We start from the raw sequence: 69,317 nt of genomic DNA on the forward strand, positions 1-69,317 counted from the left end.
TAACATCAGCGATTTTTTGCCGGCATTAGAGTGGTTGGATTTGCAAGGAGTGGCGAAGAAGATGAAGAAATTGCACCGAAGGTTTGATGCACTCTTGGGTGGCATCATAGAGGAGCACAGAAAGATTGGTGGTGGTGCAGGACCACATAATGACTTGTTGAGTTTGTTAATGGGGTTGAAAGAAGATGAGGAAGGAGGGAAACTTACAGACACCCAAATAAAGGCCTTGCTTTTGGTATTTCTATTCTCTATCTCTCTCTCTGCCTTTAGGTATTTTTCAAAAAAGTAGTGTGGGCCTACTTCACAGGATGATCCAAACCATTCATTTGTTGGCCTCAACTTGAAATAGGATGTGTGTCCCGTAAATCATCTCCATAGGATGATCCTGACCCTGCGATGTGTAAAAGGATGGCACAACATAAATAGATGGGAGGGTAAGGATCATCCTAGGGATATGATTTAATGGACAAGGCCCACAGGTTGTGGGCCAACAAATGAACAATTTGGGCCCCGCAGTAATTTTTTTTGAACTATAAGTCTATAACTTCAAGCACACGTATCATGGTGGTATCTTATTAGGAGATGATATTTCCACACCATTTGGTTAGTATGACTTTTCTTGAAAATAAAGTCATTTCTAGGGAAGAAGAAAGTGAAAATGCTAAGAAGGAGGGTGGAAATGGCATATCCATATCTTATTATCAAACTATTTAAAAAAAAAAAAAGTTCTTTTATGACTAAATTTTTATAAGGTGAAAAATTGAGCAGTAGCCTAAAAATGTAAGGTAATTATTGGTTATAAGAAATTTAGATCTTTAAGATATTAGATAGGGAAATTCAAATGCATAAGTTATTAAATAGCTATAAGGAAATTTTCAAAATGAGGTTGGAAATATTATTTTCCATGTTTGGTTCACATGAGAGCATGCATGTTTAATTAAGACGGTTGATCATGTAGACCATCATGAAGTGACTCACTAGCTTGGTTACGAATTCATCGTTTGCCGTTTCATTTTGGCCACTAGAATGGAACGCTTCAGTATATATCTTGGCTATTTCGTTTCGGTGAGCTAAAATGATCAAAAAAAATTTTAATACTTAAAAATTGTGATAAATTTGGGCAGAGAAAAATCGACCCCCATATATCTTAAATCGACCTCCGTATAGGGTTGTTCTTTAGTGAGAGAGACATGGGTCAATTTAAGATATTAGGACGTCAATTTATCACTAGAGACTAAATTATGAGATTTTTTATCGGACTTTGATTTAATAGTGTTTGGACATGATAAAATTTATGAATTTTTAAAATTGGAAAAATACCACTTCGTTTGGAAGTTAAGATTTTGATCCATCCCGATTTTTCGAATTTTGTACAAGAACTGGAAAGTTGAGTTTTCATCATTTTAGAATCGGGTCTTCAAACTATTTTTTTGGTTAGTAAGCTGGGAGGCCTTGAAATTATTTTTAATAAATCCAAATGGGGGTATACCCTTATTTACAGATAAATCTTAAGTAAATGAACCTTTCATATAAATACTAAGAAGAGGAAAGCAAAGGAGAAGAAAAAAAAACAAAAATAGGATGTTTCGGCCAAAACGGAATGAAATCTGGAACGAAATGTTAAATATATCGTTTCTGTTTCAGATTTCGGTCAGAAATGAAATGTTGTGTTCATTGCGAGTGATTCGAAACGAATTTCATAACTATGCTCACTAGGGAAGAGTATTCCTCCCAAAATGCATAGAAATAAACTATAGTATACTGAAATTATCAAAGTACCCTTAACATATTCCTAACACGCGAACATTGCAGAACTTGTTTGCTGCTGGCACTGACACATCATCAAGTACTGTGGAGTGGGCCCTATCGGAGCTGATCCGCCACCCCGATATCCTCTTGGAGGCCCAACAAGAGATGGACTCAGTCGTGGGCCGGGACCGACTAGTCTCGGAGACGGACTTGGCCCAACTCCCCCTCTTGCAAGCCATCATCAAGGAAACGTTCCGGCTGCACCCCTCGACCCCACTCTCCCTCCCACGGATTGCTGCCGAAAGTTGCGAAGTAAATGGATACTTCATCCCGAAGAACTCCACACTCCTTGTCAATGTATGGGCCATCGGTCGTGACCCTACGGTGTGGCCCGACCCGCTCGAATTCCAGCCTAGCCGGTTCCTTGCGGGCAGTAAGCAGGCCCATTTGGATATACGAGGCAATGATTTTGAGGTTATACCCTTCGGAGCGGGACGAAGGATTTGTGCCGGGTTGAGCCTGGGCCTGCGCATGGTCCAATTCATGACGGCAACTCTGGTCCATGCATTTGATTGGACCCTACCAGCGGGCCAAGTTCCAGATAAGTTGGACATGGAGGAAGCTTATGGGATCACCTTACAGAGGGCCTCGCCCTTGAGAGCCTGCCCTCTACCTAGGCTGGCCCCACATGTTTATCTTACATCTTAATCTTTAATCTTGGTTTAATATTCTCAAGTAGGGTTTGCTAGACAATTTCGCTGCTGACTTTTGCAGGAGAGACGAGCCACCTCAGATGAATTAAATGAATAAGACAAAATCTGCTAAAAAACTCAGTTGCGAAATGGCCTAGCTTATCTCCAGTAACATAATGTTATCTTCATATGTTTATAATTAAATAAATGTAGGTTAGAAATATAAGGTATTTAATAGCTATAAAGAAATTTGGCACAAAGTGTTTAATAGTAGCTATGGAGAAATTTACATGTATTTGATGGCTACTGGGAAACTACTTTGGACTTCAGTGATAGTTTTTAGTTTAATATCGTTTTTCTTGTGAGAAAGTGAGAGATTCATTTGTCAACATCAAAGATCAAAGGATCCTCTCAACGTTACATTTTGTGTGGCTAATAAAACTACTCGTTGTCGTTGTCCCATCCAAAAAAAAACTAGTCGTTTTCCTTATCTGACGTCGTACTTGTTTGTGAGAAGAAAGAAAGGAAAGGGAAGAGTCGGGCGCCCTTGTTTTGGTAATGACACTCAAACAGGCTGGTAAGATAATTCGAGACAGATATTGGCACTATTGCACATTAATGATTGCATAAGCTCAGCTTGTCTTTGCATTTAATTTAGGCGTCTGATAGCTTTTGGGAACTGTTATAATCGTTGAAAGCTGTTTAAATAATCAAAGAAAAGATGAGTTCGTGCAATTATCATAGGCCATTATAAATGCACCGTAGTGACGTGCAGGAAGCATTTCTCATGTAATACAAGTTAAAAAGGAATCTTCTTTATAGAAAGTCTAGTCATGCGGTATTATTTGAAATATCTAGCTTGGATTTTTAGGGATAGTTTGGACTTTGGACTTTGGACTTTGGATGCATGAAAAAAAAAAAAAAATCTAGGGATGGGAAAAGAGAAAAGTACGGAATGGGGATCGATGTTTAGTGAAAATAAGGATTGCGGGCACCTTTTAAAACAAGAACAAAAAATAGGCTAATCTTCAAAATCGGGTTGGAAAAAGACCTTGATTCTCTTCTTACATCAATAGAAACGTCATTCAACCTCCTTTTTCATTATTGCCGTGTTTTACGAGGTTCTTTTTGTTTGTTTGGTATTTGAACCGACAGAAGTCACTGAACCTTGGGTTCGTTTCTATCTTGGCCGTCGGAAATACCAAAAGACGAATGGATGCCTGACACGTGTTGAAAAACTTTTTGGAATGCTAGCGGCTCTATACATAGTCCGTTTGGTTTTGATTGAAATCTTTTTGTGAACCCAGAGTCCTTGAGTTCCTTTAAATTTTGGTCGTCGCCAATATGAATAGACGGTCGGATCCATGACACGTGGACATCAATATGAAACGGTGGCATCTTCTAATAATACCCCTCTCTGTAACCATTATTCCCTTCTATGTAACCATTATTTCAATCGGCGTACACATTATTTCTGCCGGCGTACCCATTATTCCTATTCCCCTCTCTATAACCATTATTTCCATCGGCGTACCCATTATTTCCGCCGGCAGGTACTCATTATTCCCCTCTCTGTAACAATTATTTCCATCGCCGTACCCATTATTTCCGCCGGTGTACCTATTATTGCCCTCTCTGTAACCATTATTTCCATCGGCGTACCCATTATTTTCCTCTCTGTAACCATTATTTCAATCGGCGTACACATTATTTCCGTCGGCGTACCCATTATTTCCCTCTTTGTAACCATTATTTCCGTCGGCGTACCCATTATTTTCCGCCGGCGTACCCATTATTTCTATCTTAGCCATTGAAAATACCTAAAGACGGATTGATGCCTGACACGTGTTGAAAACATAAGTGAGAAAAGATTAAACGAGACGAGTCGAGCTTCGCCCAGCGTGGCTCGGCTCGTTAAGCTCATTACTTGGGCTCGGGCTCGGCTCGGCTCGGCTTGGCCAGGCTCGCGAGCCTTACCAAGCTTTGTTTTATGTAGACCAATATTTTTAGGGGACTTGTTTGTGCACTTTGATAACAGGACTACTCACTTTGTTTTATACATTTTTAATTAGCTTTTCAAGGCTGATGCACTACTCTCAAGAGGATCTCTCTCCATCCCATAAGAAAAGTATAATACAAAATGAGTATTGCCACAATCAAAATATGATGGTGCTGATGTCAATGTGATGATTAGGGCTGCAACTCGAGTCGGACGGGTTGGGTTTTGAAGAACCCAACCCAACCCGAGAAATATCTCGGGTCGGGTCGGGTTGGGTTTTTTTTACTTTGACGCAATTTTTTAAGGAAAACTCTTGTTTGGCAAGGCAACTCAACTCATAGAAGTAGAAAAAACTTGAGCATGGCAAACTCTTTAGTGCATTAACTAATAACTAGTCCAAAGAGAATAAATTGATGCATTACCAAATGAAAATGATTATACCTATATGAGATAAACAACAAACTATTTAGTGCATTAACTATTTAGTTGAAACTTGAAACCCTAGAGCTAAAGGGGGGAAACAAACAGAAGATGGAAAGAGTCCCTATGATTGCGTGTGTGCATGAGTTTTACTTTTAAGTTTTCACTTTCAAAGTAACAAAGTTTTAGAAAATAAATAAATATTATAACTTATGTAACTTGGGTCGGGTCGGGCCCCTTCAAACCCGGCTCAACCTGAGATTGATGCGGGTTTTTGGATCGTAAACCCGGCTCGACCCAAAACCCGAGAAACATGAACCCAACCCAAGCTATTTTCAGGTCGGGTCGATGCGGGTCGGGTAAAACTCGACCCAAGTTGCAGCCCTAGTCATGATTATGATAAAACATGGGGATCCAGAAGTGGGGCCTACTTATTCAACATCTGACCCATTTTTCTACTAGACCTTGCTAATGCTACGTATGAGCCATGCACTAAAGTTCTCCTCGAGCGCATAAATAAGATGAAAGGGCACCTTGAAACCCATCAAAGTGCATTTATAATTGTACCGGAAATGTAAAAAGTCAAAAGGCATTAAATGCCCTTTGGGGTTTCAACCAATGGGGGCGTCCTCTCATGAGCATTTATATGCCCTTTGGGCTTTCAAAAAAAGAGAGAGAAGTGTTCTCTCTCTCTCTCTCTCTCTCTCTCTCTCTCTCTCTCTCTCTATATATATATATATATATATATATATATATAAACATATTAAATTCTTAACGAGTCGAGCCGAGCCGAGCCTGGCCTAGCTCAGGCTCAACTCGTTAAGATTAACGAGCCAGGCTAGCCAGCTCGGCTCGGCTCGTTAAGGATTCGAGCTGAGCCCTTACCGAGCCGAGCCCGAGCACAAATTGACACCCCTAAAGCCAAAAGATAAGTGAGAAAAGATAATGTCAGTGTTCCAAAAAGTACAATAACATCGGGGTTCCAAAAAGTTTTCCAACACGTGTCAAGATCCATCCGTCTCTAGTTATTTCTGACGACCAAGATAGAAACGAACCCAAGGTTCTCTCAGTTCAAGTACCCATTAAAATGAACCAAAAGAATCCTCGTGAAACGGGCCAATTTAAGAGGCAGTAATAAAAAAGGAAGACTATGTCGATGTCAGAAGGGTATCAGGGTCTTTTGACCACCCGATTTTGAAGTTTAACCATTTTTTTGTTCTTGTTTTAAAAGGTGCCCACAATCCGTATTTTCACTAAACATCGGCCCGCATTCCATACTTTTCTCATGGGAAAATGGCTAAAGAAAGGGCTTTTTTGTACTGACTATGACGTGGCCGGGGGGGGGGGTGTTTTCTAAATTACCAATTTGACGTGATGTTGACAGGTTTGGGTGGGTTTCAGACAAAAATGCCCTCAATTTGAAAACTCAAACATTTTTACTTTTTTTTTTCACTGGTATATGGCGCTTTTCCCAACTTTTTTACTGGTCACTCTCTCTCTCTCTCTCTCTCTCTCTCCAACGGGAACAGTTGGTGGGCCCAACAGAAAACCTGCCATGCCCATACTTTTCAAAACAAACGCCACACCATAGGACGATCCAAACCGTCCATTTGATGGGCTACAGAGTAAATAGGTTGCATCCCAAGATATAATTTCCATAGGCTGATCCTAGCCCTCCGATCTAAATAGAAACTACATATTATGCAACCTCTATAGATTTTGGAGGGTTGCGATCATCCTATGGAAATGACTTTTGGGGCACAACCTATTTACATTGTGGCCCATCAAATGGAAGGTTTGGATCATCCTATGGAGTTGGTCGTACAATAACATTACGGCCCAATCGTAGGGCCCCACCCATATGTTTCAAAATGAAGTGTACAATCCACGCCATAGGATGATCCAACCCGTCCATGGTTTGGATCATCCTATAGTGTGGTTCGTACAGTAACATTAAGGCCTAATTGTAGGCCCCACCATTATTTTTGAAAATGAAGTGTATGGTCCAGACCATAAGATGATCCAAACCATCCATTTGATGGGCCACAATGTAAATAGGTAGTGCCCCAAAATATCATTTGCATAGGATGATCGCAACCCTCCAATCTATAGAGGTTTCCATAATAAGCAGTTTCTCTTTATATCAGAGGGTTAGGATCATCATATGGAAATGGTTTTTTGGGACACAACTTATTTAAGATGTGGCTTATCAAATGGACGGCTTGGATCCTCCTATGGTGTGGGCCATATTTCAGTTTGAAAAAACTGGATGGAGAGAGAGGGGTTGCATAATATGTAGTTTCTATTTAGATTGAAGGGCTAGAATCAGCCCATGGAATTGATATTTCAGGATGCAACCTTTGTGGCCCATCAAATGGACGGTTTGGATCATCCTATGGTGTTGCGTTCATTTTTAAAACTATATTAAACACTTATAAACACTCTAAACCACTGCTAGGCTTATATAAACCACTTATAAATACTCTAAATCACTGCTTACCCTATATTAAACACTTTAAACCACTGCTAGGGTTATATAAACCACTTATAAACACTTTAAACCACTGTTTACCCTATATAAACCACTTATAAACACTCTAAACCACTGTTTACCATATATAAATCATTTGTAAATACTCTAAACCACTGCTTACCCTATATAAACTACTTACAAACACTATAAACCACTTCTTATCCCCGTATAAACCACTTACAAACACTCTAACCCACTGTTAAGCCTATATAAACCACTTATAAACACTCTAAACCACTGCTAGGCTTATATAAACCACTTATAAACATTCTAAACCACTGCTTACCCTATATTAAACACATATAAACACGTTAAACAATTGCTTACCTTATATAAACCACTTATAAACACTCTAAACCAATGTTTACCCTATATTAAACACTTATAAACACTCTAAACTACTGCTTACCCTATATAAACCACTTATAAACACTCTAAACCACGGCTATGCTTATATAAACCACTTATAAACACTCTAAACCGTTGTTTACCATATATAAACTACTTATAAACACTCTAACCCACTGTTACTCTATATAAACCACTTGTAACTACTGCTTACCCTATATAAACCACTTATAAACACTATAAACCACTGCTAACCCGGTATAAACCACTTATAAACACTCTAAACCACTGTTAAGCCCATATAAACCACTTATAAATACTCTAAATCACTGCTAAGGCTAAATAAACCACTATTGAGGATTATAAACCACTACTGACAATTATAAGCCACTACCGACGATTATAAGCCACTACTGAGGATTCTTAACCACTACTCAGGACTATAAACCACTACTCATTTAGTGGTTTATAATCGTCAGTAGTGGTTTAGGTTGTGTAAACCGCATAAGCTATATAAACTACTTATAAACACTCATTTAACGGCCGTTCAATAGTGGTTTATCGTAGTGAAATAGTGGTTTATCTTACGAAAATAGTAGTTTACAATAAAATAACAATGATTAGAAAGTGTTTAAAGCAATTTAAATGTGATTAAATTGTGATTGAAGGCTTTGTGCAATGGAGACAGTGGTTTAATGTGGAGAACCTTCATTCAAGTTTGTTAACATGTCTTATAATGGGAAAAGAAGGGAGAGGGCGAGAAATACACACATTTCCATGGAATGGAGGCTTTATGCAATGGAATGGTGGTTTGTAGTGAAGCTTGTTGTGATTTCGGATTCCAATAACGTTTTTGTACAATAGTTGTTGCAAATGGAGGCGTTGTGCAATGCAATGAAGGGTTTGGCATCTAAAAAGGAGGTTTTATGCAATGGAATGGAGCTTTTGGCATCTAAAAATGGTGGATTTCGATTTCAACAATGGAGGTTTTAGGGTTTTTGAATCGTAGGTGGGAGGAAGAAGAGGGGAAAAGGTGGGTTTTGAAATTTGTAGTGTAAAGGTAATGATTGCAAGAAAGGTGATTTGAGAGAGAGAGAGAGAGAGAGAGAGAGAGAGAGAGAGAGAGAGAGAGAATCAAGGGCATTTTCGTCATATGCACTCTTTATTGGTAATTCAGAAAACACCCCCCTCCCTGCCACGTCAAAGTCAGTACAAAGCCCTTTTTTTAGTCATTTTCCCAAAAATCTTCTAGGAAATAAATTTATTAGGAAAATAACAATATGAAAGAAAAAAAAAACTATCGCCGACATAGAAATGACAAAATACTCATATATAGGGATTCAACCTCTAGGCCAATGGTCAAGGCTTTGTTCTTCAACTTGGAGGTCAGAGGTCCAATCCCAGCTTACCTAACAAAAAAAAGGGAATTGATGTCAACACAACCATGTTTGTTATTTGCCCGGCTCTTCTTTTCTCTTTTAATTGGCTTGTGAGAGCTTTTTGGTAGGGGTGCAAGAAGAACCCTACCCTACCAGAGAAATATCTCGGATCAGGTCAGGTTGGGTTTTTCTCTAAAAAACCCATGATTCCCAAACCCGGGCCTACTCATGATATTTCTCAGGTCGGGTCGGGTTTTTTCATGTTGACGTGTTGTAGAAAAAAATAACAAATCTTCACACCAAAAATCTCTAAATTATGTAATCAAGTGTATAAATTTAAGAAGGAAACTATATTTCCACATCACAAACATGATCACCTCAATGAAAACAATTATATCAATATATTGAAAAATAATTTGCTATGTTATTCAAGAGATAATTAAAAATGTCATATACACCTACATAAGTCGGGTCGGGTTTTGGGTTTTTTTTCTTTAAACCCAACCCAAGATTGGGCCAGGTTTTTAAACTAAAACCCGACCGTACACAAGACCCATGATTTCTATACCCAACCCATGCTATTTTCGGGTTGGGTCGATGCGGGTCGGGTTTTGGGTAAAACCCGACCCAAGTTGCACCCCTACTTTTTGGGAACCTTAATAACCTTGTGACAGCTATTAAGTACTAAAAGAAAAGCTAGGACCCTGCATATAACAAAACATTGTTGTGTTGGTATCATTTCCCCCAAAAAAACCAATATTTGAAAGAAGACAACAAATTATCCATACTAATTGAAAATGGGCAGCATACCCCCATCCATGGTTTTAAATTTCAACCGAAATCCAAAATTTGAGACCGAAATCGGCAATACCCGAAACGTTACAGCATTTCGACTGAAATTTCGGTTTTTCCAAAATATCGTCTAAAATTTAAGGAAATTCAACAAAAAATCTCAATTTTTTAATTGTTTAATATTTTCCCAACGGCTGAAATTTGGTATGAAATAAAATATATTTTTAATGATTTAGTCGGATTTCAGCCGAAATTTCAGTTTCAGTGAGGACCAAAACACATTTGAAACCATGCCCCGATCTAATAGAAATTGCCACCGGTTCTTTATGTGCAATCGAAACAATTCATCTTGTAGAGCACCGTGAGAAGACCTATATGTTAGCCATGCGCATGATGAACTAAAAAAATCTATGGTTTAGCTTTTGTTGGCAAAACCCTAAAAGAGTTTTGATGGAGCAACAACCAAGAATCATCCGATCAAGGTGTTCCCATTGGCATTTGGCCGGAATTGTAGTCACCGGTCGGACAAATAGTCCAACAGATGTGTGAAGCAAATAGAAGATCAAGAAAAAAAAATGGGCAAGCCCACATTCAAGTTCTCTAATAGAATGATCAGAAATATTTGAACTATATATTTCCACGCCTTGTCATGTATATATGCCAAAGGCCCTAAGATGAGCGGGCCAGACGGTTCATACGTGCATAAATCTTAACTTAAATACATCATATTTTCCAGCATCCATCACCAATTAAAGAACAAAAACAATGGGTTTTTACTTGCAAACAGTTCTTGGAACACTCACCAAGCTCAAACAATGTCTGGACTCATGCTAGTAGTGTTAAGAAATTGCAGAGCTCTGGCAAACCCCGATTGGAAATTGCTTCAACTTCAATGAAATTTTTGCTTACAAAGTCACCGTTGATAACATGGGGAACTATTGGAACTATTCTTCAACACAAGAAATCTTGTGTTTAAGTGTGGATGATGCTTGAACTTATACAAGTATGAATTCAGCACATCCTTTGTAATTCCTGCAAATAAGCCAAAAACTCCATAAGAAGAAATTGAGTACTCTTAATCACTGTTTCAAAATGCGGCCAAATAAAATTCTAGTCGACTCTACGTGGCACAAACGAGTACTCTGTTGATGCGGCCGAGTATTAGGTTGGCACGGTTATCACTCCATAGAGTCAAAAGAGTGTGTTTTTTTTTTTTTTTGAAATGTTGGTAAGATTAATAGAGAAAAAATGGGTATTGGTCTTTTGAGAGACAAAAGAGTTTTGATTGACTTAGTAAGGCAAAATGTGGACTCCAACAAGAATGCAGCCCAGGTAAAAAGAAGCCAATGAGAATGCGGGGGAGTTTCGAAACTATGCATTTAATTCCAACCACAAGTATCAACACACCGCAAACATAGCTAATATTTCCAGACAAACATGCCTCCCACAGTATATAAAGCACATGTACAGATATTTGTAGATATTTGTTTCTGCTCACTAAACAGTGAACTTTGCTGTACTTCAGGAATAACAAAGAAACAATGGGATGAGAGAGTTATGGTCTTTTTATCCTAAAACAGCATTAAACCATAATTTTGGGATTAAAAAGGGAGGTATTTAGTAAAAAAGCATCCACAACTCTCTCATTTTAAGTCCAAATCAAGTGAAATCTGTCTCTATCTGCTCATTTCGAAGTTTTCTTTCATACTCAACAAACGGCACCGAAAAGGTCAACAGGATGAGGGAGTTCTTGTCCATTTTCTAAAGACTGTGTGAAACGTCACACAATCTTTAGGAAACAGACCAGAACTATCTCATGCCTTTGAGCAGAAAGAGACTGATTTCATTTGATTTGGACTTAAAATGAGAGAGTTATGGATGTTTTACTCTATACCTCTATGTTTTACTAAACAGACCATAACTCTCTCATCTATTGAATTCTTTGATGATGTTCTCTTCGGTTGAAAGAAAATTTGAAGATCTCAGATTGGTACAAGTTTCACTTATTTTGGACTTAAAATGAGATAGTTGTGGAGGTTTTAATTTTCAGTGATGTTTCGCACAGTCTTTAAGAAACTGACCAGAACTGTCTCTACTTTTTTGGTTTGAAAGAAAACTTCAAGATGAGCAAATAGAGACTAATTTCATTTGATTTGGACTTAAAATGAGAGAGTTATGGATGTTTTACTCTGTACCTCTATGTTTTACTAAACAGACCATAACTCACTCATCCCATTGAATTCTTTGATGATGTTTTCTTTGGTTGAAAGACAATTTGAAGATCTCAGATTGATACAAATTTCACTTATTTTGGACTTAAAATGTTTCTGCTCACTAAACAGTGAACTTTGCTGTACTTCAGGAATAAAAAAGAAAAGCTAACTTGACTACTTTCAAAACAGTAAAGGTAATTAGCCCCTATCTTGCATCAGTAGGGGTACGAGTGTCGGATTCAGCAAACCTCACAAAAGAAGATTCGTGGATTTGCCAAAATATTTTAATTAAATCTGAAATTTAATTATAATAAGGGAAATGATATCAGCACAACCGTATTTTGATGATTGCACTCTTCACTTTATTAAAAAGTACGATATGGCCCGCACCATAGGATGATCCAAACTATCCATTAGATGGGCCACAGCCTAAATAGGTCGTGCCCCAAAAATCATTTCCATAGCTTGATCCTAACCCTCCGATCTATAGAGGATTAGGATCAACCCTCTAATATTCAGTCCCTATATAGATCGGAGGGTTAGGATTAACCTATGACAGAAAGGGAATAAGTAGATTGCTTATTCTCACGACACGAGCTGACGCCAGCCATGCAGCACCTGTATGAAAGTCAGTACCATCCCGTTAAGGACAGGTTTTGTTGTTCATATGTCAAGGGCTGGTAAGGTTTTGCGCATTGTATCGAATTAAACCACATGCTCCACCGCTTGTGCAGGCCCCCGTGAATTCCTTTGAGTTTCGGTCTTGCAACCGTACTCCCCAGGCGAAGTGTTTTATGCGTTAGCTGGGCCCCTGATCCGTGTAGACCAAGGGTGAACACTCATGTTTACGGCATGGACTACCCGGGTATCTAATCGTGTTCGCTCCCCATGCTTTTGCACCCCAGCGTCGGTAGGGACCCAGAGAGCTGCCTTCGCTTTTGGCGTTCCTTCGTAGATCTAAGGATGTCACCCCTACACACGAAATTCCACTCTCCTCTGTCTCACTCAAGTGAATTGGTTTCGAGAGCATTCCGCCACTTTTTGGCGATTTTCACTTTCAACCTGATTCACCGCCTACGTGCCCTTTACGCCCAGTCATTGCGAAGAACACTTGCCACCTCCCCCCCCCCCCCCCCCCCTCATCTTACCGCGGCTGCTGGAAAGGAGTTAGCCGGGGCTTCTTCCTCGAGTCTTGTCATGATCGTGCACTCGACGAAAGAGCTTTACAAGCGGCATTGCCCTTCTTCACTCACGCGATATTGCTGGATCGGGCTTTCGCCCATTGTCCAAGATTCCCCACTTCTGCCCCCCATGGGAGTCTGGGCCGTGTCTTAGTCCCAGTGTGGCTAATCATCCGAAAAGACCAGCTAAGCATCGTTGGCTTGGTCAGCCTTTACCTGACCAACTACCTAATACTACTCAGGCTCATCAAACAACGCTTTTTAGCTTTCTTCAGGATTTGGCATGAACTGTTCGACAGATTTCCACGCGTTACGCACCCGTCCGCCACTTTGTTCCCAACTGTTCCCACCTCCTGGGCAAGACAAGCTACCTTTAGCTAGGAGCCTCTTTTCCTTTTGCCCAGCTCCCCGAAAACCACGTTCGACTTGCATGTGTTAAGCATATAGCTAGCGTTCGTTCTGAGCCAGGATCAAACTCTTCTTTTGAGTATGATTGGGACCTGCAGTGGTAGAACCTAGTGAACCGGGCGTACTACTGAACATTGATTCTCTCTCCTGACCTCACACTTTCTATTAAATATATACACCAACCCAACGAAAGAAAAGGCGGGCTAGGGCGTTAGCGTTCTTTTTGCTACCGTGCCTACCCACGGCCCATGCTTCAAAAGAAGGCATTTTGCTTGAACGCGGGCGTTAGCGCCTTCTTTTGAAGCTGGGTCCGTTCTTATTATTATATTAGATACGCGATTCCTCGTTGGTGATCTATCTTGCTTGCGAGACTTCCAGTCCGAGTGCAGATAAGAGAAAGCAGCCAGCCCATATGATATTGAGGATGAGAATGATATTGATCAGGCAGAATAGGTGTTGTGTTCGAGACCAACAAAGAAACTCTCGGAGCACCACTAGGCTTCACACAAACCCAATGTTTCTCAGCCTGATATCACTCGAGGCGATCGACAGTGAGCACCCGCCTCTTCTCTCCTTCAAGAAAAAACCACGCACACTTATTTCCTGTGTTCGTTCGCCTTAACTCCGCGATAACTGTTATGTTATAATAAATAAAGGCTTAAGTACATATCCAAGCAAAAAAAAATGCATTGCTTAGCTTATAAGTACAAGACTTGATCTCTTGAATTGCATCAGTACCACAGCTGAATTACCAAAGACAACCAATGATTAACCACATTATGGGTCATTTCTCTTACATCCTAGTTCCAGTTAGTTGCAATGACTAAGAATAGGTGCACAACAAGCCAACTTCAGAATATGTTAGAAACCATCGCCCAACGGGCCCACCTATTGACTACTACCACAGTACACATTCAAATGGGCCATCAAACATATCGTTGTAGCAAGGAGATTGAATACATTTGGACCAAACAACCATATCATGCTTTCCCTAGAACCTCCAGATACCTAAACTCATATTCTCATTGAGAGTCGGGAGGGAATGGGAGGGAATGATGGCTATGCTTATCCCGCCGCTGTTATCAGTATTGGAAGCTACTATAGATTGACTAGAAAGCGGGGAATCGACGGAGAGATAGATTTGCCTGTGGATATGATTTTACGGCACAACCTATTTACGTTGTGGCCCATCTAATGGATGGTTTGGAACTTTGGATCATCCTATGGTGCGGGCCATACCATACTTTTTAATAATGTATGGAGTGCGATCAACAAAATACAGTAGTGGTGATATAATTCCCCTATAATAAATAATATACTAAAATTTTTAGTACATTGGGTAAATATAATGTTCAATTTTCATATAAAAAACTTACAATTAGGATCAATAAAACATAAAATATGCAGTAATTGTAAGATTGTGGTAGCAGTGTTTAGGGAAAAAAAACAATTAAAAGAGACATAGAAGTGTCTTTGTGAATCCTAAATTATTGGAATCCGAGATGTGTCCGACATGGATTCTTCGCCCATTCAGAAGAATCCATGTAACATATATTATCCCAAATCTCAAGCAAAACTGCCTCTAGAGATTTTGACTGAGGGGGGTTTGTTTCTCTTCAGAAGTCGTTCCAGTCTCAAATTGGTCACCAGATTTGAGCTTAAAGAGCAAGATCAGATGGCTTGAATCAGGGGTTCAAAGTTCAAACAACAGTTTGAAGAGGACCGGTTTTGCTTGAATTATTAGCGGTTCAAAGTTGAAACAACAATTTGAAGAGGACTTCAAAGATTTGACAGCTCAAGCATTTGCGAGTAAAAATGACAACTAAAGTCTGACAGAAATGTGTCCCAGTAGTGAGTAAAGTTACAAAACTCTGAATATTTGAAAATATCTTGAGAGACTGAATTTTTATGTGCTGTTTTCAAACTTCAAAATTTAAGAATAATTTTAAAAAATTGCGCATTTTTCAAAGTAAATGCAAAAGTTTCTAATGAAACGCTAATTTTACGGATAATTTGTCAATTTCTCAGCCAAATATTCATAAGTTTCATGAGAATATGAAAATTATTTGTAAAGATGTAGTGGAATTTAATCATCAACCAATTCTAGTAAATGTATGTGTCATGAATATAAAATAAATATAGTATTACCAGACCTCTTCCCAAATATCTTCCGATTTTTTGAACAATTTCTTTGCCGAATCATTAACGAATCCAAACTATGAGATTATGATCGTGAAAAGAGCAATGAACAATTTGAAAGCCGGTGCCATATGCTATTGTTTGGAATATAGTTACAGGAAGCTTCCTAGTTTGTGGGAAGCTCACTTCGAAAGCTAACTTATTTTTGCCTCCCAATTTTACGGAAGTATGCTTCTTATTTGGTCATTATTTTTTCCTAAAAATGTTTCTCCTTTTGATAATGTCTAAGGAAAAACTCATCTTAAGTTTCAAATAAAATTTTTGTGGATCTATTTACCTTAGCATTGACTCTACATGAATAAAACATGTAAACTATAAAAATTAATAATTCAAGTCGGACAGTCTTCTTTACTAGTTGTAACTCTAGCCTACATTAACCCCTCCAATGAGGTTTATTTCATGCTTGACGTCTCGATCGACCCACCTCAAGACCCATAAAGAACTTCATGCTACCCTGCCCAAATCTTTAACCCCAAAAATATGATCAAGCTCCTTTCACATAGGTAATGAAAAAGGTATCCTCTCCGGTGAGGATTATATAATCAACATACACTAGAAGGATAACTAGACGTCTTGACGTTAGTAATCCAAGGATCGGGAAGATCGCCCTCACTACCATAGAGCGAGCGCTTTAGATCTATGAGAGAATGATAGATTTTGCACCCCCAACATTCTAGTGTCAATCAGGAGCTCAAGGGCATACTTTTTTTGGGAAAAAAGACCCATGAAGAACTTCATGCTACCCTGCCCAAATCCTTAACCTCAAAAAGGAATTTTTTTTCAGAGAAAGCATGTCCTTGAGCTCCTGAATGACACTAGAATATTGGGGTGCAAATCCAATCATTCTCTCATAGATCTAAAGCGCTCTCTCCATGCTAGTGAGGGCGATCTTCCCAATCCTTGGGAGTTGGGACTTGGGACTACTAATGTCTGAAGGGCCTTCTAGTCTACCTAACCATTACATGACTGTCCATCACCATTGTTGTTAGCACGGTTTAGCTAATTTATGCATGCTCCTTGTTCTCCACATCTAGATGTCATTCATTACATCATTTGCTACATCAAGTCCAGCCCTGTTGTGGACTTGTGCATCGTCCACAAGGTCATCTGGATATCATTGGTTATACTAATGCAGATTGGTTCAGAGCTGCTATAGATCGCTATTCTACTTCTAGATAATGTGCCTTCCTACAGGGAAAGGCCATTAGGTGAAGACATGTAGCCGCTTTCCAGAGGTGGAGTCTTCTAGTACTTCCTATTTAACCCGAAACCGATCGATCTAGCCATGAGCTGGTTGAAGAGAGCTCTAACAAGCCTCGCATATATGTGGCAAAATACGGGAATGACTTGTGGATAGGGGTGAAAGGCCAACCAAGATTAGATATAGCTGGATTTCCAGACTCTTGTTGGCTAATCTGTCAATCGCGTCAGATCTGCCGCTCAGTTGGGAGCTATGAACCAAATCTGTGGTAGTTCAAAACTGGAATTGGCACAATATCGCAAAGTATTGCCCTTGCTCAATTTGGTTCAAACCTGGATGTTCTGACTTAGGCATTGCCCACTAGAAGTGTAGGCTTACAAAAGTGCCCAAGCAACCGAACTGGCATCTCTAACTATTTGATTAGCGTCTTTCACTTAATGAATCAAGCATTTTACAAGGCATTAGTATTCTTGAGTGCAGGTTTGGTGATTCATGCCATGTCAGATGAGTTCTCTAATCTTTGACTCAAGATTTCTACGCGTAGACACATGACTTCATTTTGACAAAAAAGTAGCTGTCTGAATTGCCTTTAACTCTATCCTTCGTAAGCAAACCAAAATATTGAAGTTGATGTGCATTTTGTTGGGGACAAGCTTCGTGATGGGTTTCTGGTGATTCTTTATGTTCCTCTCGTCACATCAGCTTGCCGATATTTTTATTAAGTTCATAGGGCCAACACTCTTCTTCAGGATACTTGTGTCAAGATGGGCATATATGATCTATATGCTCCAGTTTGAAGGCGTTGTTAGGACTTAGGTGTATATAGAGAGTAGTGATGTATGTCGGTGTTATGTAAATATATTTATTTGTTTCACCCTCATTCTAAACTAGGTAGGTCAGATCATTTCCACCAATTGGAGGTGGGGCCAACAAGATCAGTAGTTCATAGGACCACCCAACTGAAACTCATAACCCCCAAAGTTGCAGCTTGACCCACGGTACTCATGGCACGTGTATGGTGATTGTAACTGGTCAAGAGGAAGTCAAGCATGGATATAACATGGGCCAAAAACCACACTGACTCGATGATCCTAATAGTTTGGTAAAATGAATTTCCAATCAATTGAAAGTGAACAATTTGCCATTTTTATTTTAAACAACCCTCTGCAGGCCATTGATCAGACATGCACTTGCATGTCTATGGTGTAGATTGAAGCCTGTCCCTTGACCATTCCAATTACCACATGCAGGTACACAATTGCGAAGGTCTCATGAGACACCAATAGGTCCTTTCTTAAATCATCAGGAGCAGCTAACCTTGAGGTGTGTTATATGGCACAATTGAAGTCAAGAAAACCGAAACACGTGCTATGACACAAATAACTCAAAGATTTTTAAAATATAGCGATTTTATCGCAATATTTTGGAAAAATAACAAGTTGTGAAATAATCCCGAGAATTTTAAAAAAATGGTGATATTTTCATTTACCATGATAATATCACAATATTTTTACGATATCTTTTATTTATATTTTTTTTATTAATTTATATAATTTTTAAAAAATTTACGTTATCGTTTTTTTTCTGATATAAACCCAAAACAATAAAAAATAATAATAATATATCCCTAGATTTTCCCTTGCCGAGAAAATCTCGAGAACAATATTTGCGACATAGGACATGTGTCCATACTCCATACGTAGGTATGCATGTATTATGGAATGAAGTTTGTACGGTGCATTTTAGTAAAACATGCGGAGACTACTGACCAGTGTCATGATAGTAAGAAGCTGCTTTTCAGTCCTCATCGCTATCATAGACGACTGCCATGCGGCGATGGGCTGTCGACTTTCTGCGCGGAGAGTCAGGATCAGACTCAATCTCCTTGCGTTTGAGATTTCCTCCAGATTCCCTATTCCTTTGTCTCGGCTCCTGCAGCAGACCACAAGAAGTTTAAAATAATAAACATAAACATACATAAACAGAGGCAGTTTCACTTACATAGCAATGTAAACATACATACATGCATATTCATGTCCTGCATGCATGACTTATATATATACACTCACTTTTCCCATATATATAGGGAAAAGTGAGTATGAGCGGCCCCTCATATAAGCTTATATGAGGTGATGGCTAGAAACACAGTGGGCCCACATTTGGGGTGATCAAAACCATTCATTTGATAGGCCCTGACATAGATAGGGCGTGCCCAAAAAATCAGCTCCATAGGATCATCCCAACCTTTCGAACTGTGGAGGTGAAAATGGCAGTTCGAACGGTTGGGATGATCCTATGGAGCTGATTTTTTGGGCACGCCCTATCTATGTCAGGCCCTATCAAATGAATGGTTTGGATCAGCCCGAAACTGTGGGCCCACCGTGTTTCTAGCCGTCACCTCATATAAGCTTATATGAGTGAGAAAAGGGTTTCTGCGCTCAAGCACAGAAACAGGGCGAGGGGGGCATTGGGGGGGTGATCCAAACCATTCATTTGGAAGGCCCCATCATGGATGGGGGTTCTACCAAAAATCAGCTCCATTGAATAACCACAGGGTGTCCATTTGTGGGGCCAAAAATGGACAGATACTGTTTGTCCACAAATATGTCCCTTTTTGGCCCCACAAATGGACACCCTAAGGTGATCCAATGGAGCTGAATTTTGGTGGACACCCTATCCATAAAAGGGCCCATCAAATGAATGCTTTCGATCCCATAAAAAATGTGGCCCCACCCTTGTTTCTATGCTCGAGCGCAGATAAGCTTATCTGCGCTCAAGTGCAGAAACCATTTCCACAATATATATATATATATGAGGAAAATGATTGTGAGCTTGAAGCTCATATAGCTTATATGAGCTTGAGGGCCCAAACACATGTGGGCCCACATTGTTAGGATGATCCAAACCATTCATTTGAAAGGCCCTTACATAGATAGGGTGTGTACAAAAAATCGGCTCCATAGGATCATCCTAACCCATCCAAAAGTGGAGGGCAAAATGGACAGACATTGTTTGCCACAAATCTGCCCATTTTTCGCCTCCACTTTTGGAGGGGTTAGGATGATCCAATGGAGCTGATTTTTGGTACACACCCTATCTATGATGGGGCCTTGCAAATGAATGGTTTGGATCACCACAAACAATGTGGGACCCATGTGTTTGGGCCCTCAAGCTCATATAAGCTATATGAGCTTCAAGCTCACAATCATTTTCCTCTATATATATAAGGGTGGCTAGATGTACGTCGGACCAAATAAATTATCTGGTATGTCGACCAGAAATGCAGTGGGCCCACGTTGTTTGGGTGATGCAAACCATTTATTTAATGGGCCCTGACATAGATAGGGTGTGCCCAAAAAATCATCTTCATCGGATCATCCTAGCCCTTCGATTTGTGGAGGTTAAAATGGGCGGGTTTAAACCTCCACAGATCTGTCCATTTCACCCCAAACAACATGGGCACCACTCTGTTTCTGGTCGACGGACTTATCGGGTCGATCGACCAGAAACACTTTTCCCACACACACACACACACACACACACACACACATATATATATATATATAGAGAGAGAGAGATAGAGAGAGAGAGAGATGCATCCAGGCGAATTTCAGATTCATGAAATATATTCTGCCATGTACGTGAAAAATGGAGACACTAAAACAAACTTCCATACCTCGTCTTCCTCTGATACTTCATTTCCGCCTACTTCCTCCATCTCCTGCTCATCTTCATCTTCTTCATGCTCTGGCCCCTCTGCCCTTTTCCGTAATGGTGACTGTCCACCTTCATTGCCATCACTTTCATACTCAGATTCCTCTCTCTCACTTTCGGACAACTCCTCTACAGGACGACGTGATGAAGGAATAGCTGGCAAGAATGATTTGCGGGGAACAGCTTTTGATACATGTGACTGATAAAACACAAAACAATATATATGAATATATGCCAACAACAAAGAAAAACAAATGAAGGAAACTGGTGGAAGCTAATTTCCAGCTCACCCTCTTTGCATTGATTATGCGCTTCTCAGCCTGTGCTTCTACTTCCAAATCTTCCTCAAAACGATGGCGAGCTGACGAACGACGAGATTCATGATAATCCTCAGGCTCATCATCCTGAAAAAAGATGTCACCAATTTAAAATTCACTTTTGAATTTTCTTTTCCTCTTTTTTTTTCTCTCAAGTTCATTCCCGTTCCATATTTGTCACAAGCACATCGGTTAAAACAAGACAAGCCCCTGGCAAGATCTCGCCACTGTATAAAATAATAACAAGAGAAGAGAAGTGACTACTAAAACCTAGAAGCATAGAGCACCAGAAAACCGAAAGAGAAATACAAACAACGTTTGAACAATCAATATAATGAAATTATCCAGCCAATTCAAAAACAGTCCTAACTGAATGATGACCCATAATAGTATATATATATATATGAGCAATGATAGATACAAGGGAGCCCTTGCATAAAGAGCCACAAAAGGGCTTTTCATTGGACCCACGTCATTTTCAGTTACATTTTAAAATAGGTTGAAAAAGTAAAATCAGTTACATTTGATGAGGTGGATCCAATCAGGAGCCCTTTTTTGGTTCTTTATGCAAGGGCTCCCTTGTATCTATCATTCCTATATATATATATATATATATATATATATATATATTAGTGGACAAACAGTATCTGTCCATTTTCACCCCCACAAACCTTGTTGGGCTGATCCTAAGCATTCATTTGAAAGGCCCTATCATGGATGGGGTGTGTACCAAAAATCAGCTTCATTGGATCATCATAGGACGTCCATTTGTGGGGGTGAAAATGGACATATACTACTGTTTGTCCACTAATCTGCCCATTTTTTCACCCCACAAATGGACACCCTAAGATGATCTAATGGAGCTGATTTTTTGTGGACACCCTATCCATGAAAGGGCCTTTCAAATGAATGCTTTGGATCCCCTCAATAATGTGGGCCCACCTTGTTTTACGCTAACGTTAGCAGGAACCCTTTCCCCATATATATATATATATATATATATATATATATATATATATATATATGTGTGTGTGTGTGTGTGTGTGTGTGTGTGTGTGTGCGCGGGTGCGTTCATGTGTATGTGAGAGAGAGAGAGAGAGAGAGAGAGAGAGAGAGAGTCTTGTACTACCTTTGATGAGTACCATTTTAAGTGAATGGCTCCACATACATAGAAATAAGAAACATTATAATAATTTTGACATTTATTTTTCAGCTTGTTACTTTTTCTTTCTACTTTCTAAACATAAAAACCGAAGAAAACGCAACAAGAAGAAGCATGTTAGAACAAGTATATAATTACTGCGATTCAAAAACTTCCTTTTGCACATATTTTGAAAATATTGGAATATTTTTTGAGAAGTAGAGTATGCGTTTTCAGAAAAGAGAAGGCAGGTGTCTTGACATTTTGCTCAACTATGCCAGTACTACTAAATAAGAGCATTTGAATTAGAAAGAAATAATTTGACAGGAGGAGACCTCTTCTAGTGCTTCCTCTAAGAATCCCGGGGAAAGTTGGCGACCTCTATCTGCAGTTTGTGTGTACTTCCGGCTTACTTTTTCCCGTTTCCGGTGAAGAAGTTCATTAGCTCTGATTGATTGACCTTCAGCCTGCAAAAGAACACTTTTAAAATTTTTAAAATGATGCTATCATCGGGTAATTAAAATCGGACAGAACACTTTCTCAAGCATGAATGCATATTTTTTTATTCAGAAATATTTGAACTGTGAAAAGAACATTTATTAAACTGTGAAAATGATTTCAAATGAAAATGGGTCAACGTGCTATTTAATTACCTTCTCTTTCTCTTCCTTTTCCCTCTCTGGGTCAATGTCAGTAATGCAATTTTTCACCTTGTAGACTTTTTTATGCCGTGAGTCAACAAGGGCAGTCAATAGCCTGTGAGACTTTGATGATAAAGATGAGGGCATAAACCTCATTTTCTGTAAAAGCCTTCCTTGAGATTGCAGGATTCCCTGCATTAGAATTCTAGAGTCAATAATCAAACATCAACTTGTACCAACACATTCAACGCAGCTAGTTTCCTTTGAAATGAGAAACAAAATAAAAACATTCCCATACAAAAAAAAAAATTAAAAAGATGACTTCACAAAATACAATTCTGCCCTTCCCACTCCTTTCTTTACTAACTTATCGGCAATTTTGTTTGCACTCCGAGAGATATGGTGACATCCCTCTACCAAATCTCTCATTTCAACTGTCATCTCATTTATAAGCTAACCAATCCTCCACTGACCTTCCTCATCACCACATATACATGACATTACATCTAATGAATCCCTTTCGATAAACAACCCACCCTATAATTCACATCTAAACAGCTGCATACCTGCTAGGAGTGCTCACTTCCGCCTTCATTGAGTCCGTACAACCAATCGGACCCGACTAGGATTAAATAATGCCTCCCTCCTCATCGCTAAAGACTCCCCCTACCCCTGTTAAATCGGGGTTTCTGAGAGAGTAACCATCACAGTTCAGTTCGATAAAGTTTGCAGGGCGGAGGTTTCCATCTAGCTCTAACCTTCTTCCCTGGGCCTCTTTTAAGTTCTAAGTAGTGACTTCTTCCGCTTCTTCGATAAACAACCCACCCTATAATTCACATCTAAACAGCTGCATACCTGTTAGGAGTGCTCACTTCCGCCTTCATTGAGTCCGTACAACCAATCAGACCCGACTAGGATTAAATAATGCCTCCCTCCTCATCGCTAAAGGCTCCCCCTACGCCTGTTAAATCGGGGTTGCTGAGAGACCAACCATCAAAGTTCAGTTTGATAAAGTTTGCAGGGCGGAGGTTTCCATCTAGCTCTAACCTTCTTCCCTGGGCCTCTTCTAAGTTCTAAGTAGTGACTCCTTCCGCTTCCTAAGAATGATTTTGAGGAGCAACCTTTTGCCTCATTTCTACTTTAAGACTCAATCAGCAACCAAAATTTTAAACTTCATTCTGCTTATCTTGCCTTGTTAAAATTCCTATCATCACTTTCATACTAAATGCCCCACCAAACTGCCAAGGGCATCATATACCAAATGAAGTGCCCTAAAGTACCCAAGTGTTTACCATTCAAAAAAAAGTACCCAAGTGTTTACAATTCCAGCTCTCCGATACTCACTTTACTGATTTTGGTTGTGTCTAGCAGATACCAAACCATCCAAAAACATCGACCCATATTTTATTTGATTCTTTTTTTTGAATGGTCATCTTACTTGATTCTTTGCAATGGATACATAAGTGTTTTGTTGATTCTCCCTCCGATTTGCACAGGATACATCTCTTTGTAAGATGGAACTTCCTTCTCTTTAACATGTCCAATATGTTTATCTTTTTCCTTGTTGTCCATGTAAATGAGTGAACATCGTTGGAAATGGAGCATACCAAATTCTCCTCCACAGAAAGGATGCATTGGACTTAGGAATGAGCACCTTCAAGCATGACTTGACCATAAATTTTCCTCTTGAATCGGGTGGCCACTCTTTTATCTTTACGCTCTTGCGATACATAGTAGATTAATCAAGCTATTAAATTCAGATTCTCTTAGCTTACATTACTACAAAGTACCCAGCCCCATAGTACCATACCACCCCTCTCATAACAATCTGAAATTTTGGCGTTTTCATCTTTAACCAACCTTAAGAGGCTAGGGATTGTTTGGCTCAACAAAATGTTTCTTATCCAAATATCTACCCAAAACCTCACTGTTTCCTCATCCCCTAAAGTACAATATAATCCCCAATTTGAACTCTTTCAACTATTGAACAAATAAACCCCAAGCCCGAGAGTCTCTACGACTACCTATCTTTTTAACCTCCACCTCCCACCTCCCTATATTTGCCTGCTATGAATTTTCTCCAAAGAGATTCCTTCTCCTCTCCAAACCTCCAATGCCACTTTCCAAGGAGTGTGTTATTCCCACACCTTCCCTCCCTATATTTGCCTGCTTTGACTTTTCTCCCAAAAAATTCATTCTCCTCTCCAAACCTCCAATGCCATTTTCCAAGGAGTGCTTTATTCCTATTGACTAGATTTGCTAGTTCTAAACATCCATCCTTTCCTTTACAAACCTCGTCCTTATTGACTAAATGTGTTAGACTCTTCCCTTAATTATTTCCTTCCCATAGGAAGTTCCTTTGGATCTTTTCTATTTCCTCTGCAACAGCGACCGGCATCTTAAATAAAGACATGAAATAAATCGAAAGGCTTGAAAGTGTTGCTTTAAGGAGAATGATGCGGACATCTAGAGAGAGTAGATTCTTTTTCCACCCCGGATGCATAGTAGACTCTTTTTCCACCCCAGTTGCTTTTTCTGCTTTCTTTTAATGATGAGGTGTGGGATGCAATAACCAAAAGGAGTCCAAATTAAGACATCAGAAAGCTTCCAACATTGCATCTAAATTCTCCTGCCAATTGCTCCATTTTCCCCTCTCCGTGTTACACCTTGCCATTACACTTTTTCGCAAATTAAATTTTAGACATGGTTTTAAATTTCCCCAAAACGACCAAAATGTTTCTGTTTCCATTCCCACCGAAACGAAACCTCGATGAATTCCTTCCACGCCTTTAGTTCCGTCAAAATTCCCAAAATTCCGACAAAATTCCAAAATTCGACCAGAATTCAAGAAATTAGACCGGCATTTCTAAAATTTGACCAAGATTCTCGAAATTCGACCTAAATGGTCGGAACAACCAAAATGATTTGCATTTCATTTTATTTCATTAATGTAGAGAATGATATTCGATCGGTAATAATATCATTAAACTGCACAACAAAGTAACTGTATCTTATGCATGAGATGTTAGGTCGGCATGGGTCCAATAATACCTCATAACTCTGTGGTATTAACATAGAGTTGGGGTCCTTGGAGGGAACATTGGTCATTGTACTTTCTTATACTTCATTACATTGTACTTCTTTATTGACTTTACTATACCAAACATGTGCGACCAGCTGATTAGACATGTGCAACAACGTATGTCACAAGGTGCTCGATGTGATTACGCCATTATGGATGGCTTTCTTGCTAATGTGATGGTTTCTAAGTATGTATTTGTTCTTATTCTAGTATTTCGCATAGTTTCATCTTAAAATTTCATCATTTGCATATGTTTTCATATGTTTCCATGATTTTACAATATTTCCACCGAAACCAAAATGTTTACATTTCCATGCCGACTGAAACCAAAACCGAAATTTAAAACCTCGCTTTTAGACCTAATGTAGTTTCAACCCACCTCAAGATGATTTTAAGTTTTCTTGCTCAAGTGACACCCTCAAAAAGATGAGTGTATCATCTGCAAATTGTTATGACTAATTGATCCAACATTTATAATTGTGGCACCTTCAATCATACCCATAGCTTCAACCAAAGAAACAATCTTTTTAGAGTTTCTCCTACAATTGTGAAGAGAAACAGAGGGAGAGGATCTCCTACTCGTACTACTCTTGAGCTACAAAAAAACCTTTAGGACACCCATTGATGATGATTGAGAATAAAGGCTTGGCGCTTTATCCCTCCCTCCACTACAAAAAAGCCTTTCGGAAACCTATTGATTATGATTGAGAATAAAGGCTTGGCCCTTTATCCTTCTCTCCAGTTTTCTCCAATCCCCATCATCCTCAAGAAAACACAATCAACGAACTTGACCCTTTATCCTGCCATCCTCTTTTCTTTAATCCCCATCCTCAAGAAAACACAACCAACGAACTCTCAATTGATGTGATCATTTGCCTTTTCTATGTCAATCTTGCACACGACTCCAGTTTTTTCTTTATTCCACATTTCTAGGCACTCAATGGCTACTAAGACTATATAAGATCTGCTTGCCTTCCACTAAAGCTCTAAATAATGGAGATATGATCTCCCCCTATTCCCTTCCTTAACTTTCTTGCTAAGTTTTTGCAATTATCTTAAAAACACTCCACTAGACTGATTGGCCTATAGTCTTTTACCTCTCTTAACTTCTCCTTTTTAGGAATCAATGTTATAAATGTAGCCAATTGAGGAGAAGACATCCGTAAAAAGGTGGGGGTGGCACCAATTGAGGAGAATATGAGAGAGCACCGCTTAAGATGACTTGGGCATATCCAACGTAGGCCTTTGGATGCTCCAGTGAGAAGAAGTGACTCGTGCCAAGTTGATGGAGTAAAAAGAGGTAGGGGCAGACCGAAAACAACTTGGGTAGAAACAGTTAGGAAAGACTCGATGGCTAGGAACATAGCAGAGAACATGACCTGGTATAGGAGAGAATGGAAGAAAATGATCCATATAGACGAACCCAACTAGTGTCAGGATTAGACTTAGTCAATTTGAGCCAGGTAGATTCTTTCACCTTCTTCATGAAAATTTTCTAAAGGATTTATTAGCCGACCCCAACTAGTTTGGGACAAAGGCTTAGTTGAGTTGAGTAGAATGTTATAAATGTAGCCATAATGCTTGAATTGAAGGTGCTCCTCTCATAAAACTTCACAATAACTTTCATAAGGCCTCCATTGACAATATCCTACATCTTCTGGGAAAAAAGGCAAAAGTAAAATCATCTAGGCTTGGGGGCTTTATCCTCATCTAAGGAGAAAACTGACATCACATCTCTGCTTCCTCAAATTTAGCCTCAAATCAAATATTGGATTCACTTGACACCTCTCTAAAGACAATTCCTTCAAATTTTGGTATCATCCCTCCTCTTTGCTTTACAGTTTACAATGCTTTGTGATATTTGATAATTTCCTCTCCAATTCTGCCTTTGTCCTCCACTAATTCTTCCCCTCTAATCGAACTTCCAATCTGATTTTTTCTCTTTACTGATGCTATTTTGTGAAAGGACATGTTAGATCCCTTTCCTTCAGCAGTAAGGCTTTCAACCTTTGCTTCCACCATATCGATTCTCATAGAAGAAGCCTTCCCATAAAAATGAAAATAAGGTTTGTAGAAGATGGCCAAATCCAATATGATTTTTTCTTCTCCTTGCTGATGCTATTTTATTAAAGAAGGATGTATTATGATCCCTTTCGCTCAGCAATAAGGCTTTCGACTTTTGCCTCCACCATATCGATTCTCATTGAAGACGCCTTCCCATAAAAATGGAAGTTGGGTATGCAGAAGATGGCCAACTCCATAGAAATTACATTACAGCCACACCAGACCTACACATACACATTTCTTCCGTTTTTTCTGAATGATTACAAATATGCATAATGCATCTTTCAAAGATTGAGAAACAAAGAAAAAAAATAATGAAAAGATCCTGATGGGCTTCTACCGATCACTTAAACTAGTAAACAGATGTCCGAAAAGATCAGAAGAGAAATATGTCAAAACATGTGGTGGGGACACACCTTTTCATGTCGAAGAAAAAGGTGTGTTTGATCATGTTGCGCCTCTTGCACAGATATGTCAAGAACTTCATTTCCAATTAGCAACTGTAAACTGCCATCTGACCACCTGACAAAGCGTGCGTTGCTCTCATACTGCAAAGCAGAAAATTTTATAGTGTTAAAATAGTTCAAGTATCATGTTCAAAATGATCAAAAGTAAAATCAGAAAACTGGAACCATGAGCAATGTATTTGTGAAGGATGATAATTGAAATTAAACATATCAAATTGTACAAGCACATAGTACCAAAAAATGAAGACAACAAAAACAAAAAGTAAATAATACATTTGAAGCCTGGATATAAACACATTAAAGACAGATAAAAAATGACATCTTGCAAATCATATATATATATATATATATATATATATATATATATATATATATATATATATATATATATATGAGAAAAGGGTTGCTGCACTCGAGCGCAGCTAGGCTTAGCTGCGCTCGAGCACAGAAACAGGGGGGTATGGCCATTGGGGGGGTGATCCTAACCATCATGGATGGCGGGCCTACCAAAAATCAGCTCCATTGGATCACCAATGGGTGTCCATTTGTGGGGCTAAAAATGGACAGATACTGTTTGTCCACAAATCTGTCCATTTTTGGCCCCACAAATGGACACCCTAAGGTGATCCAATGAGCTCATTTTTGGCGGACACCCTACCCATGAAAGGGCCCATCAAATGAATGCTTTGGATCCCACCCAAAATGTGGCCCCACCCTGTTTCTGTGCTCGAGCGCAGCTAAGCTTAGCTGTGCTCGAGCGCAGAAACTCTATCCTCTATATATATATATATAATTTGAATAAACGGGTGAATTTATGTTATTACTTGACTTATTATCACTATCTCTAAGCACTATGTCTCTGTCATTCCATGCAGATAAGTTAACACGGCAGGAAAAAGAGCAAACCAAATGAGAAAACGAAAGTAGTCTACGATAGAAGTTGGCCCTGAAGAACAAACATGAAAAATGGTGTCTGAAAGGGGGTGAAGAATGCAGGGGAGAAGGAAGATGGTTGACATCAGTGGAGGTTGGACGGGAGTAATCCATCAAACACCGGCGAGGAAGGGAGTGATAATTTATGGTGGTGGGGCAGGAGATGTCAGAAATGCAGGCGTACATATATATATATATATATATATATTATGGGACAGGTATCGAATTTTGGGTACAGAAAGGGGTGCAGATGGTGTCAGGATATGGTAAGACAGAGGAAATTGGATATAATAACCAGTAGAGAATGAATTAATATTGTACTGGTATGAGAGATACATAGAGTAAGCAATTGACCTATATAGACACGGGCAGTTAAATAAAAGGAAAATTTCAAGGCTTTCAAGAAAATGCTCGAAGCAAACTTCCAGTAAGGGTGGATCAAATAAATTTACAGAGACAACATGGAACAGCTTAAGAGAAACTTCATATCGCAGGAAGAGCCAGACCTACATTTTCTCAAAAGGTGGAGAATAACGAAGGGCCATCAATTTCAAGTTTTGGTTTAACCATAATCGAATGAAGCAGTGCTAGAGCATAACCACAGTGGATCTCCACAACAATCCTTTTCAACCACTCCAAAGTCTGCCTCTTATTTTCATAGTCTTTTCTGAGATATTTGTTCAAGGAGGCGGAGGGATGTCATGGGGTAGGGTCACTGTTTTTTTTTTTTTTTTTTTTTTTTTGAATGGTAGGTAGGGTAGGAGGGATCTCACGGGGGTATGGTCTCTGATGTTGAAAGTTGAAACTCAAAACTAAGGAAGAGAGGATAGGACGAGGATGGATGCATCCATGTGGAAGATTAGTGTTGAGAGACGCACATTGTGCTTCAAGAGAAATCCTAAATATAGGCTACACCATTGTTGCAAGAAACGCCTACCCCAAGTGGGAAACAAGTTTCCGAAAAAGGGACGAAACGTTTTAAAAAAAAGTGTGAAACACTGGGGAGAAAATGCCTAGGAAACGTCAAAGAAACGTATGGGAAACGTGGGAAAATGTATGGGAAGCGTGAGGGAAACGTATGGGAAATGTGGGAATACGTATGGGAAACGTGGGGGAAACATGTTTCCAATAAGGGGAGCGTTTCCACTAAAGGGAAGCGGCTATTTTTCCTTGAAATCGTGTTTCCTTGAAATCATTTTACATATTTTACAAAGGGAAATGCTTCGCCCCTTGTAATTAATGGGACAATCCCATGTAGTGTAAAAGAAGAGTCATATACACTAAAGGGGGCTGTTTCAAGTAAAAAAGGGCGTGAATATATCACTTATCTATATATCTTCGCCCCTTTTGTTTACTGGGGACCGCCCAATCTAGTATAAAAGGGGAGTCATAAATGTGTGTGACCATTAAGTAAAAAAGGGGGTGAATATATCAACTCAACTAAACTCAACTAAGCCTTTGTCCCAAACTAGTTGGGGTCGGCATATATCACTTATCTATATTCTAGTACAAGCATTTTCACCCATTAATGTGTGTTACTATCACATTTCTTATGTGTTTCCCTTAGGTTTCATGTACATTTCACTCTTGTTTCCCTTAGGTTTCCTGTAAGTTCCCCTTGTTTTTCCCAAACGTTTCCCAAGACGTTTCACATGGGTTTTTCTATCATTTCCCGTTTCTCGTTTCCCCTTTAGGCTCTGTTCACTTCTTTTCCCCGGAAAGGAAAGGAAAGGATTTCGTTTTCCTTTCCTTTCTAGGTGACATGGCAGAAGGAAAAGGAATCAAGAGGAAAAGGCTTCGTTTTCCCTGGAAAGCCTCTTTCCGATATATTTAATCGGAAAGCAAATCTCAAGTAACAAGGAAAAAGTCAATTTCCACGTCATTTTTAGCTTTTAAATAAGAAATTCCACATCTGATAATAGTTTTCTCTGGAAAAGAAGTGAACACAGAAATTCTGTCTTGTCAAGGTCTTGTCAGGGGAAAAAAGGGCTGTTTTCCAGGGAAAACAGCACCAAGGAAAAGAAGTGAACAGAGCCTTAATGTTTTCCTCACGTTCCACATTTCCGTTTCACGTTTCGTTTCCCATATCCGTTTCTCGACCTGATAACTATGGGCTACACACTCAACATGTATGCCGCTAACATTAATTTGCAAATTAACATGAGAGAGTTGAACAGAATCAAGAATGCTGTCAATAATGTGAGGCCTACACAAACGCACAAAACTGTAGAACATATGAGGAATAGCATTTTTCTATGGAGATCCCAATCCTTGGAATAGTATTTTTCTCTTATAAGATGGTGAGTGCTCCTCGTAAAAAAGAAAGATAGAAAACAGAAAAAGGAAAAAATGAACACAAGACTAGCTAAAATCCACAAAGATAAGCTACTAACTGCATTATGCAAAGTAGCATTGCTATTTGATAGCCCATTGATGGATTAAGTCAAGTAACAGAAACCACACAAAGTTATTGAATTTGAGCATACAACTAAACACATAATCACAACTCGGTAGAAAGAAGAAACCAAAGTGCCACGTGTCAAACCAAAGGTAATATCAATTGGACGGTGCTATGAAGGTTGCAGGTATGGTCTCGACTTACAAGAAAAAGGAAAAAGCAAAGAAAAAAGAAGACAATACAAAACCTGAAAAAGAGAGAGGAAAAAACTAAAGATAATACTTAGCTTGTAAGATTAGAGGTCAGTACTTACAGATATTGTGCCATCACGATTTTGAACACTCCTCCAACGCACAATATTGTCTTCCAAGCGTATACGTTTCTTAGCTCCAGATTCATCTGTCACAAAGACATCCTCTTCCACATATGTCTTTGGATCAAAAGGTTTTGGTTCAATTCCCATGATATTAGAAACTTTGATCATGTTCATCTGCAACATGGAAGAAACATTGGGGCATAAAATTGTATTCTAGCCATTAACGTATTTGAGATGGGCTATCTAAGTATAAATTAATTGGATGATATGAAATACATTAGAATAGATGCTCAGTATGAAATTAAGCACTTTAAAGGGCTACAAATCTACAACACGAAAAAAAATGAGTACATGTGAACTCATTTTTTAAAGAATCAAGCATTTAAGATTGGTTAACAACTCGGCAAACCCAAGAACATAGACAACTCACCAAGTATGGTATGACTAAAACAAGTCAATGTGATCTATCGTAACAGAAAATAGAAAAAAAAAAAGATAAAAAGAATGAAAAAAAAAAAAAAAACAAACGAAAAGTTGAAAAGACAAGAAAAATAGGTGATCCTTTTTTTATGAATGGTAGAAAATAGGTGATCCTCCATAGGATGCACTCCGCCGGTTCAAAGAATCAAGCATTTAATATAGAGTAACAACTCGGCAAACCCAAAAACCAAGACAACTCATCAAGTATGGTATGACTCAAACAAGTCAATGTGAAACTTCTATTGATAGGATGGTTAGGATCATCCTATGGAAATGATTTTTGAGGGTACAACCTATTTTCTCTATGGCCCATCAAATGGATGGTTCGGATCATCCTATGGTGTGGGCTGCACCGTACTTTTTGAAAAATACGGGTTTATACGGCTACACATCATATATTAGATACAAATATGATTCTAAATCATTAATAACAGATAAATAATCACATTCATCAAACTGCTAAATAAATGAGCTAATAACTTAGAGTGATAAATAATTCACAATATCTAAATCCAGGGTAGAAAATCATCCAAATTTTAAAAGAAAACAAGATTTTATATGGAAATCCAGGGAAAGAAAAATCCAGGTTCGAACGAGAAATACTGTTTTACAACCTAATCTGGAAAAATCGCAATTGGCATTGTTGTAACCAGATTTAGGTTCAAAACTGGTAAAAAGAACAAGTTCCCATCATAAAAGAAACCCATGGTGTCGAATAGTCTCGGCCAAGTCCTAAAGTACTTCATATAAGTTTCCCATATGTTTTCCATGTGTTTTGGAAACGTTCCCCCAATTTTTTTTAACATATCCAAAACACATTACCAGGGAAACATGTTCCCCCCCCCCCCCCCCCCCCCCCAAGGCATTTCTGGCAACAATAGTTTTGATAATGGGACAAACTCACTTTGTTTTACATTCTCTGATTGGTTGTTGAAAGATTTTTTGGAATTGACAAGATGAATTCATCCCATTATCAAAACATGGTCTCGCAACTCGCACCTATATCAGTAGCCTTAATAAATTATAGCACCTTGGGTAAACGTGATACTGAGTGTGTAAGACCATTTTTATAATAAAGCTCAAAGTGATGTATGAAGCATTAGCTAGCAGATTTGTAAAGCACTTGACACATATAAATACATCCTACAAAATAGCAGATATAATAGCCTCAATAACTACCTGGAGCTAGGAGCCAAACTTCAGAGGGTAACGTGTAACATAAGTTACCAACAGTCATTTGAGAAGAGGAGAAAAGGATGTACCTTTTCGGTAGGCCCCGGAGCTGGGCGCAGCGGAATCTCCAATTCCAAAGGGGGACCAACTGGTTTCTCCTTCGGTTTCTGCTCAAGGTTCTCCTCTTCTGATTCATACTGGGCTTCTTCATCAGGCACTATATCTTCAGGTCTCAAATCTTTCTCGAAGCTCCCTTCCTCTTCCATAGGGGATCTCTAAGAGAAAAAAAGAATGAGACTTCTTTTATTTCTTCTTTTTGCATAAAAAAAAAGATTGTGTTGCAGTAGAACACTTAATTTGTCCCATTTCTTGTGTTTGGTATTACTTCATAATTCTATGCATTTTTTATACTCATATCAGATGTGTTACCCAGTCAGTTTTTCCAGTATGTAATACCTTTTCTTTAGGATTGACAGACACGTATGTCCATGCTGAATTTACATAGATAAAAGAATATTTGCACAAGAATAATTAATTGTTATTATGTACAGTAGATGGCATCAAAATTGAGATGTAATATGTAGTTATTTGTGTTTTACATCTCACACTCACTTGTAAATCTTGATCAAGATCATTTTGAGCTGCATACTCGGCCGGTTCATCTTCATCAGAATCTCCAAATACATCGCGAATCTCGGCTGCTGAGTGTGAAATGTGGGTATGATCTTTCTCCTCACTTGGGGATCTGTTGCAGAGTAGTCCAATACTTGAATGATGGAAAATATTATCTCAAACAACAAGACCTAAAGCAATCTCAGCATATTGAAATATAGGTCATTATGACATGAATTGAAAAGTGTGTGGGGGGGTGGATACGTGAAAATCTATATTATTATAAAGGCAAAAATGATGAAGTCTTTTGGTCATTGTCCTTTTGGCTATCTGTTCCTGAAAACAGCCCTCATTAATTCAAATATTACTGATTAATGAATATCTGTTTAAGAGAGGAAAATGTTTACTTTACAAATCTAATTGGATTTTAGTAATAGAAAGAAAATCCTGGGAAACTGGTTTTGGAAAACTAAGTTGGTTTCCCTTCCCCACCTGTTTGTATCTACTTTGTATTTTGGGCTTTAACTTAAGGAACAACCATCAGACTGGGGATGAATAAACCAAAGTGCTGAATTTGGGTAAACTATTGTTTTCCCTGGAAAGGAGCGATCCAGACCTGTTTTTGGCCGGCAAGGCAGCGATTTCCTATGGAAAACCATAGGATAAGAGATGTCAACGAACTAGAGAAGGAAGAAAATTTTCTAAGGCGGTAGAGGAGAGACAATGTCCAAGTCTGGGTGAATGGGTTTGTAATAGATGCAAGTTCACCATTTTCAAGAAGGTGAATTACCGGAGGTGAGACAATATTTGGTCAAGCCTTGACATCACATCGGGAGTCGAGGGGATGGACCTTGGTTCTGAGCATCCGGAACCTCGCCCTTTGCCTGGACTGAATGCTCTGGTGATTGGCCCCAAATGCAGTTTGGATGGTAGAGGCTCGTTGGAAAAGGCTAGACCTACCTCAAGGCTATATCTAAAACTCAAAAAGTCATTTTCATTGGAGAAAGACGTCCGGGGCGTGCTGAAGAACAGATGGACATCATCCATTCAAACTTTGCCGGTGTGGCTAACAAGGATTGGCGGGCTGAAAGGTTTTTTTCTGTGTTGCATGGATTCTTTGCCCCCTATGCCGAATCCGTGTCGACACGTCTCCATACGCAAATCGGACATGGATTCAAGTGGGACACACCCAGATTCTTGGTGTAGCCATGTCCCGCATGAATCCTGTTTTTATGGGCGAATCTGATTCATCATTGTCTCCTTTAAAATGCGAATCCTGTATATTTTCGTTTAAAGTGTTTCCTTCTTAACCTTTTTTTATATGAAAGCACAAGCCGTACTCTTTTAATAAAAAACCTAGCGCCTCGACCATTGAACATTGACCCCCCTTCCTTCTTCGTCGAGGTTGACCCTCTTAATAAAAACTCTAAGGACTCAACCCTTCATCCTCAAATTTTTCATAAATATATATACATATACATATATATATATATATATATAGGTTATTGAATATATAAATACCAGTAAAAAACCCTGTGCGATGCATGGGCCGACAAAGAACTGTACGGACCACATCATAGGCTGATCCAAACCGTCCATGTGATGGAACACAACATCAATAGGTTGTGCCGTAAAATCATTTCCATAGGCTGATCCTAGCCCTCCAATCTATAGAGGTTTCCATAATTAAAAAAGCATAAAGGAGAGGGGTAGGATTGAAATTATGTGGCTTTAATGGGTGCCTTTGTTAAAAAGCATAAAGGAGGGGGTAGGATTGAAAATATGTGGGTTGAATGGGTGCCTTTGTGAAAAAAAGTCAAAAAAAGTGATGTGTAATTCTCATAGAATTTTGGGAGAAATTCAAATAATTCTCTCTTTTTCTCTTCTGCTATATATATATATATATATATATAATTTTAATTTTAATTTTAAATTTTAAATTTTAAATCAATTTTAAAATTTTATTTATTTAAAAATTACCGAATCCGAATCCTACTTTTTGGGGTTTGCCGAATCCGACACCTCGAATCCGTTTCGGAATCCGACACGTGAATCCGCATCCATGCAACATAGGTTTTTTTTTTTGAATGGTAATAGATATCATTGAAAGAAGGGAAGACCGAGAAGTCGCCCAAGAATACAAGAGGAAAAATAAAGAGGATCAAAATTACAACCCACAAAAACAAAGACAACAATCAAGGAGGCAAGAAATCGAACAACTGTAAGTCTTGTCTATGAACACCCTCCCTTGCTAGATTATTCGCAATCTCATTCGCTGATCTCCTCACATGCACAAAAGTGATAGAGGAGCCCTCAAATATATCCTTAATCTCATCAAAGAACCGAGCCAATCTCCACGGGGGCACCAACGAGCCCCAAAGCCATCTAATAACATTGATGGAGTCCCCTTCGACAATAGCATTGGTGGGCTGAAGGGTGAGGTGCTAATATTTCCAATGGGGCCAAAGGAAGTACCCATAGTTCTATCTACCGAAGGGGGTATGCGGTAGTGGCGTTATCTGAATATAGATTTCCAAACTTGGGTGTCACTTCCTAAAGCTCGAGGAATGGGAAAACTGACGGGGAATTTTCTAAGGCGGACTGGCGGGAGCTCAAAGGGATTTCCCCACATGTTTGGACTACGGATAATTTCAACAAAATAGGTAGCTTTGTGGTCGACGGTCGTATCCCTTGATAGATCTTGCATCCCGGGTTATAGATATGAGGTGGGGAGGCTGTGCACTAGACTGTTTGGTATATGCATGATGGAACATACATTTCCCGTGGAGATTGACGCAAAGGTGGGTTGGATTCAGGCTCATTTTATGGGTTGTTTTATGACAACAGAATTTAAGGTTGAAGGATATTCAAATGCAAATTAGGCCGGGATCCTTTTCTTTTTAAAAAAAAAAAAAGAGGCCGCGATCTTAATATTAAAAAAAAAAAGGCCAGTGAAAGGGTTTGGTATCTTGGTGAATGGCAGTTTAGTGATGAGAAAGTACTCCAAATGGTCATTGGGACCTATTACATTATAAAAGAGGACCTAGCAATGGCCCAACTAGGCCGATGTGGCGATTTCATGCTGATATCAGCATAAACCATAGTTGTTGATGTCAGCAAAAGGCCCACATGTGGTCAAAGTGGAATGGATTTCCGTACCCCTACATCTTTTGAGTGAAAAAAATCTTGGCTGATATTTTAGATCATAAAATCGAGGGCGGAGATGGAGTTGTTTGATTTTCTACCCCCTTGAATCTTGTCTCCTTTGAATTCTTATGTATCTAGCCCCTACTGGGGTTGTTCTCTTTTGTTTCTTATGTTTATTGTTTCCTTGTTGAGACCTCCTCGGTCTTTTCCTTTTAATGAAATTCATTCTTACCATTCAAATAAAAAGGAAATAAGCTTCGCAAATATCTTCAAGCCCTTCACACGAAGAAGAAACAGCCATTATTAGTCTCACAATTTGGAGAGGAAACCTCAAAAGAAGTTGATATACCTGGGTGCTGAAAACAGCAACCCTGTATGGACAATAAGATGCTCCAAAACATATCCCCTAGGAATGAAGTTTCAGATCCTACAAGAAATAAGCTTCATAGATATCTTCAAGCCCTCTACACTGAGAAGAAGAAACAGCCAATAGTTCTAACAATATGGAAAAGAAAACTCAACAAAAGTTTATATACTAGGCATTTATTGGAAACAACAGTCCCGTATGGACAATAAGATGCTCCAAAAGTAGTTCCCTAGGGCTTCCCACTAACCCTTATATAGAAAATCAACCCTAACAACAGATTGTCAATACTCTCGACAAAAAGATCACTCGGTCTTGAGGCAAGAACACATTCTGATATCTTGTTCAATGGAAGGGAAAATCCACTAGTAACAGGAGCCGGGTGACAGGGGAGGAATTGTGTTGAAAGAACGTACAATTAATTGATGAGTACAAAGAAGACAAGAACTTGAGGATGAGTTCTTTCCAACCCAAGGAGAATGATGTAGAAATGCATCAAATGGTCAGTTGTTTCTGTTAACTTACCAACTTCTCCAAAAGCTTAAGCTATTGGAGGAAGGTGTTACTTATCTATCTTTTATTCTTTAACACCCCCCCGCACGTCCACTTGGCAAACACGTGGCACATGTGGTTCCACTTTGGGCCGACCATTGCATATGGATTTTTGCTATCCGGGAGGTTTGAATTCGAGACCTTTGGCTCTGATACCATGTCAACTTACCAACTTCTCCAAAAGCTTAAGCTATTGGAGGAAGGCGTTATTTATCTATCTTTTATACTTTAACAGTTTCCAACCCTAGGAGAATGATGTAGAAATGGAGCAAATGGTCAGTCGGGCAATCCTGTTACATGAGAAAAAACAAAGAGAAAGAGGGTCCAACTGCATATGGATCAGGTGCTAAATTGTTGAATCAGAATTTATGAGAAATCCTAAATTAATGGTTCTTGATATTTTTGGCCATCTGGACAGATCTCGATCTAAAATAAACTAAATTTCAAAAAAACCGGTAAATTAATTTAGCTAATGCTAAAGTCGTTAAAAAAAGCTTATGCTGTTTTTTTTTTTTTTTTTTTTTAGGATGTTGCAAAGCTAATACTGATATTAAAACTAAAATTCAAAAAACCAGCAAATTAATTTAGCGAATGTTGAAGCCATTCAAAATAAAGCTAATGCTGATATTAATTGTGAATTAGTGGTTGTAATTTAATTATCAACCCCTTGCATTATTCAATCTGACAGAGTAGCAAGACGCATCGCATTGTTTCTAGGTCTAGCACAGATGCACCACAGAGCTCACTAGGCTTAAACATATCTTACAGGAGCGTCACAGATCTGGTTCTTATGCTCTCAGATATGATAATCAAAGTGCACTTAAGTAATCACAAAACCCAATTTTTCATTCCAGGACAAAACATATATAGATCGACTATCAATTCATTCGGGAAAAGGTGGTGAATGGTGAGATCCTTCCTCCTTTTGTATTGATTTGAAAACTTTCAGATCAGATTGTCGGCATCTTTACAAAGGGTCTCAGTGTCTCACTACCGATCATTGCATGCGTTTAACGAGCATGTTGATAATGTTTCAAGAAACACATCAGCTTTAATGGGGACAGGTGATAGAAATATTAATTTACCCTATGTCTAGACATGCTCAGTGACTACCCTATACTAAGGGTATTTTAGTCTTTTGGTTATTTCTTATATTACAAGAAAATCTAATAATGAAAAACATATTATTCTTCCCTATGCACGATTTCTTTCTTCTCCTCTCTCATTTATATGATTGAAGAAGATTTTACAATGCATCCGTTAGACAAATAGTATATGGAAACATCCAAGAAAACCAATGAAAGTCAATAAGAAATTCTTACGACTAAACATATAAACAAAGAGAAATATGAACGTTACCTTCGCACCTTTCCAAAAAAAAAATGAATGTTACCTTCGTCTCGTAGCCTGATTGACCTCCTCATCTTCATTATCAATAGAATTGTTCTCCTCAGATCCCTCTGACCCACTAGCAATAATTTCACGCCTCTTGCTTGTTACTGCTCTTGGCATGTACTCTTGTTCGTCGCTTTCAGCTTCTTTTCCTTCACTCTCTGGGCCATGACTGATTTCTCTTTCCACTGAACTTTGAACCCTATCACCCTCACTTTCTCCTTGATCAGGATCTATATCATGTAACTCTGCCTCACTTTGCCCTTCTGCTTCTCCTTGTCCCTCAAATTCGGCTTCACCTTCACCCTCAACCTCTATCTCACCCTCCCCTTCATCCTATTTTTAAAGAACAATAGCAAAATTATGTCAGAATCAGATAGAAGTAGCAAAGCTAAATATCATGCTTTGATTTTCTTAAGCTACAAAGAATTTTTTTTCATTGAAAGGGAAAAAAATAAAACTAGAGATTCATTTGCAAACAACGCCGATAAAGTCTTACATGCATTTGTGGTCTTGGTTACTTGGACCATATATTTAGGCCCAACGAGGTAACATGAATATTTAATATTAGAATTTTATCATCAGTTCACTAATGGAAGGTTAATTTTTTTCGTATGAAGTTCCCTTACTATACGTACAGTTGAAGTTTTTCTTGCATTTTAGATGTGTATTTTAACTCCTAAAATTATGGCTCCTTTCAAGTATAAACATTAGGTCAAATACAACTAAATTTACAATATTCAATTGATGTTACACTGCGCATAACAAGTGGCGCGTCTTCAAAATGAAATAAGTACACTATAAGAAACAATTGAAAACTACAGTATTAGATAATCAAAATATGGAGAGATACTACAAACCAGATTTACGAGACTGATGATACAAAATAAGGTTAACCACTGTTGAGGGTAAGATCAATGTAAAATGCAAGAACATGAAAAACAAGCTTCTACAGTACCATGTTATAAAGTTCAATATGGACATACCAGATACGATTGTCAAATTCAAAATCAAGGGGGGCATAAGTGCTAGAAATACAAATATAGGTATTTCTTCTCCTCTTTAATCCGCCCTAGTATTAATAAAAGAAAAAGATCCTAAAATATCAATTAACCTTATTACTCCTATTGGCACAGTTTTCCCTCCGCTATTCTATAGCCCCATTGGATCCACGCCCCCACCCCCTCCCTCTTCCTTGGGATCTTTCAAGCTGACCTTTGACGGCTCTATTCTTGGAAATTGTGGACCAAAAAGTGTTGTAGGTATTATTCTTCGGGAACATATTAGTTTCGATAGAGTATATTAGACTGGGCCGACTAAGATTACAGATTCCAATGTGGCAGTCGATAGAAAATTTGGAATCAATATTTGGACGTCGCCTCACCTTGAATCGCTGATTATTGAAAGGAATTATCAAAATGTTATCCATTAGTTGAATTCTCCACACCCGTGGCGATTTCTTGACTTATTGATGAGGCTACGGGTTGTATTTCTAGACATAACATGGTTTTCAGCATGGAGGGCACTCCACCAACACTACATCGGACGAGCTAGCTATAGAGGTGGTCAAACATGTATCCTCACTCATATCTGATTCTTATCTTTCAATGTAGTTTTGTAGGCCTTCGTCTTCCTAATTTCTATGCTTTTGGCCACCACAGAAGAATCAGTCTATAATTTTTGTGTTCTTGCGTTTACTATGATATTTAGCACCATTCCAAAACGTTATCAACTAATCTTAAGATATTCAGGGTCTCCTTTCCAAAAATATAGCCCGCTATATTACTCCAAGATGGGGAAAAAACACACATGAGAGTTAATACAAGTTTACTAGAGCCTTATGAGAACATTGTACCATCTCTATCCAAGTAGAAATATCCAGATAAACTCAAATCTCTCCAAGAACAACTGAAACACACAAACGAAGAAATTAGCAATATGGAAGTGTCCATAAACAAATATCCTTAAGACAAACAAAGACAATCTTGGTCATGGTAGCCTTCCATGTGAACATGAAAACAAAGAATCGAATGCAAGGATCCCATAAACTAATAGTTCTAATGCCATGAGAAACCACTTCTATTCGGCAATCACCCGACTGTATTCAAGGCTTCGTCTTAATCAATAGAGGAGAAGGAAGGAGAAGCAAAAAGCACAAAGCTCAAAAAAAAAAAAAAAAAAAAAAACATTATCCCTCTTTAGCCAACTCAAACCCTAGCGAACTTCAATACTCAAGTAAACTAAACAATACAAGCTCAGGAACTCAAGGCATAAGGAAGACTCATTTAATCAAAATATTCCCAAAACTTATTTCCACTCCCCAGCCCACTATAACCTAATACATTTCCATATCGTATGATGCACAACCTCCCTATGAACATATATACCATATGCAATATAGACTACCGAAAAAATCGAACAAGCCTCATATCTCCTCCTCCTAGAGACCCCCAAAGAAATTGCTGCCAAGCCAATCCTTCCTCCTTTCAAAGCAATCTCTCAGTATAACACCCTGAAGCAGACAAACGAAAAACATATACAAAAAGGAGGGCTACCATTCCATAGGTCCTCCCAAGATTACAGTCAACTTCATAGCCTTAATTTTAAGGGAAGTCCCCATTCAAACTCCTACAAATTACCCACTCAAGCTCTCAACTCCCTTATTTTAGTAGCCAATTAAGCATCACATGTGCCCATTCAAAACCATACTCACCATTAATCGAGGATTTAACTTTCGGTTTTGCTCAACATGGAAATGGAAATGTTTCAGGGTTTTTTTATTGAAATGGTAAGAAAATGTTTCGGTTTCGGATGGAAATTTCAGTAGAAATCCTGTAAAATCGCAGAAACGTATGGAAACATATGCAAGTGATAAGACTTTTAAGATTAAACTTCAGGACATGCTAGAATAAATACATATACACACTTAGAAATCATCACATAATCAAGACAACCATCCATAATAGTTTAATAACATCAAACACCTAGTGACATTTGTTGAAGTGCATGGCTAATAATTCAATACATACCATATTTCACATGTTATTCATATAAATACATATAAATGGTACATACACCACATTTCACATGCAATTTATATAAATATAAATAATATACCACTAATGCACTTATGATTTTGACTTCAATATGCATTTTGATTATGGTATTGTTTCGGTGGGGATGGAATTAGAAATGTTTCGTGTCGGTTTCGGTGAAAATTTAAACTCATGCTTTTAGGAACGAAAAATTGCATTCTTATATCTATGGTGCTAGCTTTATCCTCTCCCAAAGAGCATTAGTAAATCTAGTGAGATAATTAAGCATGCACAACAAAGCCACCAAAGAAAATGATCGATGAGGGTGAAATTTGAGATAAACTTGACACGAGTTTTAAAACCATGATCTATCATAAGAGTCAGAACCAAGGAAGCTCCACCATAGAGGCACTTCATTTCCCTTCCTCCCTAGAGAAAAATTCCCACATCCATAGTAACTTCTAGCTCTTTGCAAACTTGGTCATATATTTGTTTGTGTGTGTGTCTATATGACAAATTTGGGTTTTATATATGTAAATTGCCTTTTATTCGATAAAACCCTTATTCACCATTGCTCAAAAAGTAAAAAGTACAAGGTAAAAAAACATTTCTGTAGATTGCTGTTCAGTGGGATGAAATAGCTCCTCCCAATTATTGCAGTTTCTTGAAAAAATAAACCATTTACATAATTCAAATAATTATTCGTAATTACTATTTACGATCGAATAGCTCCTCGCAATGGCGGGATCCTTATGCACTGGGCCGCCCTTTTTTTTACTATTTACGGTCGAGTCGCAGGTGAAATAGCACATACTAATCATCGCAATCTTTTCAAGAAGCAAAACTATTTACTTAATTTATTTTTTATTATCTATGATCAAGTCACATATGCCCACTCATATTTGCAGGGAAGGTAACTTAGTTGCAGACAGCTTGGCAAATCATGCTTGCGACCCTACCACTAATACATTCTTTTGGGACTTTGCTAGCCTCCGAAAAGAGTCGAGAGGAGCTGCTAGATGTGATCAATTGTGTATTCCTTATTTACGTAATAAATAATGTTTTTTTTCTTGGGGACTTGGGGGTTATTGTTATATTTTTCTTATATTATGATGGGCTAGAGGCAAGGTTATATGTCCTCTTGTAATTTTATTCTTATCAATAAAAATTAAGGTGCCACCCTGGGTTCCTAGAAAAATTCTGGGGTAAATTCTTCTTGCAATTCCTTATATACGTAATAAATAATGTTTTTTCTTGGGGGCGGGGGGTTAATGTTATATTTTTTCTTGCATTATGATGGGCTAGGCCTAAGGTTAGATGTCCTCCTCTTGTAATTTTATTCTTATCAATAAAATTTAAGGTGCCGCCTCAGGTTACTAGATAAATTCCGTGGTAAAAAGAAAAAAAGTAAAAAAAAAAAGTTGCATAATTCCCACCATGTTTCAGCCCAAATTCAGACATTTCCACAGAATCAAACGCAAAATGATTTCTTCAATCAAAAAATTTGAATTAAACAAGCAAATCCAGCTCTACAGTCATCTAAATTTAAAGATACAAAACGACTCCAAAAAAGTCGATATATATGTTACGAACATTCTTAAATTATCTTTATTCCATATTTTATGAGTTTCCAAAACAAAAGTGTACAAATGTAATTGCTTAATTTAGAAAATAATTATACCAAGAATTAGGAAGTAATTATGTAGCAAAGGGCTGGACTGTAAGAGAAAGTATATAGAAAATTATCAATATCAGTTGGAGAGGATTGTAAAATCCTAGCCTATAACCCTATTGATCACAAACTATCTATGAGCCGATCTTGATTACTCATTACTAATCAAACATTCTCTACTATCCGGATTTTAAAAAAGACCAAAACCTATGATTTGTGGACACGGACACGAGTGTCGCATGTCGACACGGACACAGAGTGTCGGACACGGCAAATCCACGAAATTTAGAAACGGGGACACGGCTAAAATACAAAGTATATGTAATCATGATTTGGAGATACAGATTCGTTTGTTGAGTTTCGACACACATACGACTTGTCTGACACGGCAACATCTAAAAATTTAGAAATGGTGACACGTACATACATATAACATTACTGATTACTATCATAATTTGTAACAATATAAATATTATGTCCATTTAACGAACTAATAAATCGTAGAATTAGAACTATAATCTAAAATAAGAGCTCAAACAAGAGTTCATTACAAAAGAAAGCTTACTAATAAAAGAGGTAAATACAATGTTCAATAATAAAACTGAATGTCACACTTGACACGGTACGAACACGTGTTCACACGCCCTCATTAAGTCTCATCACCTATAGAAATATCTTTAGAAGTGTCAACACGCGTGTCCAAATTTAAAGTATCAGATAAATCATAGACCAAAACACCGCAAGTCCACTAAAAATCTTACGTTAGGGTTTCCTCAAATTAGCCTATCTTCTTCTATTCATCTATTTCTCTCCTTACAAGACCGCACAGAACCGACCGTGTAGGCCAATGTCATAGGCTAATGGGAGGTGGAGTGCCTTGAGGTAACTCTTACACTTAAAATAAGTCGATCATAAATTATTCGGAATTTATACTCGTTATCTTACGCTCCACATTTTATTTATCTCTGTTTGACTTCATAAATTTCCCTTGCTTTACTTGTCTTTTAATAGATATTTCTCATGAATCTGTCTCTTTTCATTGATTTCCACTACTTGTTGAGAATAGCTATATGATCCTGTTGTTTTCATTTAGTTTTTATCATCAGGATCAGAGAATGTAGGAGGAGCATTTGCGAATGAAGATGTTTAGTTCGTGGGGCAGACAGTGGAGTCAAATAAATAATGGAGGTTACGATATTCGTCAATTCCTTCTGATTATTTTCCTTAGTTTAGAAAAAACATTTAGTTTTGAAAGATGAGGTTTATGTAATTCATTTCAGTCTTTTTGAAAATTTATAATTTGTAGTTGGATTCTCTTTTAAATTGGAATAAGATGACAGGTAAGGTAGTCAAAGATTTGTAATTATAAAAAAAAAAAATCATGGTGATTTTGAACAGGTTTTGTTGCTCGTAGCGAACCGTCGGATTGGGTCGTTACAGGGAGTAATTATGTGGCGAAGTGCTGGACTGTAAGAGAAAGAATATAGAAAATTATCAATATCATTTGGAGAGGTTTGTAAAATCCCAGCTCAAAACCCTATTGATTACAAACTGTCTATGAGCCGATCTGGATTACTCATTACTAATCAAACATTCTCTACAATCCGGATTTTAAAAAACCCAAAACACTAAAAATCTTACAGGTTAGGGTTTCCTCAAATTTGCCTATCTTCTTCTTCTATTCTTCTATTTCTCTCATTATTTTTATACTCCTATTCTTCTATTTCCTCAAATAAAATAAAAAAGTTGCATATTTTCACCGAGTTTCAGTGCGAATTCAAGCATTGCCACAGAACCAAACCCTAAACGATTTCAACAATCAAAACATTCGAATTAAACAAAGCAAAAACAATTATACATCCAGAAAAGTCGATATATAGCTCAAAATAAAATGGATTAATAGTAGGAAAAATAGAAATGAGGATGAGATTTCTCTCGTTTTTTTTTAGGGTTTAGAAAGGGGAGAAATCTTACAGAAGGGTAATTCGCGTGGCGATTCACCTCTTGCTCAAAATCAATCTCTTCCTCTTCTTCTTCTTCTTCTTCTGATTGATCTCCGAATAGGTTTTGCATCATCTGATGCCTCTTCTCTTCTCCCATCTCTCTCTCTCCCTCTCTCTCGCACTTTCCAAAATCTCCTACCACGGCTATTTTTTCCCTCTATGGAAGAACAAAAGCCTCTCTCGTATAAAAGTGGAGATATTTTGAGAGATATTATATGGGGAGTAATAAATTCGCACCCTATAAGGGGTGTGAATTATCCAATAGGGGTGCGAATTTCTCATGACTTTTTAATATTGAGTAAGCCCTTTTATTCCCGTATTTTTCAAAAATACCGTACGGACCGATCAAATCGGCCATCGGATGGAACATAAGGTAAATAGGTTGTGCCCCAAAAATCATTTCCATAGGATGATCCTAGCCCTTCGATCTATAGAAGCTTCCAAGATATGAAGTTCTACTGTAGATCGGAGGGCTAGGATCTTACTATGATAATGATTTTTGGGCACAACCTATTTACGTTGTGTTCTATCACATCACATGATATGGTTTGGATCATTCAATGGTGTGGGCTGTACAGTCCGGAGCCACCGGAGCTATCTGCGTCGAGTGTGTCGATTGAAAGAGGAGGGGAGACAACTCAGAAGCCAGAAAAAGCATGACAGCTCGCTTGATCACACTGATCGCTCCGCTTGTCTTCTCGGTGGAAGGGTTTAGGTTCAGTGAAATGAATGAGTGAGAGCTGTTTAAAAAAGAGGCGAAACATCACTCTCCGTGGGAATAAGGGGTGAATATTGTAATAGAAAGTTGTGAATTTATCACTGCCCTATTTTCAGAGATTTTAAATGCAGTAAGCCCTCATAGTCCCGTATTTTTCAAATGGTACTGTACAGACCACATCATGGAATGATCCAAACCGTCCATGTGATGGAACACAACGTAAATAGGTTGTGCCCCAAAAATCATTTCCATCACATCGACGGTTTGGATCATTCCATGATGTGGTCCGTATGTACCTGTTGAAAAATACGGGACTATAAGGGCTTACACCATATAAAAACTCGGTATTTTCAACCCTACATCCCTCGGTAAATGGATGGAGCGAATATTTATTCCATGGAAAATGAGTTTTTTGGTTTGCGATTCGCTTATTCATTTCCCATGAAAAGTTTTTTTTTCAAAAATGGAAATGTCCTTGTGTTCTAAGAAAAATTGTATTTCAATGAAAAAAATCCCTAGGTCCATTCCAAACGAAGTAAAACCTAGGTAAAACCTAAACCGTCCGTGCGGATAGGCGATGGAGAGTGGCCTTGATGGATTTGCATAAGGTTTCTCTTTATTTACTATTTTATTTAGGAGATTAAAACTCTCACCATGCTTTAATCTTTTTTTATTATGTTTTGAGTATGTTTAGGGAATTTTCCACCTAGATCATGATGAGCAGCCAATTGGACTGAGCCAAGATCTCAGCCTCAAATCTCTCCAATGTTGGATTTTCAAAGTTCCTTTCTATTCCAAGGAATATTAGATTCGACTACCAAGTTGTTGAGGCATGTCAATTGCGTTAGAGGATTGTATTTATTATGATCAATTTGTATTTTGATTTTGATTTTGTTTTGTCTTTTTTCCGGTGCTCTGTGTTGTGTTCCATTTTTCCTCCATTTGTTTTGGAATCATTTACACTCAAGCTTGGACACCAACTCGGCCAACGTAACACGACTCTGAAGAGTCTATCACTAACTAGTGGATTTTAACATATAGAGGCCCCTCCCTATCTAGTATGTTAAATTAGTAATAGATTTTAGTTACAAATAAAACCTCAGACTAGTCAATGGAGTTTCTGAGCATGGGCTTCTCTTTATAATTTTAGATCTAAGCCAATTGTGGTGAAAATATTGGGTACTATGTTCACTATGAAACTAATTGCTAAAATTTGCATGAACTGATTAACTTTGGCCTCCTTCAAGATGTTAATTAGCTGTAATTTAGTGCAATTGTTGGTATATACATTTTTTTAGAAAGGTCTTTGATGATCCAATGATGTTGCATTTACATTAGAGATTGCAATCATATACTTCTTCACATTATCATAATTTTTTATAACCTTGCTTACTACAATATTAATGTAGCTGTCAGAGATAATGGTCCTTCACCAGTGGGATTGGTTTAGAGCTAACAAGGCAACCTCTTCATGAAGTTTGGAAGCTTGCATTACATTATTTTTTTTAAATGGCATCTTGCATTGCATATTTGGATAAATAATTCATAAATGTCTCTTGAATAATTTTCTCTTTTTTTTATTAAAGTGATTAATGAGTTGAGTTTTGTAATTTTCTACTTCATTGTATGGGAATGTTGGCGATTTATAAGTGGTTTTTTTTTTCTTTTGCTCCTTAAAAGAGATGTGTGGTGATGCTTATAGATATATACTTTGAGGAATTCTAGACTGAAGGGAGCCCTTGCAAGAAAGAGGTGAAAGGGCTCTCCTATTGGCTGCACATCACCATCATGCATTAATAATTGGCGAAAAGTCAAACATGATGGTGATTTGCAGCCATTGGGGAGCCCTTTCACCTCTTTTTTGCAAGGGCTCCCTTCAGTTTAGGCTTCCTCATATACTTTTGGGGTTATATCTAAATTCTTGCTTACATGTTTTCTGTCGAATGGTATGAGTTTCAATTTTGGGTTGTGTTTTCATGGGCTTTTGCATCACTATTTGTCTGGTTTGAGTTCGTATGCAGCTGAGAAATCCACTCTTGGTAAAGCCTCCTTACAAAGCTTTTATGAGGGTTTTGATTTAAAACATGTCTTCTTCACATATGTTGATAGCAAATTAAAGGGAGATAGAACTCTTCACACATGTTGATCGGAAATAAAGGGAGATAGAATTCTTTAATATGTATTACTTTTTAGACTTACACATACCACATATTGAATTTTGATAGCATAAACTATCGCCTTTTAACTATTCAAATCTTATTCTTTTCCTTTTAAAAAAAGCTTTGAATGGTTCACACATCACAGGTGGTAGTCATGCCTTCAAAGTTCACTCCCGTATGCTCTAAGTTTACTACTAAACTAGGATAAAGAGAAAATGACATCGATACTTCCCATTCTATTCCCCACGGGTTGTTCAATTTCTTTCTTTCTTGGAAATGGGCTTGGCCTTGCCTTTCATGTATTTTGATTTAAATTCACTTCCATCCCATGCAATGCAAGGGTTGTTCCACTAGTATATAAGTAAAACGAAATCCTGCACTCTATGAGTATATCGCCATATTTTTTATGGTGTACGCCTGTGGAGTCCGGTAGTTTTTCCAAAAGTACTACTTGCACCATAAGATGATCCAGACCCTCCATTTGATGGGTCACAACGTAAATAGGCTGTAACCGAAAAATCATTACCATAGGAAGATCCCAACCATCCTCCAATCTATAGAGGTTTCCATAATATGCAGTTCATCTATAGATCGGAAGGCTAGGATCATCCTATGGAAATGATTTTTTGGGCACAACCTTGTGGGCCATCAAATGGACGGCTTGGATAATCTTATAGTGTAATTTTTACGTTACTTTTTGAAAAATACTAAACTCTACGGCCTTACATCATATAGAAACTCAGTATATGGCTTTCCACCATTGCCTTCTTATTATCTGAGCCGTAAATTTTTCGAACTGCAAATATGAAAGATATTTAAAGCATGGTCGATCCAAACTGTGGGCCCATAAATGAATGGTTTGGATCATTGATCCAATGGCCCTCAATTGGCAGTAGGTTTTTATTCCAGAATAATATTTGTCCTAAAAAATTAAATAAATAGTGTGCATTTCTATCTACAAAGTACAAACTAGATAGTTTAGGTGCCATCCTGGAAAACGTACAGTCCAGGTTTTAGCTTGTAAAATCCAAGATTTTACAATCCTGGATTATAAAATCCTTGTATCCAAACAATATGTTAATTTTTTTTATAATCCCTTATCTTAAGCAAATGAAGTCTATTTGAGATGAGAATCAAGATCATATGGGTTGCTTTCATCTTATATAAATAGTTAAATACCTCCTTGTAAGAATCAAATTTTGCCTTTTACAATTGATCGTAAAAGTGTTTTTTTTTGTTTTGTTTTTATGCTTAGCGAAATGATATTATAGGACGGTTCCATCTCTTGATAATTGCAAATTAATCAAGGGATAACTCATAGGGAGATGATATTTTCACCCCTCTGCAGTACGCATTCGCCCCCTTGTAACGTGAACAGTGGGCAACTTTAACGCTTTTTGACGTCAAATCACGTTATAAAGGGGCGAATGGGTACTGCAAGGGGGTGAAAATATCATTACCCTAACTCATATTCTTAAAACATCTTATCTAAGATAGGATATCCTACAAATAAATATGAATGATATTCTAGGATAGATCTTATCGCGGATAATTTCACTACAAACCACAAATAGTTTGTATTTTATAATACATTGTTTCCAATGCAGCGTATCATATAATCAAGCATATGACACATAAACTTTTACAGTTTATTTCCGCATCAAAATTGAGTAAAAAATTAAATCCAATGAATAAGAATACCACATATTGGGCGGGAAATAGATTCCGAAAATTTCCGCACATTCCTTTCGTCCTGCTTTCAATCAGCTTCTGTAAAAATAAATAAATAATTGCTCTTATATTCTAATCAAATTGATGTTTGTCTTAAAAAAACCATAGCAAATTATTTTCCAGTTGTTTTCAATAAGGTGATCTTGTTTTTTATGTGAAAATATAGTTTCCTTAAATTTATACACTTGATGACATAAATTTAGAGATTTTTTATGTCAAGTTTTGTTTTTATGGTACAATCTTTAAAATTAGTCACTATCCTACGCTAAAAACTAGTAACCGACCCGATATTATTTCTCGGGTTGGGTAGGGTTTTGGAAAACCCGACCCACCCAACCCAAGTTGCAACCCTACTTTTAACCCATTAACATAAAAATATAAAATTTTAATTCCTATAAAAGACCCCATCTCATTAAAATGACCATATCAGACCTATCCTATAAAAACAACCAAAATATAGGAGTAGATTATCTTTTCATTAGAGACTGAGATGCACGAAGTTCTCTCATCAGTTCATTTTGTAAGAGTAAAGAAGGATTTTCATCCAAACCGCTCATCCGGTTGAGATATAAGCTCACCCTTGATCCCTATGGTGTGGTTGAGAGATAGATAGCAGCCAATCTCTCCAAAGATCGACTGCAATCACCATATTTGGAAAAGAATATTAGTAAGAATCTCTTCTTCACTAATTAGACTATCAGAGTATATCTTGTAAGTTTATATTGTTACCAAGTGTAATCTTATCGAAATTATACTCTTGTGTCACCCTAATCTTGGTCTTTTCATTCCAGTATCGCTTGTAGTTTGAAGTTCTAAATCTCTCTTATACTACATTATAATTATAGGAAGCCAAGAAACTAAAAATGAAAGAAAATTTAAAAAGAGAACGCTAACAGAGAAAATCAAAACAAAGTTACTAAGAAGATTTCATTTGTATGTAGAAAAAGAAAAGGATGCTTTCAAGGATAAATGGGCTGGTGTGATCAAGCTGCTTGCATAATTCCTAACATACACAACATCATCCTTTGTTATGGGTTCTTTTTGGTATGTTTTCGAAAATACTTGAACTAATCCAAACTGTAAAACTCTAATATCTCACCCAATAATAAAAATAGCCAATCCACGAATTGCCTTAATAGCGAGGTGGGCGATAGAGAATCCAAAGGAAGGGTTATCAAATAGACGGTTTTGATCAACCCAACGGTGGGCCCTCATTGCCGGATGGATCTTGTGTAAAAAAACTACTTAACGCAAAATTCGAAACCCATAACCGAAACAGAGAATCAGAAAACTCGAAATTTAAGATGAAATCCCAAATCAAAAGCTTTTCGTCGGTGGCGTAGTAGTAAGCCCGGATCCAGACTATATTCGGGTGCCGGTCACCAAAACCCAGTTCCCTCCCTCATCCGACTCACCGCTAACGATACGCCTCTCCCAACCACCACCTTGTCATAGGTTACATGTTGCCCAATCCGGTTAAATACATGACCCTAAAAAAAGGTTCTGATTCATAAATCAATGTAGGACGGGTGTCAGAAAGATTCTGTTCAGACTCTACTTGCGATTTTGTAACAATCTCAGTATCGCCAGGTATGGTCAAACCAAGATCTCTGAGAAATTTATTCTTAAAGAATACTGCATCTCTAGATTCTATAACCATATTGGTATATAAATCCAAAAACCGATAAGCAGCACTATCTTCTGCACCACCTAGATAAACACAAGTGTTGGTTCTATGTCCTACCTTAGGTCTCCTATGGTCTTGTATCCTCACTTAAGCAATACAACCCAAAGTCTTAAGAGTGTCATATCTACAAGGATATTTATGCCATAACTCATAAGAAGTCGAGGTCAATTTAGAGTGTGGTACACTATTCAGGATGTGATTTGCGGTTAAAGCTACTTCTCCCCAATAGCAAGTAGGCATGCCAGCTGTCAATAACATAGAGTTTAACATTTCTGTTAACGTCATGTTCTTATGTTCAGCTATACCATTAGATTGAGGCGAGTAAGGAGCACTAATTTCAAGTATTATGTCCTGAGAGACACATAATTCCTTAAACTCTGTCATAGTGTATTCTCCTCCTCTATTACTCATAAATCGCTTAATTTTCAAGTTCGATTGATTTTCAACTCGATTCTTGAAAATTTTAAATTTATCAAAAGCTTCATCTTTCGATTTTAACAGGTAAATGTGACAATATCTTGAAAAATCGTCTATAAAAGTGATTAAATACTTATGACCACCTCTAAACTTTTAAAGTCACAGAGGTCAGAATGTATTAACTCAAAAAATTGTGTGCTTCTAGTGATCTTGGTTTGTGCTCACACTTCACATCTGTCAAATTGAATCGACGCATTTAAAGGTATAATATAAGTTTGAGTAAGTTAAACTATCTTCCTATAGTTCACATGTCCCAATCTATTGTGTAACAACTTAGGATCAATTAGAGCTGAACTAACCTAACTAACGGTTTCATTTGCTAAACTCAATCTATACATACTATCGATTAAGAATGCACAACCAAAATAAAAAGAGTTAACAAATAAAGTTACTCTACCACCCATAAAGGAAGTGTACATACCAGCATTGTCTAAAAGGCTAATGGAAATTAAATTCTTTCAAGAGAAGGAACTACTTTAACATCTTTTAAAGTTAGTAATTTACGTGAAGAAATGACCAAGTTCGCAGTACTAGTGTGAGTCACCTCCGCCTCGGCTCCACTAGCCAGTGTAACAGTCTCTTTCGCTCTAACAACATCTGTAAGTAGTTTCTTGGAATTGAAAACATGACACGTGGCTCCTGTATCTAACCACCAGTCGGAAGAAGTAATAGCCTTATTGTTGCCCAACATATCTACAAAACTATTAGGCTCACTTTTTCACCATCATATGAGCTTTCTTCTGTGGTGTGTCAGATTTAGTTTTCTTAGGGAACCTACAATCTACAGCAAAGTAACCTCATTTCCCACAGTTATGACACTTGCCCTTCTTTTTCTCAAAGATAGTCTTTTGGACCTCCAACTTGGGTTGTTCACTTTTAGGTGACTTGGATTTCTTAGGAAATTTCTTGGGATTTGTTACCCCGTTAGCAGCAGATTGTTGTTGTCTAACCATCTCCAAGTTATTCCTGGCTCGATTCTCATCTTTGATTCGAATGAATCGTTTGAGATCATCCAATCCCACTTGCACCTTTTTTTGATACATCTCGGTTTTGAAAGAGTGCCATGTAGATGGTAACTTGTATATGATTGCACCCACAAGAAATGAATCACAGACAATAATTTTCTCATTATTTAATTCAGATCTCAAGTTCTCAAGATCAGTCACTTGATGAGTGATTTTCTCGTCTTCTTAAAACTTGAAATCCATGAATTTGTCCACTAGATGGGTCTTAGACAATTCCTCCTCCTTGAATTGAGCATCTAAATTAGCCCATATTTCCTTAGCAGTGTTATATTTACTATAGGTTTCTGCAAGACGGTTTGAAAGACAATTCAACAAGTAGTCTTTGCAGAAATTCCCATCTTTAAGCCATTGAGATTCATCAACTTCTTCAGTCGTCTCAGCAAAAATACTCAAAAAGGTATAAAAACAATTCATATATTTTAGACCGAATTGAGTCTTTTACTTCCATGAATTAAACTCAGATCCCCCAAAGGATTGAAGTTTGACCATCTCAAAAGGCATACCACTCTTTTCCATTGTATATTTCAGATGAGATTAAAAACTAGAAAGAGTGCACCTGATTGGTGAAACACAATACCAAATCCAAACTAGATACCTAAGGTGTAATGCTTCAAGATTGTTAGAGTCAAGCAAGGTTGCTTGAAGCATTACACCCTAGGTATCTAATTTGGAATACCAAGTCTGTTGCCTCCAGCCCCTATATATAGAGATACACTAGGATGAATGACTGGTTAATGGATTCTAGCCCATGTAGGCCCACTACACCGGTCCATTATCTTATTGGGCTTATATTAGAACATACATGGGTTATATCATATACCCACCCAACAAACGGATCCCCTCCCCACTCCCAATGGGCATGTTTGGATCTAGGTTTTTTTTCTTTTTTGAAAAAAACTTTCTTTGGAAAGTGCAAAATCTAATGTTTGGTAAGTCACTTTAATATGGATTTTGAAATTCTAGGACAAAATGTTTTGCCAAAAATGGAGAAAGGAAAAGTATCATCTCACGCCTGTTATTTCATATTCCTCTTCCTGAGGCGGAGATAATGGTGATTGCTGAAACTCGGACTTCATCGCCATCTTTCCAAAAATGGAGAAAGTAAAAAACCATCGTACACCTATAATTTCATTTGCTTATCAAAATGTAGTTTGGTTTTGAAATTTTGCAAATTTTTTTTATTGTTTACGAGAAGATAATATTTGAAAATGATTAGCTCAAGGATTCAACCAAAAGAGAAAAATATTTATGAAACCCTAGGTATTAAGATTTGTTGAATTATGTGCTTTCATGGTGATATATCTTATGAAATTCACAGTCTTTGATGATGTGCATGAATGTATCTTATCAAATTGGTAAAAATGAAAATTGATTTTTTTTTAAAATAAAACCCTCAAAAATTTCTATTTGAATAAAAAAGGGAGAGTTAGATATTGTCGTGCTTTAACTTTGATCTTTTGAACCCCATTATTCAATACTTATATGATCTTTGAAAATCTCTCTTACCCCATCTTTTTGTTGATACCAAAAGGGGAGAGATATTTGATGATTTGAATGATTTTTGAAAATTATTTTATTAATGTTATTTTAAACATAGCATCAATTAGAGAGAGGGTGGGGTTGTGTTTAAAACAGTTCTTTAAGGGGAGTTTAAATAGGAAAATCATCTTATAGTTGTCATCATAAAAAAAGGGGAAATTGTTAACTTTAGTGTCTAACCTTGGTAACTTTCTCCCAACACAATATGATATTCTATCTTAGTTGTTTTACTAATGTGAAAATGTTGGTTAAGTATTCTTCTTGAAGGTCAAATGGAATACATAGAAGCATGGATCAAAGCACAGAGATTGAAGCATGAAGTCAAAGAAAGAAAAAGATCCATAGCACAATTAGAAGAAGAATGAAGACTTGAAGATTCAATCGAAGAAATGAAGTGCCAAGTCCTAGAGTGTAAAACTAATCTCTCATAGTAACTTGTGGATAATGGCAATAGGAAAGTCTCAAAATATTTTTGAATCATTTTTAATAGAAAGTAGACTTTCTAAGGTTTCTAGAATGCACAAGAATATCGAAATCCGATAAGAAACAAATGAGATAAGTTTTTTTGAAATTGTCTGTGCAGTTTGGCCCAAAACCGTGCAAATAGGCCAAACTCGGAATGAACCGAGCCCGGATGTTCGCCCATGTCTAGACGTCCAGCCGAGGAACTTGCCCAACAGCGATTTCCAAACGGCTACTTCCACGGACATCCGGGGATCGTCTGTCCTAGCTGTTGTAAGTGCAAAAAGGGCTAATTTTGGGGTCTATCCTCTATAAAAGGGGTTCCTTGGTTCCCAAATATTAATCTAACATACATGGGCTTATCACAGAGTGACATATTTTTTAGTTCATTTAAGAGATTAGTCTACGTTTTCATTTGTATAACATTTTAAGAGATTGTAGCGAGCTTAATTGTATATCAAATTTGAGGGAAGTTATTTTTGTTTATTGAAAATTGGCAGAGGGCACTGTATCAACCCTCGATTACGAGCTTGGGGATAAATCTTGGGTGGTGGAGAGGCAGTGGATCAACATCGGATGAAGCTTGAGGATAAAGCTTCAGGAGTTGGTGGGAAGGCACTAAATCAACCTTCGGATCATAACGGTATGGTCTGCACCCACAAGAAGACCAATATAGTGAAGGCTCAAGGAAGAAGTTTTCTTGAGAGAGTAGATGTAAGCTGGGTTTGGCCGAACCACTAAAAATCTCCCGTTCCACTTTTTCTGCCTCTTCTTTCTTTACTCCTGTGCATGTTTGGTTCATTTAGTTGTTAATTGGGAAAATGACCAAATCGAAGGGGTTTATACTGAGTATGACATTTCAAGAGGGGTGTTTTCTAAATCACAAAACAGAAGTGATGTTGATTGGTTTGGATGCGTATGTGACAAAAATACCCTTAGTAAAAAAAAAACGGTTTTACTCTCTTTCTCTCTCTCTGTTTTTACTCTGTTTATTTTTTTTACTTTAAACCACTGTTTACTCTCTCTCTCTGTCTCTCTCTGTCACTGCAAATACCGTCGTCGGCGGACGGAAAAATTCCGGCAAGTCTCTCCGTCTCTCTCTCTCTCTCTCTCTCTCTCTCGCTCTCTCTCTCTCTCTCTATCTCTCGGCCTCTCTCTATCTCTCTCTAGGTAAATTTGAGCGGCAAATCTCACAGGTTGGTAACCCATCTCTCTCACTGTCACTCTCTCCCTCTCAGTCTCTATGTGGTTTTGTCATTTAGGGTTTTGATAAGTCAGTGATTTAGTCGTTTTCTCAGTTAGGGTTATGAAAAATCAGTGGTTTAAACCAATCTAAGTGATTTAATTGATAAATGAGGGATTTTAAGTAACTATTGATGGTTATAATCCCCTAATTTGTTAGAAAGCAGTAGTTTAAACACCTAATTTCTGAGAAATCGATGGTTTAAACTCCTAATTTCTGAGAAATTATTTGTTGAAACACCTAATTTGTGAGAAATCAGTCGTTTAATTGATAAATAAGGTGTTTTAACTAACTATTGATGGTTTAAAAACCTGATTTAGGAGAAATTAGTGGTTTAATTGAGAAATTACGCGTTTATTCTCCATAGTGATTTGCTCAACACCCTAATAGGCTTGTAATAAAATGAATGGACATGTCATTGCTCTATAGGGGCTGAATTTGTTACAAATCAGTTGTTTAAACCCTTACTTTTTTATGTTAACAGTGATTTAATTGATAAATTAGGGGTTTATTCTCCGTGGTGATTTGGTCAGCACCCTACTAGGCTATTAAAAAATACAATAGACATTTCACTGCTATATTGGGTTTGAGTTTGCGAGCAATCAGGTGTTTAAATCCCTAATGTTTCATGTTAACAGTGGTTTAATAGATAAATTAGGGGTTTAATTCTCCTTAGAGATTTGCTCAACACCCTAATAGGCTTCTAAGAAATTAAATGGATATTTGTTAATTTGTTGCCTCACATTGTGTTTGAACAGGTCCACATCTGATTATTTGGATTCATATTCATCTTTTGCATATAGTAATCATCTCGTGAAATCATGGTAATGCCTCCTGTTATTCTTTTAAGTGTTGTATTTCTGCTAATGTGCTATATATCTAATAATGCTTTATTTTCCAGCCGTCTTATGTTGCGTCAAGATGCTGCCCCTCCAAGTTTTACGACTTCTTCCAGTCCCTGCAGTTGAGGAATGTACATACTGATATCCTAAGTAGAAGCCCATTTGGAGGCTTGTAACCTAGAAGGTGTAAAATTGCACAAGGCAATTTTGACCACCCTTGTGCGATCCTGGATACCCAAGTCCAGGGCATTTAGAGTAGGCGGCATCGTAGTCCCCTTTGAGGTTAAGGATGTAGCATTAGCATTAGGTCTAAGCCTTATAGGGGAGAGAATAAGGATAGACTGGCATTCGACAGAAGAGGTCGAAGGTTGGAGGTTTGGCAGTCCAACGGCAAGATTCACTGAGATTGCGAAGGTTATTAGGGCAGAGTCTATGTCGGACGAGATTTTATCGATCCAGGCGACAGTTAGACATGTCTTGCTACTCCTCTGCTACTCTGTGCTTTTTGCACATGTCGACTCCACGGATCACAAGACGAAATCTTGCATTTTCCCCTACTTAGAAGCATAGACCATCAGAAGAATTGGTTGGGCATACCCTGTCTATGACTTCCTCATAGAGTCATTGGATTCATATTCGAAGAAGGGGATGGGATATATCAACGGTTGTGCTATTCTGCTACAGGTAAAGAGTACATATAGTATGTACCATATAAGCGATATGTAAGTTAAATTTTTGTTCTCTAATCATCATACGTCTTCATTCCAGGTGTGGCTATTCGAGCATACTACCCTGTGGGAACCTTCAGTTCCAGATGCGCGTCCACGCCTATTGAAGTGGACCGCGAGGATCGATACACGGATGAAGGAGCAGACAACCCTCATTACCCTGATCCGTGATAGGAAGCAAAAGAAGAAGGAGGTGAGACCTAAAGCTTCTGTACTCCTCTAGGTCTCACTTATTCTAACCGAAATTAACTATTCGATTTCAGGTTCTGAAGTGCCTACTACCTATTCCTGAAGAAGAGAGTCTCTTATCCATCGTAGCAGATGATGTAGACAATCTCGACGATCCTCTTCTTCCTCGAGAAGAGGGACAGCGGCAGTCCGTCGTAGAAGATGATGTCTTAGATGTCGACAATGTTTTGATCGCAAAACGTTCTACTCCGATATCAGTGGTAAGGAACATCACTCTCTTGCTTACATAGGGTCATTGTATTCAAGTTATCTAAATTTCCTTTAATCTTCGTAGGTTTATAAGAGAAAAGGTGTTGGAGACAAGGATCGTCTCCAAGACATTCACTTTTCAGAGGAAGAAACGATAGCGTCTCTGAGTCTACTGGTACGGTCTTTATAGTTCATTTTCAATAACTATATATTTCATATGTTATTAACTTCACATTTACGTTTTTCAGAGCAACGTAGCTGTTAAGAGAAGAAGATGGACAAAAAAAGAAACTGATAAGGAAAAGAATAAAGTGGATGGAGAAGAGAAGCCTATAAGCAGGGCTGAATTAAATTTCATAGTGGGGAGGTTAAGACAACTTGAAGATGAAGTAGCTGAGTTGGAAGATGAAGTAGCTGAGTTGAAGAGGAAGCTGGCTGAAGGGGACCAGGAGGCTGAAGGGGAGCAGGAGGCCGAAGGCCAGGATGGAGATGAAGGAGGGGGGGAGGTGATGAAAGGAGGGGATGACCGACAGTTGGTCATCATTCCCAGCCAGGATACACCGGAGGTGGTTGAAGGTGAAGGTCCGGATGGAGGGGACGACCAGCAGTTGGTCGTGTTTGGAAGCCAAGACCGACGGGAGGGAATAGAGCCGGTAGTAATTTCCATCCACGACACTCCAGTAAAACCTATGGGTCCGAAAGTTTGGAGTATTGAGAGAGTAGTGAAGCTGGGTTTAAGAAGGAAGAAAGCCTCTCAATACACTAGTTTGCCGTATAGAGGTATTGGGCGTAAGAAGACGAACAATAAACAGACGGTGACAGAGCCGCAAAACCATCGGTTGCTCAGACCACTTCTTGCACTTTCCAAAAGGTAAATTGGATTGAAGCTCTTCTGTAATATAGTTATCTAGCCTTTGTAAATGCTAAACAATCCGGAGTTTTGCAGCCACCGAGTCATAGAGATCAACAACGAGTACATGTGTGCGGAAGACTTGGTTATTCTTAACGACCCCGTAGCGTGGTTAACTTCTCCGGTAAGTGTTTTGGTTATTTTTTGTAATACTGACTTCTTTCACTAGTGATATTCGTCTCTAATATCTATATGTTATCTTACGTAGCTTATGAACGTATACGCCGAGTATCTGAACGTCCGGGATGAACGGAATAGAAAACCTGGAGAAAGAGCCTGTGTTTCCATCAGCACCTACCTCTACGTAAGAATAAATCATTTTTCATTCCCAAACTTGCTTTTTATAATTTTTTAGGAAGCTTTGAATGTATTTTGCTCACGAATCACTTTGCTTGTATTGCTTCTGTAGGATTGTTTAACTGACAAGGGCTACGCCGGCCCCGACTCCGTTGAGAAGTACGTTTGGCGCTTGAATCAATGCCCGCCGGATAGCCTAAAAAGAGTCCTCTTCCCGGTGCATGTCCCTCAGCATTGGATTCTTCTGGTCCTTGATATGGTGGACGAAAAGTTCTACATCTTCAACTCCTTGAAAGATGTGAAGTACTGGACAGAGGTTCTACCATTGGTGAGTTCGAGTCTGACCTTCCTTCCTTAAATTTGTAAGTATATAAAACTGTTACCCTATAATGATTGTTTCATAGGTTCGATACCTCGAGGGGCTATACTTAGAAAAGTGGAAGGTGGATGTAAGTAAGTTTCTAGTGGAAGAATTTGACAAGAGGCCCATACAGAGAAACATGTACTAAATTTCATTAGAATCAGGGTGTACGAAACTTAAATTCATTGTGCCTCTTATTTGCACTCCACGAGCTTGGTCGATGATGTCTTCTTCTTTTGCAGCAATGATTGTGGGTTGTTTGTGCTGAAGGAGATGGATTGCCTGGCACGTGATGTGCCGCCAAAGTTCAGTCAGGCAGAGATCATGGTCATGAGAAGACAACTACTGGAGGATTTTTTAGATGGCCGGTGTGGCACGATTGTCAACTTGTAGGGGCTGTGGTGGTGGTGTTGCAGGTGATTGTTACGGAGGGAACCATTGAAGGGTTAGGCACCTTATGTTCCACTTTTAGAAGGCAGTGATAGTGATTGTTATACTGATTGTGAGGCCGAGTGCTTATGGTGGGTCGACGCTCTCGAGACATATCATTTCGAAATTGTAACCTCTGTAAATTGTAATGTATTATGGTGATTGTCAGACCACTTATTCCATTTCTTCAGTTCCAAATTCTAATGTGTGTAAATTTGTCCATTGTGTAAGGATCAGACAGTCTCTTCCATTTTCCAACTCCAATGCAGGTTCAAATCGAATGTAACTTTCAAGACCTTGGCATCTAATAATTGGTTGGATTAGGATTTGATTGTTGCGCATGGTAATGAGTTCACATATGCTGCTTGCAGTGAGATACACTATTCGAAACAAATTCAATTTATTTGTTTTCATGGGGATAGGATGGATGGAAAAGGCTCCAAAATAATGGACATAATGGAGGCGGTCAATCAAATCCAATATAGCACATTAGGGTACATATGATATTTATCTTAGGAAAAAAAAAATTAGTATTGGTCGGAACTCCGAGATTTAGTCGGAATTCCGCAGGAAAAAAAAAATTTGTCGGAATTCCGAGAATTTATTTCGGAATTCCACAGATACTATATCAAAATGTTTTGTTTTTTCACAATTCTGGTCGGAATTCCGAGAAATTTTTTTTTCTCGGAATTCCGCAGTAAACTTCGAATTTTTTGAAAATGTTAAACCTATGTGTTCGGAACTCCGAGAATTATGTCTCGGAATTCCGCAGCGACTCTGACGGATTTAAAAAAAATTTCGGAATTCCAAGACATAGTCTCAGAATTTCGACACTTATCTAACCGCTTTTAAACCCTCGAACGTGCATTTTTTTTCATTTCCCTCTTCTAATTTTCCTTCGTTTTCCGTTCTCTCTGAAAACCGTTTCCAAACCCTAACTCCATTAACCATTCTCCCTTACAATCCCTTCAAATCTAACCCTAATTCATCATCTTCATCCTCCACAACCCTGTTTTTTACCCAAAAACCCATAAAATGCGTCAGCCCTGCTAAAACCCCCAATTTCTCTTCCTATTCCTCCATTTCCTCCTCCTTTTGTCCATTTTCTTCCATTCACACTCCTTCTCCTTCCATTTTCTCTTATTTTTCTTCCACATTCCTCATTTTCTTCGTCATCTCTTCCATTATAATCAATTTCTCTTCCATTTTCTTTCATTTTCTCCATTTTCAGAAATGTAAGGTTTCCCATCTTCCGTTTTACCCTCCATTACAACTTCTCTTATTCCCTAACTGTTCTCAAGATGCCTCGAACCAAAAATGTCCAAATCAGAGGTTCTACCCAACGCCAGGACGATGAAGGACCATCGAGGAAGCGTTCTAAGAAAGCTACGGCTCCGGCTCCCGAACCGGAGCTTATTCCAAATTCCTACTTCTCCTCTGCACAAGCGAAGAAGGCATGGCCGAAAATGGTTAATCGTGGTGTCCGCACCGGACGCTTCATAGAGCCCGACGTCCTCAAACACTTCGACCTTCAAGCTCGGTTTGACGCTCTTGGATGGACACAATTTCTTCATCTTGATGAGCTTATCTATCTTAGATTGGTACGTCTTTTCTATGCCAATCTCACAATCAGTCCTTCGTACTTCGAAATTGAGTCTCGCGTCAAGAAAACAACGATTCGACTCAATTATCATGAACTTGCTGAGATGCTTCAGATTAGTCCCGATGGTTTTGAGCATTACTTTTGGCCTGAAAATGAGATCCATTCACTTAATGATCTTGATCACGACACTGTGTATGGTCGGATTACCCGGAGTTATAGATCCAACATGATAGTGAAAGCCTCCCATCTCATTCCTGAAGCTAAGATGCTTCACAATTTCATGTTCAGCAACTTCACCCCTCGCGGGGGCATGACCGATGCTCTAAGGCCCTTAGAGGCCTACCTCATCTATTGTATTCTTGAGCGTCGCAAGGTTTGCCTACCCTGTATCATCTTCCATTTTATGTTCCAAACACTTAAGCAGTCCAGAGCCTCCTTGCCATATGACATGCTCCTTACGTGTATCTTCCGCAACTTTGGCATTGCTCTGGATAGTGAGGCGACCATCATTCCTACCGCTTCATTTGATGATAAGTCTTTCCGGCGCATGGCTCTAAACAAAGAAGTAGTTGAAGTTGCAGCTGGAGAAGAAGACGAAGAAGGAGAAGAAGAAGGAGAGGAAGAAGAAGAAGAAGAAGATGAAGAAGAAAAAGAGGCGGATCGGGATACTGAGGCACCTGTGGCACCACGGGCATCTCAGGATTTCACCGCTATGCAGGAGGCCCTTCAGCTATCCATGGCTTCTCAGTTTGAGAAGCTCACTACTCACGTTGACAGGGAGATGACCAGTCGCTTCGAAACGCTCACTACTCACGTTGACACAGAGATGGCTAGTCGGTTTCAGACTCTTACTACACACATTGATGAACAGTGGACCACCTATTACCAGTACCTCTCCGGTGGTCAGTGGGGTCAGCAGCCTGCCAGTTCCTCATATCCTCCACCACCACCTCTAGAGCAGTAGATGGCTTCAGTTCTCTGATGATGATGGATACTTTTTTGCTCAGACGCTTTATATATACTGACATATGATGTATTAAGCTTATCTTCTTGGATGATAATTTGGATAATGTAGTTCGTATGCTGGCCAAGCACCTGATAGGTAGATTCTATGATCAATCGCTTTCAGGTTTTGACAATTCTAAGTGCTCATTTGCTTCGTAAAAAAAAAAATTCTCATTAATTATAGCACCCCATTACAGAAAACATACATGTACTCCAAAAAAACATACAATTATTCCAAAACAATTATTCCAAAAAATGTTAATGTATTCCAAAAAATGCCGGGCCTGAAATTCATACTTACAGAAAAAACGGAGGCAGGCAGGATAGACCAGGCCTGCAATAAAATTTGCACGAATCGATTAACGCCAGCACGGGTTGTATCGAGGACTAGTAAAAAAAACATGTTAGATTGATCATACCTGTTCTCCATTGGTGCGGAAGGCCCGATTGGAGCCTCTCTTTGCTGACGATTTACGATGGGAGGATTCTTGCACGATCTCTTATTATGTCCAAGTTGCCCGCAGGTACCGCACTTATGATGCACTCCTCTTTCCAGTCCTCTCTCCACTCTGACTTTTTTTGGTCGCCCTGGCTGTCGTCTTACTTTTGGCGGCAATACCAACGGCAAAGTATGGGAAGGATCTGGCTATTGCGATCGATCTAACGTGGGATAAACTACTCCATCATAAGTCTTCCGATATGCATCGGCCAGATACCAATCCTGTCAGTAATAGTATGGATCTTGGTGGTTTAGTCCCATGCTGCTATCGCATGCCCGCACGGAATTCCCATCGTTTGGAACATACGACACGTACATGTTTGCTTAGCTAAGTCCACCTGGTCAACGTGATACCTGGACGTTACTTGAAATTCGGTCCAACTACATTGCCACGGCGTATAGGCACCTGCTTCTTTACGTGCTTCCGCCAACCAGGATTCCGCTTTTGGTGTCAAACGAGTCGTCCATTTGCTACATGTCTTCTGACATAACTGAAAGAAGTCACAAACTTTCCATCTTGTGTGTTCGACAAGTGCTGTAATTGGCAACTCCCTTGCTCCCTTTAAAACGGCATTTAAGCACTCAGCTGCGTTAGTTGTCAACACGTTATATCTGCATCCTTCAAAATACGCGCTCGCCCAATTTTCTTTAGGAATATCCGATATCCATTGGTGTGCTCTTTTACTCTGACTTTTAATACTCTCCATCGCATCCTTAAAAGCACCCTCCCTTAGGGAATATGCAGCTGTCATAAAGAGTTTCCTGAGCTTTTCATTTTTAAAGGTTGAATGGAAGTTGGCACTGAGGTGATGGATGCAATAGCTATGGTGTGACCTGGGCAAAGCTTCAGCTACGGCTCTAGGCAACCCCTTCATCCGGTCCGACCCAATTGTGATGACATCTCGGCCCGCTGAAATGAAATTATGACGGAACAAATGCAGAAACCATACCCAGCTTTCATACGTCTCAGCCTCGACTACTGCAAATGCTAGCGGGAATAACCCACCGTTGCCGTCTATCCCAGTTGCGGCTAGTAGAGTCCCCCTGTACTTCCCCCGCAAATGGGTCCCGTCAATTAGGGTGAGGGGCCTAACTGTTCGGTTGAATGCACCTATGCTAGGGCCAAATGACCAAAATAAACGGGCGAAAGTATCATCCCCTCTTGCCCGTAACTCTCAGGATCGGCACAACCGTATTATTGTGCCAGGATTCCTTCTTACCAACTCCTCAGTATACGCAGGCAAGATGCGGTAAGACGCCTCGGCATTTCCGCACTTAATTTCGTGTATAAGCTCCTTCGCCATGTGGGTTTTTCGATAGGACAATGTTATACCCCACTGGACCTTGATGTGCTCTCTTATCAAAGTAGCCTTCACGTCTTCTGGTTGGGGGAATAAGGCTACACAATTTTCAGCAGCCCATTTTGCAGTGGCCATGGGATGATCGTTCCCTTTCACTATGCCTGAGCATGTGTGCTGGGGGATAAATGTTTTTACCTTAACATAATCTGTGTAAGTGGTCCCTGTGATACGCCACGGGCAACTACGCTCCTTGCATCTAACGCCATACTTTGTGGGATTTTTCTCCTGTGGGACAAACACAAAATGATGCTGGATTGCATAGTCTCCGACTTTCTTTTCAAAGACTTTAAGATTTGGGAACATTGCCCCAACCGTGAACTCCTCAAGTCGCACAATCTCATTTACTTCATCAGCCCCTACAACTATTTCATCTGCTTCCATCGGCTGCCTTTCATACGTATTTCCCAAAGCATTGCCTAGATAATTAGTAGGTTCATCCTGCTCATCACCCATGTCCTCACCGTCACTGAAGTCCTCTTCATCATCACCAAAGTCATCATCATCGTTATTACTGCCATCGTTCCGTCTAATCAATTCATTAGCATGAACATCACCTCCAAAATTCCTAGACAACTCCTCCTCGTATTGGCTTGGGTGGGTTGTCTCAAAATCGGTCTCAGTGGTGTCGGTCTCATTAAAATTGGGATCATCAAAATCCCGATTCAAGTCCACTTCGTAGCTGCACATCGGGTAGCAATTAGAGATAAAATAATTGATTCATAAATGAAAGGAAGGAATATGAATAGCACTCAACAATTGCTCTCTACTATAATTTACCGATGTATGTTATGACTACTGCTATGTCTTCTTTTTTTCCTTCTCGAGCATCGAACGATGGACTCGGTGATGCAGGGACAGAATTAATTTTCGGCCTCGAAGCGTCTGCAAATGAGGTAGGGATCGTTGCGACACCAACATTCCGGTAAGAAATATGATCTTCATAAACTTCACTTAAGTTGGCGTGACATCTGCGCAAAGGTGAGTAACAATAAAGGGAAGGCAATTTCATAAATGGATTGTAAACAATCAACTATTTTACCTATCACTCGTATATCCATCACCACATCTTCCTTCATCAGGAGGATCTCCACACCGATACAGCAGACCGACATCCGTAGGGTGAGGAGAATTGTTTCCTCCAAAATTATACTCTTTAGTTACATACAAACTCAGAGAATTAATAAACGTACTATCAAAAAGCATCATCACCAGATCAAGGTCGTTATCATCTCAAATATCGTATAAGATGATCTGATATGGGTCTAAAATATATCGACACTTGATGGATAAAGAAACATTACTTCGATTAGTCCCAATTTTCCTGTGAATTAGAGTGTCAAATTCTCTAAATTTTATTTTCTGACCCACAATTAATGACAACTTCTTCCCTCCTACGTATTCAAATGATACCGCATCCTTTACAAAGCCGTCGACGTGTAAGATAAAAAAAGCTCTTCGTTCTACTGTTCTCCTGTTTACACAAAATTCAACCATTGTCAAAATAACCAATTCAAAAAAAATCATTCCAATTAACAAGTAAAGCACCCATTTTTGAATTATGCACAACTTCAACCATTGCTAAGTCTCCATAAAACAACATAAACCACTATTAAGACCTACTAAGTCATGACAAGGAAATATGAACCACTACTTACCCCATATAAAGCACTTAGAAATACTATAAACCACTGTTAAGCCAATATAAACCACTGTTAAGCCAATATAAACCACTTATAAACATTTTAAACCAATGGTTATCCTAAATAAACAACTTATAAACACTCTAAAACCACTGGTAACTCTATATAAACTACTTCTAAACACTCTAAACCACTGATAGGGTTATATAAACCACTGTTTATCCTATACAAACCAGTTGTAAAAACTTTAAACCACTGATAAACCTATATAAACTACTTATAAACAGTATAAACTACTTCTTACCCTGTATAAACCATGTATAAACACTCTAAACCACTGATAAGCCTACATAAACCACTTATAAACAGTCTAAACCACTGATAGGCTTATATAAACCACTGTTTACCTTATATAAACCAGTTGTAAAAACTCTAAACCACTGATAAACCTATATAAACCACTTATAAACACTATAAACTACTTCTTACCTTGTATAAACCATGTATAAACATTCTAAACCACTGATAAGCCTACATAAACCACTTATAAACAGTCTAAACCACTGATAGGCTTATATAAACCACTGTTTACCCTATATAAACCAGTTGTAAAAACTCTAAACCACTGATAAACCTATATAAACCACTTATAAACAGTATAAACTACTTCTTACCCTGTATAAACCATGTATAAATACTCTAAACCACTGATAAGCCTACATAAACCACTTATAAACAGTCTAAACCACTGATAGGCTTATATAAACCACTGTTTACCTTATATAAACCAGTTGTAAAAACTCTAAACCACTGATAAACCTATATAAACCACTTATAAACACTATAAACTACTTCTTACCCTGTATAAACCATCTATAAACACTCTAAACCACTGATAAACCTATATAAACCACTTATAAACAGTCTAAACCACTGATAGGCCTATATAAACCACTATTTACCTTATATAAAGCAGTTGTAAAAGCTCTAAACCACTGATAAACCTATATAAACCACTTATAAACAGTATAAATTACTTCTTACCCTGTATAAACCATGTATAAATACTCTAAACCACTGATAAGCCTACATAAACCACTTATAAATAGTCTAAACCACTGATAGGCTTATATAAACCACTGTTTACCCTATATAAACCAGTTGTAAACACTTTAAACCACTGATAAGCCTATATAAACCACTTATAAACACTATAAACTACTTCTTACCCTGTATAAATCATTTATAAACACTTTAAACCATTGTTAATCCTTATAAACCAATTATAAACACTCTAAACCACTGGTAACCCTTAATAAACCACTACTTAAAATTATAAACCACTACGGAGGAATCTTACCCAAAGAACCTATATAAACCACTTATAAACACCCACTTGAGTACTGGTTTATGGTAGTGAAATACTGGTTTAACTTAAGAAATTAGTGGATTACAGTAAAATAACAATGATTATAAAGTGTTTAAAGTAATTTAAATAAGATTAAATAGTGATTGAAGGCTTTCTGCAATGGAAGACAATAGTTTA

At 38.3% G+C, this 69,317-nt stretch overlaps 2 protein-coding genes and 1 pseudogene across 2 annotated transcripts in view; 1 reads left to right on the forward strand and 2 right to left on the reverse strand.

Moving 5' to 3' along the window:
* Window positions 1-2,901, forward strand: part of TT7 (Cytochrome P450 superfamily protein) — a 4,506-nt gene extending 1,605 nt beyond the window's left edge. Inside the window, exons 2-3 of the mRNA XM_077366991.1 lie at window positions 1-235; window positions 1,813-2,901. The exon at window positions 1-235 is cut by the window's left edge and continues 143 nt beyond it. Of these exons, the coding sequence (XP_077223106.1) occupies window positions 1-235; window positions 1,813-2,457 (880 nt within the window). The 3' untranslated portion in view covers window positions 2,458-2,901. The remainder of the gene's footprint in view (window positions 236-1,812) is intronic.
* A 7,620-nt stretch (window positions 2,902-10,521) lies between these two features.
* Window positions 10,522-46,796, reverse strand: LOC143856721 (protein LEO1 homolog). The gene is made up of 12 exons (XM_077366997.1): window positions 46,589-46,796; window positions 39,909-40,243; window positions 34,453-34,585; window positions 33,930-34,115; window positions 32,185-32,361; window positions 28,490-28,621; window positions 22,940-23,119; window positions 22,622-22,753; window positions 21,119-21,232; window positions 20,791-21,027; window positions 18,884-19,046; window positions 10,522-10,944 (listed from the first exon to the last, which is right to left on the reverse strand). The coding sequence occupies exons 1-11, from the start codon at window positions 46,712-46,714 to the stop codon at window positions 18,912-18,914; spliced, it is 1,887 nt and encodes a 628-aa protein (XP_077223112.1). The 5' UTR covers window positions 46,715-46,796; the 3' UTR covers window positions 10,522-10,944; window positions 18,884-18,911.
* On the reverse strand, window positions 12,907-13,784 carry LOC143870200 (18S ribosomal RNA; annotated as a pseudogene).
* Window positions 46,797-69,317: the final 22,521 nt, after the last annotated feature.

This window comes from Tasmannia lanceolata, unplaced genomic scaffold (assembly GCF_043159265.1).
Source record: "Tasmannia lanceolata isolate RefF3 unplaced genomic scaffold, GAP_Taslan_0.1 ptg000003l, whole genome shotgun sequence".
Classification (NCBI taxonomy): domain Eukaryota; kingdom Viridiplantae; phylum Streptophyta; class Magnoliopsida; order Canellales; family Winteraceae; genus Tasmannia; species Tasmannia lanceolata.

Bases quoted from the DNA above. Each gene is read 5' to 3' on its own strand.
- LOC143856721 (XM_077366997.1), bottom strand. From the start codon at position 46,714: ATGGGAGAAGAGAAGAGGCATCAGATGATGCAAAACCTATTCGGAGAT. The intron at 22,754-22,939 runs GTAATTAAATAG...GTTCTTTTGCAG, and splicing joins AAAAGGAAGAGAAAGAGAAG to GCTGAAGGTCAATCAATCAG. The intron at 19,047-20,790 runs GTATGGAAGTTT...GGTCTGCTGCAG, and splicing joins AAGTATCAGAGGAAGACGAG to GAGCCGAGACAAAGGAATAG.